The sequence below is a fragment of the Bidens hawaiensis genome, unplaced genomic scaffold (assembly GCF_021521415.1).
Source record: "Bidens hawaiensis isolate Kalapana, Puna unplaced genomic scaffold, B.hawaiensis_p1.1 tig00044769_1, whole genome shotgun sequence".
Lineage (NCBI taxonomy): Eukaryota > Viridiplantae > Streptophyta > Magnoliopsida > Asterales > Asteraceae > Bidens > Bidens hawaiensis.
In genome coordinates this window covers 73,371-145,459 of record NW_027505910.1, presented here as the reverse complement: position 1 = coordinate 145,459, position 72,089 = coordinate 73,371, and the positions used below count along the sequence as shown (strand labels likewise).

The following is a 72,089-nucleotide window of genomic DNA, read 5'->3' as shown; positions in this document are numbered from 1 at the left end:
TTCTCTTAGCAATGTGATGATAGAAAATATTTATTTCCGTATAAGGATCCCAACGGTGGGACTCCAATACCGGAAGGTAATTGTTTTTGAAACCTTACCAATGGTAGGCTAATATTCCAAAGATTCTTGGAAAGGTTGCCAATTGCTTGACATAGAAAGATCATATTATAGTTCAAATGCACCTGTAAAATTTATAATTATGTTCTAGAACCGTAATTATCAATTTACCTTACAAGAATACTCATCATGAACTGCGCAATTTCTCCATCTTGTATTCTCCTATAGAACACGTGAATCGTTTTACATTTTTCTAATTAGTGTCAATTTTACTAGATGTTTGTGATAATTTTATTATGAAGTTCATAAGGATATACTCCCATGTCTGTTGAGAAATTTCAGGTTGTTGTAGAAATCTAGATGACTTATGATGTTCTACCTTAACCTTTGAGCATATTAAACACTTGTTTACACAATCCATAATATCTCCCTCTTTATTGGTCCACCAATAAATTTCTTGGAGATATTTTTATATCTTGGTAGAAATTGGATGAATTGAGTATTTAGACTTATGCGTTCGTCTAGTACCAATCTATGCAAGTTCCTATATCGAGGTACCTAAACTTAGTCCAATTGGTGCAACGTTTAATCAGCCTTTGATGCCATTTCACATTCAATTTGTCTTAGACTTTTAACCTTTGAATTACTCTCTTTAAGGATTTGTATCAAGCATCATGAATTCGGGTTGTAATAATTATTCGGATTGTTAATCCTCTAAAGCAGAACTTGTGGAAGCTTGATGTTAATTCCCAAAATCCCATCCAAGCAAAGGTCAGCGGGTTAATTAGCTCAAAGAAATGATCGTCCTCCTAATCTGGCTCAATTGTTGCAGCAAACTGGGTGATCAAAGCCCTTGAGTTTGAGCGTGAGCTAGAGTTCCCTTTTGATGGTTGCATTGACTGATTCGGTGAACTCGTTGAGTTGAAGAGTTGTTCTGATATACTGGCCTCTTGTCACTTCTCTTCATGCCTTCATTGTCAGAAAATTTGTGATCTTGATGTCATTGGCAGGCTTGGTTGGGTTTGTGCACTCTCTTGCCAAGTGCCCAGTTTCATTGTAGTTATAACATCGAAGCTTGTCTTTATCAAACCTAATCCCTTTCCCATCCGAGTCTCTGAAGTTTTTTTTCCCATACCTTCTCATGAAGTTTGATGCACGATGAACAACCATGGTGTAACATTCATTAATTTTCAAACACGAAACCCGATCCATTTAAAATGTTCGATGTAATTCGGACCTTCAGTTATTATTAAAGACGGTTAATTTATTGAATATTTAGGATCATCATGTTGCTTATGGTTATCATGATGTTTTATAAATATTGTTATCTCAAGCATTAAATTTGAGTCAAGATCAATTCAATTCATTTATGTTTCGAATACATTTCAACTATTATTCTTTCACTAAATATGATTAATTGCATATTTTAAATGACATTCAGTTATATATATTTATTTTGACAAATTCCATGACTTTTGCCCACGAGATTTTCCTTTTGACTTGGTATTGAAGATCTTTAATTCACCTAGACTATATTCAAATGTATAATATCTTTACCTTTCATCAATTCTTGGTCAAACCATTTTATTTCATTATTAACTCTTACTTAAGACTTGGCTAAAGCCTAGTTTGACCAATTAATCCGGTCAACCATTGTTATTAACGATTCTTGCACTATAAAGTCACACTCTACATTTGCAAATCCTTTACCACAACCCAATTAACTCTCACTCATTCCCTAGCTCTTTTTTGGTGTCCAAGTCCATAATTTCACTATTAAAAGTTAAACTGTTCAAGTCTTACTCTTCCGTTAATCAACCATTGGGCAATGTTTGTTTATATTTTGAAACAAAAATTTGACATAATCTTATTGTCAACCCGAATTTACATTCGTGATGACGTATCATCCTTTGTTAATTAATCGGCCCGTCTAATGTTCGGTTATAAAAACTTTTTGTTAAAAAAAAAGAAAAATAACTTTTGCAAACTAATAAACAAGATTAAACTTTTCTATCATGTCACCTCAACTTACCATTTTATCGAGTTCGTGTCCGACCAAAAACGAACCACTCATTCAAACCATTTTCTAGTATAATGTTCGGTTCAGAAACGAACCGAGCCCATTTAAATTATCTAATAACTATTACAAACTACTTTTTTCCTAAGGCTAAAATAAATCAACTTAAAACCAAAGAATTAACTTTTTTTCTTCCAACATAAATAAAATAATATAAAAAATATATATTTTTAATAAACTTTTTCGTCTAAGAATAATAAACCGAACATGTCGGCCACCTTTTTCTTATTTTCTTCAACCTCATTTTGATCCTAGTTATTTGGATATCTAAGGTCGCTCGTTGACCCGAACTTTTTCGGTTCACTCACTCAAAGCCATTCTCGCTTATTTTCTCGCCTCGCTTATTTAACGATTGAGTTTCTCAAACCCCTTTTTTACGATTTTACACATTTTGGGGGTAACATATATATCCTTCAAAATCAACTGCCTAGTCATTAATATTTTCAAATTACAATTCATATCATGGACTTGTGTGCTTACTTGATTACTTGCTCAAAACTTACTCGCGTGTGGTATCCATAATAAGTATGATCATACACCCCCCTGCACTCAGGACCATTTTGTTTCGAGTGGAAAATGGACCCCAATCCGAGTACATTGCTTGTTACTAACTGGAAATGACCCTTGCTTGCGTTATTATTTCACAAGTTTCATGGAATTATATGGTTTCTATGTATTTTATCAAAACTTGTATGAACTCACCAACTATTCATTTAGTTGACTTTATTTTATATATATGCTACATGTACCGTTATTAGAGGATGATACTCAAAGAAAACATTATAACTTAGGGTATTTTAATAAATGAACAAGTTGTTAAATTGTTCTTGTTTTTCTTGTATTTCTTTATCTTTGAAGTTGTGTATTTGATGCTTAAATTAATTAATGATAATATTGTCACTTAATAGTGTCACATGTGTTTTGAGCAATTTGTACGTCACACCTAGGCGTTTCTGCTTAAGTCGGGTTGTTACACATGGTCATCTGGTACTTGATGTCCCTCTTTTTGAGATCTTTATTTTTGATTTCGGGAACGTCTCCTTGTTGGAATGAAGGAGGTAGGAGCTTTCCTTGTAACAAATCCTCATGACTTCCATGAATGCATGAAACAATGCAACATTTGAATCATCAACTTGAGGAGTAGAGTTGGATAACCAACTAGCAGATTTGTTAATCCCATGAGCCTTGAGAGCTAGTTCAACGGTTTATTTACCACTTCTTGAAATGAACTTGAACTGGATAATGGTTGTTGACTTATAGTGGACTTGAATGCAGTATCAAGGTTACATAAGCCTTTTGATAATCAAGAATCATTTTCTAGTCACCATCATCATAAGCTGTGACAGGCTTATCAACTGGTCCATCAGTAGCCATACTGGTGGGTTGGTGAGGACCGTCTTCAATTGATCTAACAAGAGGAACATCATTGGTTATTAGATAGTTCTTGAACCTCCACTTTGAACTCTTTAAAATTTCTATTCTAGTTGAGTAGCTTTGGGGGCTAATTTGTGGTACCAGCTTCATTTTCAAATATGAGGTATGTTTTCAACATCTCAGGATCAGTCATCATCTTCCAAATCAGAATTCAAGTCAAACAATCTTCAACGGATTCTGTCGAAACGTGCCAAGTATAAATGGATTGAATCTTGAAACAAATCGAATTCAAAAGGAATCAAATCTAATGGTAAGCGGATCAAATCGAATTGCAAAATGAACCAAATCAAATAGAAATTCGATTCGATTGGTTTGTGATTCGATTCAAATGGTCACAATTACAATTCGGTGGGTTTGTGAACTCGATTTAGTTGGTTTTCATACTCAACTCGAATGGTTTTCAACTCGATTCAATTGTTTTTCCAGAAAGTACAAGTACACTTTTTGCCATTTTAGGAAACTCGATTAATTTAACAAAGAACCCAATGAACACTTTGTTAATCTTCAAATACAAACTTCCAAGCTTAACCAAACACACTTCTTGAATCTAAACATTTTCAAGAACACACTTTCCAAAACCTGAATACTTTTAACAACACTTCAACACTGTTATTTTAAGCTTGTAAACACAACTACAACTAAAAGTGAACCTGAAACCCACTTTAAACACTTGAAAACAAGTCTTAGAGGGTGTTTGGGATTGAGTTTGAAAACTGCTTATTGGCTTATTGTTTTTTTCAAGAAGCCAATAAACTAAAAAAGGTGTTTGACAAATGTAAAAGTCCTTTTTGTTTTGGCGTTTTGATTGGCTTGATGAAGCTCTTTTCCAACAGCCCCCAAATCCTAGCTTTTCCAAAATACTTTTGGTTTTTTATTGGAAAATTACTAATCTACCCACCCTTTACACTAATCCTAAATATATAATCATCTAACGTTCACTATTCTCCTCTATTTTTCTCTTTGTTGTTCTTCTCTCATTGCGAGCCAACTATCATCGTAAGATTTCTTTATTTTTGTATGGTAATTAAATAGCACGCCATTTTCTATATTAATCATTTTGCCTTTTGAAACACGTCACCATATATTCTTATTAGCTTTTTTTATATATTTATTGTTATTGGTTGCCATAGGAGAAATCTCTTAGATGGGCGGATGCGAATCTGGATCTATCAACGGAGCAATTCCATTCCAGTCATAGGGATTGGACAACGGACGGGACAACTAGCTAATTGGGGGACGGAGGGACAAAGAAGAGTTGAGAACAAAGTGGCGAACGGGTGCGTAACGCGCTTTTCTCGGCCCGAAACCCAAGAAGTTGGCTTGAGTTTCGGAAAAGAAAGGAGAAAGGACTTTTGAAGCTTGCTGACTACAAAAACTAATAGCTCCGTTGCAGTTGACGTTGAATCTAAAGGATCTACTGCTGGATAGATACCTTTGGCAGCTAATCCTCTTGATCGTAAAAAATGGTTCTTGTGACTCGGAATGAACCTTTCTCGGTAGAGGAAAGGAATTCCACCAAGGACTTTTCTAGCCATGAATTCTGGGAAAATGCCACCGCCCGACGAAGGGGGGACGGGTAAAGCCAAAAGCGAAGATGGAAGCAGAGGAATCTGATGGCTAGGCGAAGGGGGGTAGTTTGCTGGGCCTGCTGCTCCCGGAGGCGCTGGTTCGAATCAAAAAATGACAAAAGAAAAACTTCTCCCATCGCATCAATCCATTTCTTTCGTCTGTAAGAGAAAAGGCGCTTATTGTTATTTTTATAAATAAGTGAAAAATTAAATAGCACCATTCTTTGTAACACACTAAAAGTTTATTAATAGATGTTTCTTTGCTGTGAAAAACTTAACAGTTGATCGATAGACACTAATATATTGTGCACGTCATCTACCATATATCTACTCAAACTTATATTTTAAGATATTATATATATATATATATATATCACTACGTGAATATCGATCTTCGGCCACACATGTGGTCTGGGCGATTTGCCACACTTCGGCTTAAATGTGTGGCTAAATGGTCTTTGACTATGTTTGAAAACCTTCCAGAATGTTTTGGCCACACTTATTATTCTTCACGTGACCATTTTATACCTACTCAGGTACTTTTCGCCACACTTTTAAAAAAACTGTGACAAAAACTAGCCACATTATAAAAACGAGTGGCGAAATGTAACCTACAGTCATAGTTTGTTTCATCTTTGATACATGTGACCAAAAACACATGCATTAGCCACAAACTGTGACATTTAACTAGCCACATGTTTAAATTGTGTGGCCAAATTTGACAAACGGCTACTGTATTGATAAAAGATGTGTCTAAAAGGTAAAAGATAGAGCCACTTATATTACGTTGTGTGACCTGATGTCATATTTTCTAGCCACATTTTTAATAAAGTGGCGAAATATGATGAACAACCATAGTATTTATTAGTTATGTGGCTAAAACGCTTAAAATATATGGCCACTTACGCGAGGTTGTGTGACCAAAGAGTAGTTTACTTTTATTTTTCATAAGTTTTTTATTGTCACGGAAACACATATTATGTGTGGCTATAAGTAATAAATGGTCACACTAAAATATTATTAAGTGTGTCCAAATGTAATTCATGGCCACTTATACGAGGTTGTGTGACCAAAAGGTATCTTAGTTTTGCTTTTTATAAGTTTTTTATCGTCACGGATACACTTATTATGTGTGGCTATAAGTTATAAATTGTCACACTTAAAGGATGTTTTAGTGTGTCCAAATGTAATTCATGGCCACTTATACGAGGTTGTGTGACCAAAGAGTATCTTAGTTTTGCTTTTTATAAGTTTTTTATTGTCACAGATACACTTATTATGTGTGGCTATAAGTTATAAATTGTCACACTTAAATATTTTTTAGTGTGTCCAAATGTAATTAATGGCCACTTATATGAGGTTGTGTGACCAAAGAATATCTTAGTTTTATTTTTTCTAATTTTTTTATTGTCACGGATACACTTACTATGTGTGGCTATAAGTTATAAATGGTCACAGTATAATATTTTTAAGCGTGTCCAATCGTCATAAATGGCCACACGTTGATTTGACGAGTGGCGACGTCATCATTGCTTTTACAGTTTCTTATGCCGCCAAATTCAAATTGTCAGGGAGATGTACCGGCGGTTTCCGATGGTGTTTAAATACCAGTCACAATCACAATCACAATCCACAATCACAATCCATAATCAGAATCCACTATCACAATCACAATCCACCTTTTTTCCGATTATAATTTCCGATAATGGTTGCAGCTAATTGGCTCGAACGTGCACCGGGTGCTCAAGCCCCCATCTACGACGACCCTACATTCTTCATGATACGATTCCACTTTTTTTCCGGCGCCTTCCGGAGGAATCAAAGGGTGAGGTATATTGACTATGTCAACCCTCAAACCTTCTCGTACCAACAACTTAACCGAATGGTTAGGTGGCTTGGGTACACGACTGTTGATTATTTCAGCACTGAAATGGTAGTGCCGGGGATCGAGGTGGCGTACATCGAGTTGGAAGACTTTGAGCACTTAAGGGCGGTGTCCGTTTATGGGGCGTTCCATTCTCAGGTGAACCTTCGCCTCCGTAGGCTTAGGGACTCCACCTACACCTCCGATGGCATATACGAGAGGATCATGCCCTCTCATACTCCAGAGGATTCGGATTCGGATTCGGATTCGGATACGGAATCTACAGGGAGGTCTACGATGGATGTCGATTCTAAGACGGAGTCGGATGTTAGGAACTAGTTATAGTTTTATGTAATTTTTGGTTTTCTACATTAATGTAATATTATGTTATTATTGTAATTTTTATATTTTGGTATTAATATGTTTATGTTATGTGAATTGATTAATCTAGGACCCATATCTCTTGCAAAACCCCAAAATAAAAGTTTTGTCCATACGTCACCACGTCTTTTTGATGTTGTCACACCCCGACTAGGTAGTTGCGGAAGCGTAATACGGGAATGTAACAGATAACACTGGTATCAACAACATTGTTTATAAAGAAAATTCAACAGCTAATTTACATCATATTACATGGGTAGGTACTACGTTTACAAACTAGGTGAAAAACACATAACCGGTTGCGAGCTTCTTATACAGTATAAGATCAGCGTCTATTCACAGCTATTCAACTTTCTTCCTAACACCAAGCATGTAAGCAAATCATTCCACTTTTGCTTTACCTGAAAAGCATGTAAAACGGGTCAACTACGTCTAGTTGGTGAGTTTCAAGTTTCACGAGTTTCAATGAAATCAGTACACGAGTTCGTAAAGTTTACAGTGTGTATGTATATATGTCTGTGTATGATGTATTATACTAAGCCACAAGTGAAACCGAAACGAGCTAAAACACATGGCCTCCACTGCCCATGCACTCCCGTTGGCATTTAACAGCCAATTTGCCCCAAGTATGTACTATGTCTAACACCACATAGCAGTATGTAAAAATATAATGACAATGTGCAACTGGGTTTACATATGTTCCGGCATACCCCACCGGCTCTGTCAGTTGGGTTTGTCAAACCGATAGTACTATCCACACGTCACCGGCACGAAGTTAATCACTTGTGTTTGTGGGGACTTGTCTAGTGTTAGTACTTAGATAATCCACATCATCACACGTTTTCAAGTATAACAGTTTATGTAAACATGCTTTTCACCCCAAAAGTTCGTAGAACAGTTTAGAAAGTGGGGGTCGTGAAACTCACCTTATTGTAGTTTGCACAGAAATTACGTGTCAGTAAGTCAAATGTCTCGTTTATAGCCTGATTCCTATAAACGGTATCGTATCGTTAATACTAGTACAGTGTTCAAGCTAAATCGGGCTGTATAGATAATCTAGGTATAGATGTTAGACTCAGAACATGACCATAGTCTTAGATTGTGACGTTGTATACTATGAAATGTTTAAAACTGGATTTGGCTCAGTTTCACCGTTTTCCGAGCCTAGCTCAGTTGATCGTTTATACGTTTCGGGATTAGGTAAGATCATATAAAACTTAAGTAAATATATTGATTGATAAAATGATTTGATTTATAAAAGAACTTTAAGGTTTCAGTGTCTGGTTTGACCGCAGGGTTTGTTTCCGTTTTCACACGGGTTTGATTATACAAAACGCGTACAATCCACCCGAATTGTCCGGAATTCTCGTAAAAAGTTCGTTTTTATCAATATCATTCAAAAATATGATATTTGACCACTTTTGACATTTTTACATACCAGTCAGTCCGTTAAACACAAAACTGCCGGTTTCGTTAAAACAATTATAATTTAAATCTTTAATAAATCATAACTAAATATGTAATTACATATAAATTATGTAAATTTTTGTAAAAATACATTAAGACATGGAAAATTTTATAAAAATATTTCCAGAAATTTTATGATTATTTATTTATTTATAAAAATTCATTTAATAGGTTATAATCATGTAATAAATGGCCCGTTTATATAAAACGACCTCCGAAAAATCCCATAATTTTTACCAAGGGCCTCAATGTGACTACATAGCCCCTGCAAAATTTCCAGAACCTAACTCTTTTGACAAAATGCCTTTTTGTGCGGTTTTTCGGCTGTTAAAATTCGGTTAAGCCATGATCGCACAAACCATACTTAGACATTTCCAATGATTCCCAAACTTTACCAGTGATCTTACCATCCCATATAAAACTCCAAAACCAAGTTTCATAATTTTTCAATATGTTTAGCTATTTTTCCCAAATAAACGCTCATAAACGGGAATAAATTCGCCAAATATTCTCCGTTTATCGAAAAATTACCAAATTTGAACAGGGACTCATTTATATGATCCCTAATGTCCCTGCAAATTTTCACAAGCTAACAACAAGCACGTCACAACCTAATACTAAACAGCCCCTAAACGAGTATTACGGGTTTACCTTGTCGGTTTTTGGTGAATTTTGCTAGCTTAAACGTCTTTCCGGGTCTCGGGTTGCAAACTCAGTATATCTACATATCATATAACATCAAACCAAGCATAAATCATCCATGTAACAGCCTTGATAATTAGGGTTTCGGTTTTGAGTTCAAACCGAACTTTCTAACCGTAAAAACGTTGTATTCATGTTCTAATCCGCGTTTTTGACCAAAAAAGTATATGTTCCAGGTTTGTAAACATGTTTAACATCAAAACATAATTTTACTTGATTTTTAGGGTTTTTGGATGGTTAAACATGTTTAACACTAATCAAAACATGTTTATATGATAATCATATGGATCAAACTTTGCTAAAACTTGTTAAAATTGAACCTTACCTTAGGGTTTTTGAAAGGAGCTTGAGAGAACAAGGCTGGAACTGGTCTGGACTTGAAAATATGTGGTGTGTTAAAATGAATAAAGAAGCTTGTTGAATAAGCTTTATAAAAGAAAACATGTGGGGGGGTAAAAAAAAAGTGCCGATCGGAACTTCATATGGAGCTTTAATGGGCTGTTTTGGCCCATTAATTTATATATACCAGCCCAAACATGAAAAGCCCATTTTAAGTTTAGTTCGGGTTCGGTTTTTCGCAAGAAAATTAATTCGGGTATGAGAAATAACGTAAAAACGTGTGTTTTTCAGCTTGTTTTTGTAAAATAAGAAAAACGTACTGACTCGTTGTAAAATTCCAAAGTATTTTCACGGATTGCTTAGAACATGTCATATAAGTGTTTTATAAATCTTTTTCGGCTTAACGGATGCTACAATGCTTGTTTTGATATTAACGATTGCGTTTAAGCTTATAGCGTATCAATAAACGAAACCTTTTTCGTTCAAGGAGTTTTAAACGTACCGAGGCCTAAATATCAATATGTTAGCCTCTATAACATATATATAACTCGTATATGACCCCTCAGTATATATACGGGTCATAATTAGTATCGGTCGGTTACTCGTTTAAGCACTACGAATTAACCGATTTGTCGTTTACTTGTTACGTAAAGAATATAGTGTACCTCGTTTTGTCATGAATGTCACATTCTCCCCCCGTTAAGAAATTTCGTCCCCGAAATTTAATGTGTCATCGGTTTTCTAGGGAACAGGTGTGGGTATTTCTTTCGGAATTCGTCCTTTCGTTCCCAAGTATATTCGGGTCCTTGTTTTGAATTCCACCGAACTTTTACCAATGAAATTTTGTTGTGTCGTAATTGTTTGGTTTTCCCGTCTACAATTTCTACCGGTTCCTCTACGAAGTTAAGCTTTTCGTTAATCTGAACATCTTCCAGTGGTACTATTGTCGTTTCATCAGTCAAACAGTTTTTCAGATTCGATACATGAAACACGTCGTGAATAGTGCTCAGTTCTAAGGGTAGTTTTAATCGGTAAGCTACGGGACCAATTTTTGCAACAATCTCAAAAGGTCCGATGTATCTCGGGGCTAGTTTACCAGTCTTTCCAAATCTTATAACACCTTTCCATGGCGATACTTTTAGAAATACCTTATCACCTATTTCAAAAGATAACGGTTTTCTGCGAACATCGGCATAACTCTTTTGTCGGTCACGGGCAGCTTTCAATTTTTGTTTAACCTGGTGGATCTTATCGGTGGTTTCTTGAATTAAATCGGATCTTGAAATTTGAGTATCACCCACTTCTGTCCAACATAGTGGTGATCTACATTTTCTCCCGTATAGAGCTTCATAAGGTGCTGCTTGTATACTACTGTGATAACTATTATTGTAAGAGAATTCAATGAGCGAGAGGTGTTGATCCCAATTCCCTTTGAAGTCCAGTACACAAGCACGAAGTAAATCTTCTAAGGTTTGGATGGTTCGTTCAGATTGACCATCGGTTTGGGGATGGTAAGCCGTACTTAGGTCGATTCGGGTTCCCAAGGCTTCTTGTACTGCTTGCCAGAAATGTGAAGTAAAATGACTGTCTCTATCTGAAATAATCGAAAGAGGTACTCCGTGTCGAGATACTATTTCATCGATGTATATTTGAGCAAGTTTTTTCGGTGGTGTAGTTGTTACGGATGGGAATAAAGTGTGCGGATTTGGTTAATCGGTCCACAATTACCCAAATTGCGTTGTGTCCTTTAGAGGTTTTAGGAAGGTGTGTCACAAAGTCCATGGTAATTTGTTCCCATTTCCATTGTGGGATTTCGGGTTGTTGTAACATTCCCGAAGGTTTTTGATATTCCGCCTTTACCCTTGCACATGTTGCACATTTACTTACATACACGGCTATATCCTTTTTCATACCAGGCCACCAGTAAAATTCTTTGACATCCTTATACATCTTATCAGTACCTGGATGAATAGAATATTTGGATTTGTGTGCTTCATCAAGTATCAGTTTTCGAAGTTTATGAAGTGTTGGAATCCAGACCCGGTTTTTGTAATAATATACTTCATCGGTTTTCTTCTCAAAATTCTTTTCATTTCCATGTAGTTCTTCTTTTTCTAGCTGATCTGTCTTCAAGGCCTCATCTTGTGCAATGCGAACTTGTTCGGTTAGGCTACTTTGAACAATCATTCCGAGTGCTCGTACCCTTAATGGTCTGATTCTGTCTTTTCGGCTTAAAGCATCAGCTACTACGTTAGCCTTTCCCGGATGGTATTTAATCTCACAATCATAATCATTTAACAGTTCTACCCATCTTCTTTGTCTCATGTTTAGCTCTTTCTGATCAAATATGTGTTGTAAGCTTTTGTGATCAGTATAGATGGTACATTTAGTGCCATACAAGTAATGTCTCCAAATCTTCAATGCAAAGATAACTGCTCCCAATTCCAAATCATGGGTCGTATAATTCTTTTCATGTACTTTTAATTGTCGGGAAGCATATGCTATTACTTTCTTTCTTTGCATCAGTACGCATCCTAAACCTTTCCGAGATGCGTCACAATATACCACCAATTCATCAGTTCCATCTGGAAGGCTTAATATTGGAGCCTCACATAACTTCTGTTTTAACGTTTGGAAGGCCATTTCTTGTTCTTCTCCCCATTCATATACTCGATCTTTTTGAGTTAGGAGAGTTAAAGGTTGTGCAATACTTGAAAAGTTTTCAATGAATCTTCTATAATACCCGGCTAGTCCTAAGAATTGACGAATTTCTCTTGGTGACTTAGGCACTTGCCAATTCTTAATGGCCTCAATTTTACTTGGGTCTACTTGGATCCCTTGATGGTTCACAATGTGTCCCAAAAACTGTACTTCTTGTAGCCAAAACTCACATTTGGACAACTTTGCGTATAACTTCTCTTGCCTCAATAATTTTAAGATTTCCCTCAAATGTTGTTCGTGTTCCTCCTTACTTCTCGAATATATCAAAATATCATCGATAAACACTATCACAAACTTGTCAATGTAAGGTTTGCAAACTCGGTTCATGAGATCCATAAACACTGCAGGTGCATTTGTCAACCCAAATGGCATAACCAAAAATTCATAGTGACCATACCGAGTTCGGAAGGCTGTTTTTGGTACGTCTTTTTCCTGAATTCTCACTTGATGATAACCAGATCTAAGATCGATTTTTGAAAAATACTTCGCACCTTGGAGCTGATCAAACAAGTCATCAATTCGAGGTAAGGGGTATCTATTCTTTATAGTCACTTTATTCAATTCCCGGTAATCAATACACATTCGAAAACTCCTATCCTTCTTCTTTACAAACAACACTGGTGCTCCCCACGGTGAGTAACTAGGGCGAATAAAACCTCTGTCCAGTAATTCTTGTAACTGGTTGGACAGTTCTTGCATTTCAGAAGGCGCAAGTCTATAAGGTGCCTTAGCAATGGGTGCTGCTCCTGGTATCAAGTCAATACGGAATTCAACTTGTCGGGTAGGTGGTAAACCAGGCAACTCGTCGGGGAATACATCTGAATACTCGTGTACCACTGGGATGTCTTCTATTCGTTTTTCCTCAGGTTCCTTAACTGTTACACTCGCCAAGTATAATGTACAACCTTGGCGTAAATATCTCAATGCCTTAAGTTGAGATATGAGAGGCAGTACCGTTCCAGATTTCTCACCTTAAACAATTATAGCTTCATTATTCGAAAGAGGTATTCTAACGGTCTTATCCTTACAAACAATTTCAGCTTTATACTTAGATAGCCAGTCCATACCGACTATAACATCGAAACTTCCCAATTCCACTGGAAGTAAATCAATAAGGAATGGGTGGTCGTTTAGGATAAGGGAACAGTCTCGGACTATTCGGTTAACAAGTATAGACTTACCGTTAGCGAGTTCTATAGTATATGGTTTTGTTAGTTCACTAACCGGCATATTTTCTAAAGGTAAGAAATTAACAGATACGAAACTTCTATCGGCACCCGTATCAAACAAAACTGAAGCATACTGACCCGAAACTAAGAATGTACCTGTCACCACATTCGGATCATGACGCGCTTCACCCGGTCCTAATACAAATGCGCGTCCCTTAGCTGTGTTGGAGGTTGATGCTTGTGCTTGGTTTTGCCTTTTCACCATACTCGGGTTCAATTTGGGGCAGTATCTCCGAAAATGTTCCGTACTGCCACATTCATAGCAGGCATGGAGGTTCGTGGTAGGTGGGGTTTGTTGGTTGAGTTGTGGGCGGTTTGGTTGAGATCGAGGGAATTGAGTTGATTGTAGTGGAAGGTTAACAGTGTTGGTAAAGGTTCTGCAGTTGGGGGCATAGTGTCCTGTTCTTCCACACTTTTGACAGGTGATCGGTTTGCAATCACCCACATGATGAAGATTACATCTTCTGCACTTCGGTAACGTCCCTTTATAAGCCTCTTGTTTTACATTAGAACTGGTCATGGCATAACTTCGGGTATTCGGACGAGTCCGCTTATTTTGAAGGTTTCCTTGCATTCTCGTCCCATAATCAGTTCGTTTTAAACTTGTTGTTTCACCTGGCATCCTTATCACTCCACTTCTCATCAGGTCAAAAGTAACGACACCCGTTTGAGATACAGCACTTTCTAATGTCGGGTGGGCAACTGAGTTCACTATACTTCTCACGGCAGGGGTCAATCCCCAGATATAGCGTTCAATTCGCTTTGCTTCCGGTGTGACTAACCACGGAACTAAGCGGGATAGTTCGTTAAAATGATTCGTGTATCCCACATGATCCGCTCCTTTCATTTCCAGATTCCATAACTCGTGTTCCAACCTCTGAATTTCACTTTTAGGACAAAAATGCTCTAACATGAGGGTTTTTAATTCAGTCCACGACATACGGTTAATAGCATCTTGTCCCCTTATTTGGACTACTGTGTTCCACCACATCAGCGCTTGGTCTAGAAACATACTAGTAGCAAATTTGACTACGCGGTTCGGTGGACACTCACTGATATTAATTACTGATTCGGTCTTTTCTATCCATTTGACTAGCCCGCTAGGTCCTTCAATGCCCTTAAACTCAATCGGTTTACATGATGTAAATTGTTTGTATGAATACTCCTGACGCGAGGGTTCTCGGTTATTATTATTAGTTGTGTTAACAACCGGTACAGGGTTCGGGTTCGGGATATTATCAGGGTGCACAACAGGTTCTGGGTTCCCAGTGACATTCATAGTTGGGAGAGTGTTATTATTATTTATGATAGTATCAGTATTCACCGGGGTAGTAACACCCGGGGCTACATTAGTGTCCGGCGGAGGTGTATTAACAGTGGCCGTGGTGGTGCTCGTGGGTTGATTAACAGTATTGTTAGCACGTATGCCTGCAGTGACTTGGGCTATAATTGTTGGTATCACTGCTTGTAGTTGACGAGCAATCATTGCGGCCACTTCCGCCTCAGACAAAGTGTTTGTTTTCTTCGGGGCCATTCTATAGAATAATCAATTATATAATAATCAATATCGTTTCACTATGATCAGCACAACTTTACGATATCACACTTTCACAACACATAACTATGCCAAAGAAAACACGTTTGTATTAATCATAATCATTACTGTACATATGCATCCAAAATCAGCGCATAGGCTTAACCTGGTATAGGCCAGCGCTTGTATATGCGTATCAAAATTTGTCACTAAGTGACATGTAGACTTAACCCGATAAGGGCCAGTGCTTGAGATAGTACTAAACCACAAACAACTTCCAAGTCAGCCCAACACGCTGTACAAAATGCTACTTGGGATATCAAAAGACTATATACATAAGACCAGACTACTAGGTCCTATCCATTCTTTGCAACGTGGAACCACAACCAAATCACAGCAGCCACTAGGGCCGCATTAACTGCTAAACACGCCCCCAGTAGTATCATCGCTCGATCCTGACGCCCGTGGCTGTCAGCACTGGATCTTTGTACAATTCTGATTTCCTGCTGCATATACCTCATGTGATCATACATATCGTGTCTATGCTGGTTTAGACTATTTATCGTATGTGAGTGTTCTAAGAGCTGATCAGTTGCTAAACCAAACCATGCTGAATCAGAATAAGGATGTGGCTCGGGTACCGGGGCGGGTAAACCCCAAGTAGGAACAGGTATCTCCGTTACCCGGACACGCGATGTTTCTCCCCTATGGTACGTAGATCGAGGTGGGGAAAAGGTGTGCTCAGGTGGACGCACTGAAATGCGAGCAGTCCGACGGTTTCTAACAGTGGGTGGAGGTACCGGTGTATGCTGTACGGGTGGAGTAGGGGATCTGGGTGCTCTAACAGGTGAACGATAAGCACTAGTAGCTCCCTGTTCTACTACATTCCTAGGGGATTCCCTAGGGGGGTAGGTGTCACAACGGTAACCCGATAAGTCGGGTTGGTTTGGGGGTACCTCATAAGGAATTACCACATCTGCACCTTCTTGTATCTCCTCCGGTTCTTCCTCCGGATCCTCCTCTTCCTCCTCAGGCCTTGTTGGTAGGGTGTTGGGTACACGATCAGTGGATCTTGACATATTCCTGCACAATGGTTAGTGATAAGAATAATATCCTTCTATATTAATCATAGTAAAATACATGTAGGTACTATATACATAAGCACAAATAATCAATTATATACACAAATATTTATTTATTATTATGTTTTATACACATATGTTGCTGTTTTTACCTACTCGATTGTTTATCGACTTCTTCTCGAATTTCCTCGTACAAACAAGCCTGTTATTACGTTCCGGACCATAATAACCCACTTGTCCATTCGCGTTCATCACGAGAATCATTCGTGTATATTATTTAATATTATTTTATTCCCAGAGTTAATCGAGCCTACGGTTATCTTAGGGCATCCTAAGGGACATCCTAATTCTTTATAACCAATGGCTCTGATACCAACTTCTGTCACACCCCGACTAGGTAGTTGCGGAAGCGTAATACGGGAATGTAACAGATAACACTGGTATCAACAACATTGTTTATAAAGAAAATTCAACAGCTAATTTACATCATATTACATGGGTAGGTACTACGTTTACAAACTAGGTGAAAAACACATAACCGGTTGCGAGCTTCTTATACAGTATAAGATCAGCGTCTATTCACAGCTATTCAACTTTCTTCCTAACACCAAGCATGTAAGCAAATCATTCCACTTTTGCTTTACCTGAAAAGCATGTAAAACGGGTCAACTACGTCTAGTTGGTGAGTTTCAAGTTTCACGAGTTTCAATGAAATCAGTACACGAGTTCGTAAAGTTTACAGTGTGTATGTATATATGTCTGTGTATGATGTATTATACTAAGCCACAAGTGAAACCGAAACGAGCTAAAACACATGGCCTCCACTGCCCATGCACTCCCGTTGGCATTTAACAGCCAATTTGCCCCAAGTATGTACTATGTCTAACACCACATAGCAGTATGTAAAAATATAATGACAATGTGCAACTGGGTTTACATATGTTCCGGCATACCCCACCGGCTCTGTCAGTTGGGTTTGTCAAACCGATAGTACTATCCACACGTCACCGGCACGAAGTTAATCACTTGTGTTTGTGGGGACTTGTCTAGTGTTAGTACTTAGATAATCCACATCATCACACGTTTTCAAGTATAACAGTTTATGTAAACATGCTTTTCACCCCAAAAGTTCGTAGAACAGTTTAGAAAGTGGGGGTCGTGAAACTCACCTTATTGTAGTTTGCACAGAAATTACGTGTCAGTAAGTCAAATGTCTCGTTTATAGCCTGATTCCTATAAACGGTATCGTATCGTTAATACTAGTACAGTGTTCAAGCTAAATCGGGCTGTATAGATAATCTGGGTATAGATGTTAGACTCAGAACATGACCATAGTCTTAGATTGTGACGTTGTATACTATGAAATGTTTAAAACTGGATTTGGCTCAGTTTCACCGTTTTCCGAGCCTAGCTCAGTTGATCGTTTATACGTTTCGGGATTAGGTAAGATCATATAAAACTTAAGTAAATATATTGATTGATAAAATGATTTGATTTATAAAAGAACTTTAAGGTTTCGGTGTCTGGTTTGACCGCAGGGTTTGTTTCCGTTTTCACACGGGTTTGATTATACAAAACGCGTACAATCCACCCGAATTGTCCGGAATTCTCGTAAAAAGTTCGTTTTTATCAATATCATTCAAAAATATGATATTTGACCACTTTTGACATTTTGACATACCAGTCAGTCCGTTAAACACAAAACTGCCGGTTTCGTTAAAACAATTATAATTTAAATCTTTAATAAATCATAACTAAATATGTAATTACATATAAATTATGTAAATTTTTGTAAAAATACATTAAGACATGGAAAATTTTATAAAAATATTTCCAGAAATTTTATGATTATTTATTTATTTATAAAAATTCATTTAATAGGTTATAATCATGTAATAAATGGCCCGTTTATATAAAACGACCTCCGAAAAATCCCATAATTTTTACCAAGGGCCTCAATGTGACTACATAGCCCCTGCAAAATTTCCAGAACCTAACTCTTTTGACAAAATGCCTTTTTGTGCGGTTTTTCGGCTGTTAAAATTCGGTTAAGCCATGATCGCACAAACCATACTTAGACATTTCCAATGATTCCCAAACTTTACCAGTGATCTTACCATCCCATATAAAACTCCAAAACCAAGTTTCATAATTTTTCAATATGTTTAGCTATTTTTCCCAAATAAACGCTCATAAACGGGAATAAATTCGCCAAATATTCTCCGTTTATCGAAAAATTACCAAATTTGAACAGGGACTCATTTATATGATCCCTAATGTCCCTGAAAATTTTCACAAGCTAACAACAAGCACGTCACAACCTAATACTAAACAGCCCCTAAACGAGTATTACGGGTTTACCTTGTCGGTTTTTGGTGAATTTTGCTAGCTTAAACGTCTTTCCGGGTCTCGGGTTGCAAACTCAGTATATCTACATATCATATAACATCAAACCAAGCATAAATCATCCATGTAACAGCCTTGATAATTAGGGTTTCGGTTTTGAGTTCAAACCGAACTTTCTAACCGTAAAAACGTTGTATTCATGTTCTAATCCGCGTTTTTGACCAAAAAAGTATATGTTCCAGGTTTGTAAACATGTTTAACATCAAAACATAATTTTACTTGATTTTTAGGGTTTTTGGATGGTTAAACATGTTTAACACTAATCAAAACATGTTTATATGATAATCATATGGATCAAACTTTGCTAAAACTTGTTAAAATTGAACCTTACCTTAGGGTTTTTGAAAGGAGCTTGAGAGAACAAGGCTGGAACTGGTCTGGACTTGAAAATATGTGGTGTGTTAAAATGAATAAAGAAGCTTGTTGAATAAGCTTTATAAAAGAAAACATGTGGGGGGGTAAAAAAAAAGTGCCGATCGGAACTTCATATGGAGCTTTAATGGGCTGTTTTGGCCCATTAATTTATATATACCAGCCCAAACATGAAAAGCCCATTTTAAGTTTAGTTCGGGTTCGGTTTTTCGCAAGAAAATTAATTCGGGTATGAGAAATAACGTAAAAACGTGTGTTTTTCAGCTTGTTTTTGTAAAATAAGAAAAACGTACTGACTCGTTGTAAAATTCCAAAGTATTTTCACGGATTGCTTAGAACATGTCATATAAGTGTTTTATAAATCTTTTTCGGCTTAACGGATGCTACAATGCTTGTTTTGATATTAACGATTGTGTTTAAGCTTATAGCGTATCAATAAACGAAACCTTTTTCGTTCAAGGAGTTTTAAACGTACCGAGGCCTAAATATCAATATGTTAGCCTCTATAACATATATATAACTCGTATATGACCCCTCAGTATATATACGGGTCATAATTAGTATCGGTCGGTTACTCGTTTAAGCACTACGAATTAACCGATTTGTCGTTTACTTGTTACGTAAAGAATATAGTGTACCTCGTTTTGTCATGAATGTCACAGATGTGCATGTCATCTGCCTCTACACCAACCCCGCTGTTCTAGTAAACTCTACCATCATGAGATTTTGTACGAAATTCAAAACCGTTGATGTCGTACGAGTCATATTTGTAAACGTTGCGGTGTGCTCCGTGTGCAATCCACTTTACGGTTTCCGATACAGAACCTGGGGAGCCCGCTAGCTCTCTTTCAACCTGAATTTCATTACAAGGATTAGATTCTTCACCTACATTGCAGAAACTATAAAAGAATTTTAAAAATTATAGAAGACTTAAGAAATTGATTTACCTTGTCGCGTAACCAGTCACCAAACTTTAAAGTATGCTCCTTCTCCAGCAATGCTTGTCGTTTACCAGGCATTTGGTTTTTCAAAGAGGTATTGTGTTGTCTGCAAGTAGGAGTATAATTTATTATGAATTAATATATATATATATATATATATATATATATATTTATGGGTGCAGTTATTGTACTCTAATGCCTTAACGTACGGTATATTCTGATTTAATATATGGGTGCGTTTGCTGAGCGTTTAAGTTTTCTATATACAGTAACTGCACCCTATATATATATAGATAATTTAGAGCATATATGTTAGTAATACTTACTCGATATACGGCGCTATTTCAGGCGTATTCTGCAGCACATAGAAATGTGCTCTCTTGAAAAGATCAGGAGAAACTTCAATTGATTTAACGCCTGTGACAGGAATTGTCTCATCATGCTTATCATATGGAATACCAACAGTACTCTTGATGTTTTTTTGGTATTCACTCAGAAACTCGATTGTTTCTTCCGCAATGTTCTCCTCAACAATGCACCCTTCTGGATAAGTTTTGTTTCGCACATGCCCTTTGATAACCTTCATACACCTTTCAAAGGGATACATCCAACGAAAGCATGGTGGCCCACATAATTTTATCTCTCTAACAAGGTGCACGGTTAAGTGAACCATGACATCAAAAAATGATGGCGGAAAGTACTTCTCCAGCAGGCACAGTGTAACTATTTGCTCTTCATGCATCTTATCAAGCTCTTCTACAATGATTTCTTTGCTACAAATTGACTTGAAAAAAAAAACAAAGCCTGATTATAGCATTTCTCATTGGTTCTAGCATGATGGACCGTATTGCAAGAGGCAGAAACTGTTGCATAAGCATGTGATAATCATGTGATTTAAGGCCTTATAGCTTCCTTACTTTAAGATTCACCAAACTAGAGAAGTTAGAACAATACCCTAGTGGAGCCTTCATTTTATACAGTGTTTCAAGAAACATGTCTTTTTCTTGCGCTGATAATGTGAAGCATGCTGCAGGCAGTTCTGTATTGTTGCTTTTTGCTTTCGGTTGCAACTCCTTTTTAATCCCTAAAAACTCCAAATCCTTTCTAGCTGCCAACTCATTTGCTTGTCGCCCACTTCAGCCCAACACAGTGGGGATCTACACTTGCGCCCATATAAAGCTTCAAACGGCGCAGCCTTAATGCTTGTGTGATAACTGTTATTGTAAGAAAATTCAACCAACGGGAGGTGGGTATCCCAACTACCTCCAAAATCGATCGCGCACGCGCGCAGCATATCTTCCAATGTCTGGATTGTTCGCTCGCTTTGCCCATCCGTTTGAGGATGATAAGCTGTACTCATATCAAGGCGAGTACCTAGAGCTCCTTGTAACGATCTCCAAAACCTTGAGGTGAACCGACTATCTCTATCAGAAATGATGGACACTGGGACTCCATGTTTTGAAACTACTTCTCGAATATATAGTCGGGCTAACTTTTCCATTTTATCAGTTTCTTTAATCGGCAGGAAGTGCGCTGACTTAGTTAGCCGATCAACAATAACCCATATCGTGTCATAACCCCCAGGTGTCCTTGGCAGTTTGGTGATGAAGTCCATAGAGATTTGTTCCCACTTCCACATGGGAATTTCTGGCTGCTGAAGCAACCCCGATGGTTTCTGGTATTCAGCCTTTACTTTTGAACACGTCAGGCACTTACTGACATACATCGCGATGGCGCCTTTAAGATTGGGCCACCAATACAACTTTTTAACATCTTGGTACATCTTATCTGCGCCAGGATGTACGGAATATCGCGTCTTGTGAGCTTCGTTTAAAACTTGCTCGCGCAATCCTCCCTTGAGAGGGACCCATATGCGGTTGGCAAAATATCGAGTGTTGTTCCCTTTAAGTTCCAAATTCTTAATCATACCCCCAAGGCATTCGTTTTTAACAAACTCTGGTTTCAAGGCTTCTTGCTGAGCGTCTCGGATGCGCGTAGAGAGCTCTGCGTGAATGGTCAACCTTAGAGCCTTGACTCGTAGCGTTTTTATTCGCTCCTTCCTACTTAGCGCGTCTGCTACCACATTCGCCTTTCCAGGGTGGTACTTTATTTCACAATCATAATCGTTCAACAATTCAACCCATCTTCGTTGCCTCATGTTTAATTCCTTCTGATCGAATATATGTTGGAGGCTCTTATGATCCGTAAAGATTACACATTTCGTACCGTAGAGGTAATGGCGCCAAATCTTTAGCGCGAAGACAACAGCTCCAAGTTCTAAATCATGCGTTGTGTAGTTCTTCTCATTGGTCTTAAGTTGGCGCGAGGCATACGCTATAACTTTGTCTCGCTGCATAAGGACACATCCAAGTCCCTGATGTGAAGCGTCGCAGTAAACGACGATGTCATCTGTCCCCTCGGGCAGAGATAGAATTGGCGCACTACATAACTTCTGCTTCAACATTTGAAACGCTGCTTCCTGGTTTTCGCCCCAAACAAACATCCTGTCTTTCTGAGTTAGCGCGGTCAGAGGTAGAGCTATCTTGGAGAAGTTCTCAATGAAGCGTCGATAGTAGCCAGCTAGCCCAAGGAATTGCCTCACCTCAGTTGGGGTTTTTGGCGCTTCCCAGTTTTTGATGGCTTTAACCTTCGAAGGATCGACGTGTATTCCTTTCTCGTTTACAACGTGACCGAGAAAGTGAACTTCTCTAAGCCAAAACTCGCACTTGGAAAACTTCGCATACAATTTTTCTTTCTTTAACAATTCCAAAATCATTCTCAGGTGTTGCTCATGCTCGGCCTTGGTTCGAGAGTAAATCAAAATATCATCTATAAACACAATCACAAACTTGTCCAAATATGGTTTGCACACACGGTTCATCAGATCCATGAATATAGCCGGCGCATTAGTTAGCCCGAAAGGCATCACTAAGAACTCATAATGGCCATATCTGGTTCGGAAGGCTGTCTTTGGCGCGTCTTCCTCATGGACCCTAAGTTGGTGGTATCCTGACCGTAGATCTATCTTCGAATAATAACTGGATCCCTGCAACTGGTCAAATAAGTCGTCAATCCTCGGTAAGGGGTATCGATTTTTGACTGTCAGCTTGTTCAGCTCCCTGTAGTCAGTACACATCCGGAACGAACCATCCTTCTTCTTTACAAACAGTACTGGAGCTCCCCAAGGTGAAAAGCTTGGGCGTATGAAACCCTTATCCAATAGTTCCTGTAACTGATTGGATAGCTCTTGCATCTCAGATGGAGCTAAGCGATAAGGCGCTCGAGCTACTGGCGCAGCTCCTGGGACCAAATCAATACGAAACTCGACTTGTCGCGGCGGCGGTAATCCGGGCAGATCTTCAGGAAAAACTTCAGGAAATTCGCGCACTACTGGTAAGTCTTCAATTCTTCGCTCATCTCCTTTCTCTACTACATGCGCCAGGAAGGCGTAGCACCCTTTCCTTAGGCACTTACGCGCCTTTAGGCACGAAATCAGTTTCGTCGCAACTCCCCTCCTTTCCCCTTGAATCATCAAAATTTCTCCGTTCAACAGTGGAATCCGAACCTGTTTCTCATGACAAACAATCTCCGCGAGATTCTCAACCAACCAATCCATACCTACCACAATATCGAAACTTCCCAAATCTATTGACAACAAGTTTATATTGAACTCATGACCCCCCATGACTAACACACATAGCTCAGTCCTTTCACTCGCGCACAACTGCCTACCATTGGCCAGTTCTATAGTATAAGGTTTGTCTAGCCTACTGGTTGCTAAGCCCAGGGAGTTTTTAAACTCATGGGATATAAAACTTAGGTCAGCGCCAGTATCAAATAAGACAGATGCATAATGACCGTTAAGCAAAAACGTACCGGTTACCACATTCGGCTCTTCCTTTGCTTCACCCGCGCCAATCACAAAAGCTCTCCCGCGAGCTTGGTTTCCTTTCTGTGGGCAATCCCGACTGAAGTGTCCAGGCTTCCCGCATGCGTAGCAGTTGTCGCTCGGTCCAGCTTCTCTGATGCGACAATTCATCGCCTTGTGTCCTGGTCTGCCACATTTGGCGCATTCGATTTTTGTGCACTCACCATCGTGGTGGTACTTGCATTTGTTGCACCATGGGCGAGGCCCGCTGTATCCCTTCCTTGATGGTTCCGCGGCTTGAATCGCGTAAACCCTTGTGCTTTCCTGCTTCTTGGGCGGTGGCTGCTTGAAGTCTGATCCTCGGTGGGAGTTCCATTTCCTCTTGGAGTCAGAGGTTCGCTGCTCGTTCAAGCGAGCAGTCAATATACCCGCACGAACCGTATCCCTTGTAAGGGTGATGGCTCGCGCAACCGCCTCGTCAAAGGTCGGAGGTGCGGCGGCGTTGAGCGGGACTCTAACGACAGGAGGTAACCCGAAAATGTACCTCTCGATTTTCTTTTCTTCTGTGTTTGCCATATCTGGCACCAGCTGGCAAAGCTCGTTGAAACGATTGGTGTAGGCATCGATATCCGTTCCTACCATGGTGTGGTTCCAGAATTCTTGTTGCAAGCTCTGAATTTCTGCGCGAGAGCAGAACTTTCTCATCATCATTTCTTTCAATTCTTCCCAGGTCTTGTGAAGAGCAACTTCTCGCCCCAAAGTCTTTACTTGGAGCTTCCACCAAGACGAAGCTGCTTCTTGGAACATGCAGGTCGCGTAAAGGACCTTCTGGTTTTCACTACATCCGCTGATGGAGAGAATTGTCTCCATCTTGTCAATCCAATTGTAGAGCCCAATGGCTCCTTCGGTGCCTTTGAACGGCCAAGGCCTACAGGCCATGAATGTCTTGTAGGAGCATCCTTTGTCCAAGGCTCCTGATACGGGTTCTGGGGTCTCATTCTGACGACCCTGACTAGATTCGGCCTTGCTGGCCTCATGCGCTGCAATCGCCTGCGCGATTATTTCTGCGAGCTCCTCGGGTGTCATGGTAATTCCCTTGGCTCTGGTTGGAGGCATTCTTTTCATAAAAAGAAAATATAACAAACTTAGCGCATGTACTCAGAGCACATAATGTTCTTATCTCTAGACACTGTGACCCGTGTTCCTAAGTGCGTGTGTGATTTTTCTTTTGAAAATATTCTTTGAAAAATATTTCATGCGATTCCCCAAAGGTTATAGTTTAGGTTAAAAACTTCTTTTCCTAGTTCGCTATAACCAGTGCTCTGATACCAATCTGTCACACCCGGCCCTGAGCGGCGGAAACAGCCGGGCGCGCGCGAGTGGGGATTGATAATTAAGCACGGGCCATTGCAAAACATTCAAAGATTTTCATTGCGTAAGAAATGTTTAATACATTACATTGTTTAAAAGTTACATAAAAACATCCAAGTATAAACTGAAGATTTCCTCGCCATATCCCCTTGCGCGGCGGGTAACCGTGCGCATCGAGGGGATAAAACCAAAATCTTCCAAAAAGCTTGTTTTAGATGTTCAGCGTGTGGTGCTCTAAGTGTGACTCCATGCGCTACCTAGTTGTCTCCTGAAAGACACGCAAAAACATTTGAATCAGTATAAACTGAGTGAGTTCACAAGTTTTAGTAACTTGATAAATCGTATTGCATTAATCATTCTGAAACATAATTCTGTTATCATCATTAAAACACATGCTTGGTAAAACATAACTCTATCAACATATTCTGATAAAATCGTTCCGCGGGTTACGCGCGAACATTTCTGGGAACTGTGCTCGTCTATGCAAAGTGGCGCTGCCACTACGAGCTAAAACAACGTATTACCGTCCCGCGGGTTACGCGCGGACGTTGTGCCGGAAAACAAGGCGCTCGTCCATGCAAAGAGGCGCGACCCCTACGAGCGGGCTCAAACCCATAGTACTGCCCCATGACCATACTAGGCACTCGTCCATGCAAAGAGGTGCGACCCCTACGAGTGGGCGGATCAAACCAGCAGTCCCTACCCTTAGAGTTCCAATGGTAAAGTGATCACTTACTCGAGTTCTAGCGCACATACATCGAAAACCTTAGATAACCATTCGCATTGCTCATCATGAAACATAACTTAAACACAAAATCGCTTGCATAACTCATAAGTATACCATGATAAATCATTATTTAAGTACGTGTCCCTCGCCCCGAAAACAGTTTAAAAACAGTGAAAACAGTGAAAATGGGGGCTGTGAGACTCACCTGTGGTTCTTTGTTAAGAGATTAATCGAGATTCGGGTTTTCTTGGTGTTGGCCTCGGATTCGAAGGTCTAGAATACGATTAAATAGCAAGAAATCTATATTAAGATCAAGATATATGGGTTGGAAAGTAGATCTCAAGGTTATAATCTCGGCTTACCTTGTAACAGGAACGGAATTGAAAATCAAATAGATGCTTGGGAGATGATTCAGGGCAGATTTGCAGTTTTAAGAGAGAAGTTTGAAGTGTGTTGAGTGATAATTTTAGGTTACATATTTATAGGCAAATTCAATGGAACACAATCCCTTGATTTAGGGGATTGTAATCTTTTCATATCTAGGTGTGATGATGACAAAGTATGGAAAGTATTATTATTTATTCAAAAGTGGAGGAGTGGGTAAAAGATTCTGATTTTCGCAGGACATGCAGGTCTGTGGTTGGTGAAAGTAGGGTGGCTGATAGTTGACTGTTCATGCTACAGTGTGCTTTTTCAGTGCTTTAGACAGTGTACAGTAAAAAGTAGAAATTTTCTGAAACACGTTACTGTTTTCTTTTGGGCGGGAATAATCCCCTTTATTCTGAAGAATAGACTAAGTATTCTGCGTGTATAACTTTGTGCGCATAGCTTTCTGCGTGTAGGATTCTGCGTGTAGAATATTTCTTCGCTGCGTAACCTTCTCGCAGTTAGGGACCTTTGAGTTTCATTTGTAGATTCTCCAGGTGGTCTTGGTATTTCAACATAGTGATCAGTCATGTTGAAGTCAATTCCATCCTGGAGCTTCAAACAAACTAGCTCTCAACGTTCCCGCCATGCGGGTAGGTTAGTTCCCTTCCGCACGCGCATAAACGATGTAGGATGCACCCGTCTTAGCATCATGCGGGATGGTCAACCCATAGACAACATAACGTTTTAAGTTACATGAAAACATAAAGCCAAATCATTCACGCATGGCGCATATAACATATGCCCACGCTGGTTCTTAACATGGTGCGCTCGCGCATGGCGCACATAACAAATGCACGCGCTGACTAACATGGCGTGCTCGCGCAGGGCAAACATAAATGCCCGCGCTGATTCTAACATATGCTCGCGCCGGGCGCACATAATGTGCCCGCGCTGATTCTTAACATAGCGCGCTCGCGCAGGGCGCACATAACAAATGCACGCGCTGACTAACATGGCGCGCATAATATTTACAATCACCTAATTATTAGGTTGATTACTTAGTTTAAGGGGTTGGGAATTTACCGGGTGTCACAGATGAGAACCATTAATCCATATTTATCATTCATCAAAAGATGCATCACAAAAAGTACCCTTAATTACAATACATAAAACATGTTAAGAAAGCATTTTAAGATAATATATATTTACCATTCATCAAAAGATGCCATACAAAAAGTACCATTAATTACAATACATCACAAAAAAACCAAGACCACCAAAGCTAACATCACCATCACTCCGCCTTGTCCACAGACTCCGCCCCCATCTCCTTAAAACTCATGTTGGTTGACACAGTAGTTATGGTGTCAACCAGGGTCTCACACACTGAGTCTTAGCATTCAGACTGTTGTTGCTGATAATCAGCAACCATTGCTCTAAACTCAATGTCATCTTCCCACAACATGAGTTTACAGGAGAGGAAGGTGTTTGTTTTTTTCGGCTGCCAGTGTAGCCCTAATCGCTTCGACTTTGGACAACAAAGAGTCGTCTCTCTCTTTCTGAAAATCCATCGTTTTTTTCACGATGGCCTTCACGGTTTCCTCAGAAGAATTCATTTTTATTATCTTTCTGAAACTATTAGTGTGATTGAATAACCAAACTTAATGTAGTTAAGTTTGATTTATAGTAAGATATAGCTTAACTTTAATGTAGGCTATCATTACCATAATATATTTCCCGGCATTTTTGACAGGTGACGTATAATTTTGATCAATTAGTTCTGACAGGTGATATAAATGCAAGTAATCTCTAGATTAATACAGTTACTAATCGTCTAGTGCGTTTCCCAAGCTTGGGACACCCTTTTGTTTTTTTATTACAGAGTTACTATTCGTCCGTGTGCGTTTGGCATGCGTGGGACACCCTTTTGTTTTGTCCGTGAGCCTTTTGGTTATATATACCTACACCACATTTGTGAAACTCATATACCTACATAATTTTAAATTATTTTTTTTAGTTAATAATGGATTGCTCGTCATCATCATCATCATCATCATCATCATCATCATCATCATCATCATCATCATCATCATCATCATCCAGATCCTACAAGGCTGCCCTCAGAAGGCGAATTGAGGCTCAAATCGAGGTAGATAAAGCTTGTCGGGAAACTCTTACTGAAGAATTTGTAAAGACTAGCAACAGCTTGGATGCCAGGGATCTCATTACAAAAGTTCTTACTCGGATGCCCGCTAGTTGTATCCGAGATCTTGCTGTTTTGTTTATGGTTGATGTAGGACAGAGAGAGCTTGACGAGTTAAAACTTTTGGGCAAGGCAATTCTTGAACTGAATTGCTCAATGGAATTGAAGTTGAAGTTTCTTATGTCACTCAAAGATTAGTATGTGATGGTGTTTCATGGTGTGTTTTTATGTATGTCACTCAGAGATTAGTAGTAATAAAATTTGTATGTTTGTGATGGTGTGTTTGTATGTGTGTTTTGGTAATAATAAAATTTGTTGGTTATGTGTTAAAACATTGATTCAACATGTAACTATTATCTTAAAGTAGTAATGTACATAGCATAACATAACAAGTATCTTAAAGTACATAGAAGTCACTTTTGAAACCAATCAAATTTGTTGTTGTCGTTTCTTAACTTCATCAATCAACTCTTCTCCGGTTAAACGAGTGTCGTCATTTTCATGGAAGAGCAGTGGTTTCTTGATAAGAGTATTTCTGTGTTGGTTTTTTATCCGAGAGGAGGATTTTGCACAAATACTTTAACCTCAACCCTTTTAGCTGTCTTTGTTGTTCAGGGCCTTCCGTTTGGAGAATACACAGCCATGGTCTCTTCCCATCATATTTCTCCATATGTCTCATAGCAAAAATACCACAATCTATTCCATTACTTTTTGTTCTCCATCTCATCTTCAATCTATTGATTGTTGCTACTTGGATTTGCTGAGTAATGGGTTGTTTGATTGTTTTAAGATACATGCAAAAGACGTTTCTCTACACAAAATAGAAAGCAATTTAAGTATTTTGACAATTTTTATAACAGGTATGTATGTTTTTGGGGTTAAAGGTATATATGTTTACCAGTATATCAGGAGTCTTTCGGTATCTTTCTTAAAATTTCTCTCTAATTGCTTTTGATTTGTCTTCTAAGCTTTTAAACTTTGCATCAGCTGGTATTTCTTGGTTTGCACTGTTGTCAAGTAAGTCTATCACTCCTGTTTGAAGATTGAAGGCAACCACAACGAAATGCTCGTGTTGTAGAATTGGCACGAGCACTATAGCAACCTCCTTGAGTGATAGAATTTCAGTCCTTGCCATTTCTCTTTCGAAGTTATCTGAAAACACATCCAGTCTTTCTTTGTCTGTGAAACCCATTGACTCAGAATAATGGTAACTTTTCTGTATAATAATTAAAATGCAGATGATTAAAGCGTTTATTCAGCGTTTTCTAATAGTACAAACAAAATAGATTAATTTGTACCAGCAAATTGCTTGAAGCAAAGAATCTGAACGGTGATGCTGCAGATTTTTTCTTTTCTTCATAGTTCATTACTTCGCTGAATGCATCCATTGCATTGGCTCGGATATAAATGCCAGGAGAGAAGCTTTCAAAGACCACCTTGAAGTTTTCTGTGTGAGTGGTCTTGTAGACCTCATCCCAAATGTCTCCAAGACAAAAAAAAATATATACGCTGAAAGTATTTCTTCATCTTCTGTGACACTAGCGGATGCGTCAACCTCTCTCAGAAGATATGGAGAGTTCAGGCTATCACTTGTTGACAATCCTGTGTCAACTGTTAAACATAAAACAACTCACATTAAATTTGACTGAAAATAATTGTAACTATAAGTAAATACCTTATTTGCCCTTTTGGTTTTTATTTATAATTACATACCCTCTTTTTCCCACGCAACCATTGTATTAACAACTTCATCAATAACTGCGCACAAGACATTGTTTTCTTGACCTGCATCACCTGCATCATTTTTTTACAACAGCCAAAGATGTAATATGTTCAACTGTGATTATAATTAAGCTGTTATATAATTAAGTTGGTACATATATGATATACCTTTCTGAGCAGCCACTGGACCACCAATACCAACATCTGAATCAACTGCATCACACAGATGTAATAAGTTTAAAAGAACAGCATAAGTGTTTTAAGAGCGTTTTAATTATACTAATAATTAATTTAACCCAAATACCTTTTAGAGCAGCCACTGGACCACCAACGCCAACACCAACATCTGAATCTTGTCTTTTAGGGACCACATTATTAGTGAATCTGTTTTCCCATTCACAACATCTAACAAAGATATTCTCATTTGATGGATGTCTATCCTTTCCTTGATGGACCAACTCGTTGATCTCGGAGCAAATTTTATCAAATTTCTTCAACTTGTTATCCATTGCCTTATTCCAAGACTGTAAAAGAAAATATAGTTTGGGTTAATTCAAAAACATTTTCAATTTATCCTAGCCAGTTGTAATAGAGTTAAATAATAGTTAACAAGCATGATAGGCATTTGCAAACTTAAAGGTGAATAATCGCTTACATAATCATCCAAATCTTGTTCAGCTGTTTGATCGGCATCATCTGTGTTAGATGCACTTTGACCATCTGTTTTTTAATTACATATAATGTTGTATTACATAAAATGCATGTAGAGATAAGAGATATGAGAGTTTTTTACAAAAAAATAACAAGTTTAATACCATGTTCTTGTTTCTCCTCAGATGCAGTGTTTTCTTCAACTCCAGGCTTACCGGCAGCACTAACCGTCACAGCAGCAGTAGCAGCATCAGCCGTAGCAGCAGTCTCATCAAGTCTCTTCCCGGCAGCACTAACTGTCACAACAGCAGTATCAGCAACAGCAGCATCAGCAGTCTCATCAAGTCCCTTCCCGGCAGCACTAACGGTCACAGCAGCAGGAGCAGCAGCAGCCGCATCAATCCCTTTCCCGTCACCACTAAACGTCATAGCAGCAGCAATAGCAACCTCAGTAGCATCTTCTTCTAAGGGAGGACCATAATTCTCAGAGTATTTTTCCTTCTTATTAAGAGTAGATGTTGTTATGTAGTTGACTGCAGGTGTTGTGACGGGAGTCCCAAATGGACCATATTATTTCTGGTATTCATGCGTGTAAAGCATCACAAGGAAGGTCATCGGACCGTTGTATTGTTCGTTGATACCTCTATATTCTTCCTTTGTCGTTTTCAAGTTTTCAATAACATAGCTGAACCAGTACATATTTGGAATATTGAAGGTTTTATCAATTGCGGCGATGAATCGTTGATTGACTGTTGTTGATTTTGTCACAAATCCTATATAGGTGTTGACCAACACAAGCAAATTAATCTTAAAAAGTTCACCAACTCCTTGATCCGCGGCCAGTTTGTCTTTCACATGCTTTATACTTATTGTTGCACTTGTCGGGAATTGAGATTTGAACAAATCTGTAGTAACATCTTCCCCCAATCTTGGTCTATTCTTTCCTAAAACAGGAATCTTACCCATTGATATCCCCAACACTTCATGTACTTTTTGTGGTGTTATCTTAATAACACCACTCCCAATGTTCAATTCATTTAAACGGTTATTATAGTTCATGAGCAATCAATATCCCAAAGTTGTTGGAGTTTGGGTTACTTGAAGTCTTAACATTGACCCGAAACCCATTTCTTCTACACAAGTTTTTTGGGCAATGGTCATTGCCTTCACTGCATCAACAATATTAATAGGTGCACACCTATTCATAATTTTTTTGTCTACAAATTCAACAAAAGGTTGTCCCCTCTCGGCTGGCTTCTTTTCTTTAACGGCTGTCTTTTTCGGACGCTGAAAGTCTGGGCTAGAGGTGCTGGGTTCCACCTGTTTCCGCTTTGACAAAAACCTGTCGATTTAAGTGTCAAGGTCTGAATCAGAATCTGCTTCCACAAAATGTTTTGTTTTACCCACCGGAGCAACTTTTGTAGTCTTCCTTTTATCAGTCTTGTATTTTCTTTAACGGCTCTCTTTTTTGGACGCTGAAAGTCCAGGCCAGAGGTGCTGTGTTCCACCTGTTTCCGCTTTGACAAAAACCTGTCGATTTTTGTGTCAAGGTCTGAACCAGAGTCTGTTTCCACATCATGTTTTGTTTTCCCCACCGGAACAACTTTTTTAGTCTTCCTTTTATCAGTCTTGGTTTTTTCAACAACTGAATCACATACATATAATAAAACACGGGGGTAGGGGATAACAACACGAATCACAAGGAAACAGAAAACTCTTATAAAACATCACAGTGATAAATTCTCATACCGAAGCCATAACACGCTAATCATACGCATATAACATGCTTTAATATTATACATAGTTTTAAAAAAACAAGGATATGCATTACAACAACAATAACACGCTTATCAAACGTATTAATACATAAGAAGATTCAAACAAATGCTTACATTTTAAGATTAAGTAAACCTAAAACGCTAAAAAAATCATAAAGTAACACCTGTTCCATCTTCATTTTGAGACCTATCGTGCTTTTTCTTCGTCCTTGGTTCCGTTCCAGAAGTAGATGAGTTAGGGTTCTTCATTTTGGTTCCGTTCTAGAAGTAGATGAGTTAGGGTTCTGAGACCTATCGTGCTTGTACTTGTGCTTGTGCTTCACTGTAGAAACGAATCGTCGACGGTTTTTAGGAATTTTGACTTACGAGGGTAGTTATTTGACTTTTTTAAAAGAAGGCGCGTGCTTTTAAATTTTAATCGTACGGTAGTTATTTGACCCTTATAAAAGAAGGCGCGTGCAAGGTGGTGGGTAGTGGGTGGTGGTGGCGGAGGTCGGTGGTGGTGGGTGGTGGTGGTGGTAGTGGTGGGTAGTGGGTGGTGGTGGTGGATGGGTATAAATAAATGTATATATATTTATATACTAGAAAGGTGCCAGTGCGATGCAGCGGGAAACTGGAAACACATACTTTGATAATTTTGTAACAAGTTTTTGGGTGTTTATTATTTCGTTTAAAACTGTGAGATCATTCACCAGTTTGGTTTCACGATTGAAAACGAAGGTGCCGTACATATTGAAATGTTAATTATTTACTTATTTAGTATTAGATATAATATATATTAGACATAGTTAAAATATAGTTAACCAAAGTTTTGTTTAATACGAGCAAACTCGTCTATTACAACTTTAATTTAGTCAAATTTCTAGTGGTTTTTTTTATATTTTTTGTTCTTATTATTTCGCCTTCTATTTATTCTAATAAGGTTTATTATTTATATGACCAAAGTTATCTTTGCTCATAGTATGATTCTCTTAATAATGTATTAGTTGATGATTAGTTTGAAGTGAAGGTATATGCAGATTAATAATTCTTGTTTTAAATTTTAAACTCAATTTTTTTATCGAAGTACAAACTAAATCAGAACCTAATCGTTGGAAATGGTTCGGTTTAGTTGGGTTTTATTTAAAAACATTTTAGATTCGGTTTTCGACGACAAAAAAACGTGTAAAGTTAACTCATTGTTTAATTAAAAAACCATCGAAAGCAAACCGCACACACTTTTGCATAATTTTTTTTACTTTGAAAACTATAGCAATATGATACTCAAATTAAAGATAATAAAATGCTCGTTTATATGATGTCATTTATTTTAAAAATATTAACGTACGAAAAAGTTATGACCGTTTAAAAATCATGGGGGTAGTTGGGTTAAAAATGAAAATAAAATAATATATATGTAAAAGACTAAGGACCAATTGTGTAATTTTAAGGGATGAATCTTGTAATTATTTGAAGACATTGCAAATGAACGTGAGATTTGATGTTAAAATGACATTTGTGCCCCTAATTAATGTTGTACCTCATGCATTAAATGTTGTAAATTACTTAAATAAAGCGTCTTAATTTGCCCATCATTGGTATATTATATATAGTATAGATAATATTAGTGGGTGGTGGTGGTGTGGTGGGTGGTTGTGGTGGGTGGTGGTGGAGTGTGGTTAGTGGTTGGTGCTGGGGGTCGTTGTGGCGAATGTGGGCGGTGGTGTGTAGTATGATTGCGGATATGTAATACATGAGACAATTACGGTGCTATCCCGTATGATGACCATGATGATTGGCCCAATTATGACGAGACGATGCTAATATAACTACCTGGGTTGGTGGTGGTTATGATATTGATGCTGCTAACCTATATATACGGTTTGCTTACGCCAACCCATACGATGGCGACTGTAGCTCGTACGACGAGCATGACATCTATGATGATGATCACACATATATATGATGAGGACCAATTATATGTACCTATATGACAATACGCCACACAAGCGCGCGCAAACACATACACACAAACACATATATGTTGATGATAATGGTGACACCAATGTTTAATGACATGTAACCCGTATGAATTTTTAAGACGACCATGATAACGTATAGGATGGTCATACTGATGGTAGCATGTACGACTGATGATGTCGTTTGATGACGACGACAAGTCATAAGATGGTGCCGACAGTGATCGCTAATATTGGGCGTTTTGTTTATGATAACCAATACGATGCTGACTACATCTCGTACATGGCAATCGGATGATGATGATGATGATGATGATGATGATGATGATGATGATGATGATGATGATGATGATGATGATGATGATGATGATGATGATGATGATGATGATGATGGAGATGTGTGACGATGATGACGACACTGATAGCGAGATATATGTTTGAGCCCTTATGATCAACGCCGACTACGATAGCCTATACAATGACCACGTTGATTACCCGCGCGTCTGATGATGATGCCGTTTCATGGTGATGGTGATCGATGATTATGATGATGATAACCACTATAATACATGATAATGATGATAACTTTATGATGTTGATCATCATCATAACACATATGGTGATGATGATAACCTAGAAGATGATAATGATACAAAACTACATATTTGAAATGATAACACCAGAATGTTATGAGCCACTCTATTACGAAGTTGTAAATCTTATCCAGAAAATCTTACTAACGGTTAAGATAATACTTCAATAATAGATAAAATTTTAAATTTATTTAAAAAATACAATTTATTAAACGAACTCCTCTTCTAACGAAATTTAATACCGGAATGTTAGTAAAAAAAACTAAAAGTAAATGTTTTTATACTATTTTTTAAAAGTTATAAAACAAAAAACCAAAATATATAAATAATTAAATGTGTAGAAATAAATAAAACCAAAATTCAAAGCCCTTTTAACTTCAAAACCCTAAATCGACTTCTACTTCGCTTTACTGTAATTCGTAGACATCGCTTATCGAGGTAAGAACATAAAAATGCCACGTCTCAATAATGGAGTTAAGTTCCTGGTAGATATCGACAACGATTCCATGAGTAGGATGGTATGTTAATATTGTTATCTGGTTAATTTTTTTTATGAAACATTTTACAGTTTTGCAACATATACATTCTAAGAACATTTTTTGTGTTACTTATAGCTCATTCCTAAAGCTGTTCAACCAATGTTTGCTGACATGAAATCGAATACCGGCTGTTGTTTGATTTACGATCAAAGTGGTAGAACGTTTTCTGTTGTTACAATAAAAGTACTTGATGACTTTTATTTTGGAACCGGTTGGACTGAATTAATCAGAGAATGTTGTATAGAAGCTGGAACATATGTTGTTTTTGAGATTCAACCAAGATGTATGTTGAATATGTTTACTTTCAAAAGAAACGTAAATGATCAATCCGGTACTGTGATATGTATTCCAGTCAGAAACCGACACGTCCATTACTTGGTAAGTTTTAATTTCTGTTTTTAATGATTGTTTACAAATTCAAATGTCCTTTAATTAACATGTTTAATAGGATTTCCCTGAGTGGTACGTGATTCAAGAATTTGGTGACAATTACATGAATTCTCTTTTCGAGCTTATTTCTCCAGATAGATATATGTTTAAAGTTTCATGTCTTAGGGATGGAATGGGTTGTAGGCTAGAGGATGGATGGAATGAGGTTTTTAAACAAACCCACTTGAAATGTGGCTCGTTTGTTGTGTTTGAAATCATATCAGATAAGACATTTTATATTAATGTCTTTCATGAAGATGGCATAGAATTTATCCTTCCTGGTCCAAATCAGCTGTTTCTCAACTATCAATCAAGCAATCAGGGTAGTTCCTCCCAAAACCCAATTCATCTTGATGAGCAAGATGATGACTCTAAAATCGTCTTCCACATGAACGTCACCAAGAAATTGGTAAATTGAATTTTTAAATTTCTTTTTTATTTACAAGTATATATGAAATTTGCTTTTCACAGCGTCTTCCGGGTCACATTGCTACCAAGATTGATGCCTATGATGGATGCCAATCACTTTGGTCAATCCCGAAGGTCGTAAAAAAAATGAGACTTCATGGTGAACTGTCGGACCTGAAATTCAGAAAATGGTTACCAAAATGGAAAAATTTCAAGGTGGAAAATGAAATACAGATTGGTGATAAGTGCATATTTGAATATGACTTCAATGATATTATTTGAGTCAATTCATTGCCTTATATTGGTGTCAAAAAAACTTGAGTCTGTATAACTTGTCTCAACACTTGATGTGGATACATAAGCATGTTACAAGTGTATTAGAATATTTGTTTTCTTGCAGGTTCAGCATGATGAGCATATCGCCTCCGGAGCCCTGGCACTTGAACCGTGCACAGATGCCATCACCTTAGTGTTTGGCAAAGAGAAAGGTGGGTTTTCAAAATGGATTGGGTGTGGATTGACAACAGGTAAATATTGGGGTGTGAGTCGGGTAAAAGGCTCGTTTAAGCAATGGATTGCCCAACTTTAGTATGAGGCGGTGCAGAGAGATGTAGTGGTGAACAGATTGACATCTCTACTTGAATCCACGACTGCTATGCTAGCAAGCCGTGAGAAGGAACGGTTAGCATTTGAGGCCAGGTTCAGACATCTCAAAGGATTGTTGCCGGAAATGTCGACAAGTCAAGTAAGTGACGTATGCTGCATATTAATTAATGCATTCGACATACATAATTGGCACTGTTTTTGTCACAATTCGTAGGTAAATCCTGTTCCCAACCAGGTTGGTTCTAACCAAAGTACTAGTGCTGTGGCGCAAAATAAAATGCCAGGACCAGTAAGTATCTGACAGTTTCTTTGTTTTTTACAACTTTCCATGTGACTTTTCATTTTCCATAACCTAATAAATTGATTTGTAGGCCAGTTCTGTGGGAAACATCTTAACCTCAGGTGAGGCTGTGCAACAAGAATCCGCTTCTCAGGTAACCATTTGACAGTTTGATTGATTTGTTTTAATAATTAACTTTCCATGAGGGTGTGCTGATTTTGCATAAGTTAATTGTAGCCCAAGTCTGCGGATAAAACAGTTGTCGAAACGGTAGCCGCTCCCCATATCGCGACATCAGTAAGTATTTGACAATTTTAGTACTTTTTATAATTCGTTTCCAATGTGAGTGTGCTCATTTTCTATTACCGAATTGCAGGCCAAGTCTGTGGAAAAAAGTGTTGACCAAACGGTAGCCGCTCCCCATATCGCGACATCGGTAAGTATTTGACAATTTCAGTACTTTTAATAATTCGTTTCCAATGTGAGTGTGCTTATTTTCTATTACCGAATTTCAGGCCAAGTCTGTGGAAAAAAGTGTTGACCAAACGGTAACCGCTCCCCATATCGCGACATCAGTAAGTATTTGACAATTTCAGTACTTTTTATAATTCGTTTCCAATGTGAGTGTGCTCATTTTCTATTTACCGAATTGCAGGCCAAGTCTGTGGAAAAAAGTGTTGACCAAACAGTAGTCGATCCCCATAGCGCGACATCAGTAAGTATTTGGCAGTTTCAGTTTTTATATTTTATAACCTAATAAGTCCTAACAATTCCAATTTCTGTTATATTACCAATGAAGCCTGTAGAGAACAATGTTGACCAAGCATCAACACAACTACACCACACTCCGGATAGTAACGGCTCGAAAAAACCATCAGTAAATATTTGGCAATTTCAGTTTTTCCTTTAATTGTTGATTGATTCATTGAATGGTTTTTAGGTAAAACGGAGAAGCCGTAAAAGAAAAGTTGATGTATCTACGGATGAAGCTCCCCCACCTGCTGAAATAAAGGTATGTACTGCGCGAAACATTGTTAATTTCCCACCAACATGGGTATGTACTTATATATTGACTTCAACTAAGCCATCTTAATTTCACATGCAGGTTTATAGCTGTATGAGTGTCGTTTGTGTGTGAATGACAAGCGTAACAAGGTGGCAAATGGTAAAGTTTATTGGTCACCGGTTCCACAACAGTTGCATGGAAAAGCAATCCCGGAGGGTTGCTATAAAGTTAGTATTGATGAAGTCATAAATGAACAAGCAATTATTCCTTGTGAGGCAGGTGAAATTGTGACTGTTGGCAACGCAATTCGTACTTTTGTTGCTTGGCCAGAACACCTAATCTTATGTGACCAGGAAGTTTGTTCCCTTTTAACTTAACCGAACAAATATCTATGTTCTTTTTCATTTAGTTTAAAAAATGAACACTTGTGTTCGTTTATGTTCGTTTGTTTATAATCTAAACTAACGTATTTGAACAAAGATAAACGAACATAAACGAACTTCCCGCCGAAATGTTCACGAACAGTTAAACGAACGTTCGGTATGTATGTATGCATACTATTTTTTTCTATTCAATTACAAAATACGACATTAATTATACATATTTGTTTTTCATATTCTGTTGTTCCAGCTACCACCACTCCCGTTCTCAAAAGAACCAGACAGAGCTGGAAAGAAGGCAAAGGCAAAGTACACAACGATAGACCGGGTGACCAAACAGAAGACAAGGAGCAGTGCCAAGAAAACCGACGCCTTAACTAGTATATAGGTAGTCGTTATTTTTGTATTTTGTAAGATATTTTGCATATACATTTGCTTAAGTGAATATTATTGTTAATATAATTTGTTTCTAATTTTGTTTTGTCATGCTTGCTTATAGCTGTTTTATATTACTGCACAAAAAATAAAAATAATTATATATTGCCTAATTACACACAATTTGGCCACACAGAATACATTAAATAGGTGTGGCCAAAAGTAAGACAATAGCCACACCTGAAATTACAAAAATTAGAGTCTATAAATGACTATTAGCCACAACATAAACATTTTTGTGTGACAAACGGTAAAGACAATGGCCACACCACAAACAACAAAAGAGTGTTTGAGTGGCAACTTCACATTTTTAGCCACATAGACAACAACCTCCAGTGTCTATATGATATTATTAGCCACACAGCACCTCACTATGTGTGACGAAAAGTTTGACAATAGCTACACTTTAAATTGGAAAAGCATTATGTGTGACAAACGGTAAAGACAATGGCCACACCACAAAAGAGTGTTTGAGTGGCCACTTCACATTTTTAGCCACATTGACAACACCCTCCAGTGTCTATATGATATTATTAGCCACACTGTACCTCACTATGTGTGACGAAAATTTTGATAATAGCCATACTTTAAATTAGGAAAAACATTATGTGTGACAAACGGTAACACAATGGCCACACCACAAAAGAGTGTTTGAGTGGCAACTTCACATTTTTAGCCACATTTGACAACAACCTTCAGTGTCTATATGATATTATTAGCCACACAGTACCTCACTATGTGTGACGAAAAGTTTGACAATAGCCACACTTTAAATTAGGAAAAGCATTATGTGTGACATAATGATAAACGGTAAGACAATGGCCACACCACAAAAGAGTGTTTGAGTGGCAACTTCACATTTTTAGCCACATTGACAACAACCTTCAGTGTCTATATGATATTATTAGCCACACACTACCTCACTATGTGTGACGAAAAGTTTGACAATAGCCACACTTTAAATTAGGAAAAGCATTATGTGTGACAAACGGTAAGACAATGGCCACACCACAAACTACAAAAGAGTTTTTGACTTGCAAGTTCACATTTTTAGACACATTTACAATAACCTCCAGTGTCTATAAGTTATGATTAGCCACACAGTACTTCGTTATGTGTGACGAAAAGTTTACAATAACCACACTTTATATTAGGAAAAACATTTTGTGTGACAAACGGTAAGACAATGGCCACACTACAATCTACAAAGGAGTTTTTGAGTGGCAAGTAAACATAATTAGCCACTTTTAATTTAATATCCAATGTCTATATAATATAATTAGCCACACTATTATTAAATTTAAGTGGCCATTGCTTTGCTATATCCAGGCGGTATAGGTCACAATGCACGCTTAACACAACTCTATTGGCCACATTATTATAAAATTCATGTGGCTGAAACATTAATTCATGTGGCTCTATATGTGCAATGGTCACTCATAGGAAAAAGTCATGTGGCCATTTTCTTCCGTTTAGCCACACTTATTGGAGAGGCTTTTTGATGGCCAACAACTAATGCCTGTACACTTTAGTCACACTTATTACCACATAAGGCCACTAAAAACTGTGTGTGGCCATATCATACCCACGGTGTCGCGACCTTTGGCCACATATGACCTGAACCAAATGTGTGTGGCTAAAGGCCTACGGCCACACTTTTTTCGTGTGGCTGAAGGTCAATATTCACGTAGTGTATATACTAGGAGAAACCGCGCGATGTGGCGGCAACGACAAATTACAACCCAATATTCGTTTTGCTTTAGTTTATTAGGTATCTCGTGATATATTGTATGGTACGTCTATTAGTGTTTTGTGGCAGAGACGTGACAGAAATTTGATGGCATCAGACTGATTTGTAACCGCCCCCTAATTCTATACAAAAAATCAAAGAAAGAACACGTGTATTTACATCTTTATAGATGTCTAATTACCGAGAAGTTGAAACATCCTCAACACTAACATTCCAAATTGTATTATAATATAATAAAGATACATACCTGACATTGAATCTAATTGGTCGAAGAAGATATTTAAAAAAAAAGACCTGCATGAATTCTTAAATGCGTAGAGTTTATACCACCATAAGTTAGATAAATAATGCACCATGTGCCTACACCCTGTCAACACGCAACAAAACCACATTATATAAGCTTTGGCTTCTCAAAAGTAAGTTGTAAAATGTTTGCCATAAGTGGGCAAGAAACTACAATTTACATACCATCAGTATCATCAAATACATTAATTAATTTTCATTCTAGCTTCCAAAACCACATACACCAATACAGCTAGAATGATCGTAAAATAACTCAATCGGAAATCTAGGTTAAAGAACTATCATAAAATCGATGTGGATTTCAAATTCAAACCAAACCAAGCACTGAATTCAGAGAAAGATATAAACATACCTAAAGGAAACGGTTGTTCACCACCACTGCGCCACTGTTGAGCCACCAGACTACACCGTCGTCCAACAACGATAACCTTGGAGACCCTCCAACCAGCTCGTTGAAGCATCGCTCACATAAAACCCACAATAGGCCCTGAATCGAAAGATTACAAATCGTATTTACATAACAAATTGAAAACAAACAATGATGATATAGATGACAACCAAAATAAACATCGGTGGAAGAAGTGGATCAAAGGAACGCGTTGTACCTGAAAGAAGATGGAGAAACATGAGGCGAGTGCTACTGTGCTAGGGTTTTCTTTTTGAGTTGATTTTAAATCTGGATACACCATATTTGAATTTTGAATCCCACATCTGAAATCCGGATCCCGCTTTCAATCTCACTTTGTGCTTTGAGTATTGTACTTTAGGCTTCAAAACTTATACAACTCTTATTTTTAAGAGTTTTTGGTAAATGACTGTTTTGCTCTTTCTATATGTATTTTAATATAGTATATATATATATATATTAGAAGTGCACGCCGTCTTGTATTCATGTGACCGTGTTATTGTTGTTTATATTGTATATGATTGTTGTTAAATACTAGAATCTGTCAAACATTATTTAGAATTTATATATTATTACAATTATAGGTGGTTGTGTTCGTATATTTAATGAACGTGTACAAAGTTTTGATAATTGATTATTTTCTTAATAATTGTGGTACTGCATTATTATCAGATAATGGATGGAAACAACTTTAATGCTTTTAATTGTGAAACATTAAATAAAAATAATAAACCAAAAATCGTATGGGATAATGCTACATTCATGAAGTTTATCGATGCTTGCTTGACTGAACTTAGAAAAGGGAATAGGCCCGGTACTCATTTCATTAAGGTTGGATGGGGAAATTTAGGAAAACCATGGAGGAAAGAAACTGACAAAAACTTGGATAAAAAACAACTTAAAAACAAATGGGACAACATGAAAAAAGATTGGAAGGTTTATGACCGCTTAGTGAGGCTTGAAACTGGAATCGGTGGGACAAGAAGCTTAATTGATGCATCACCTGAGTGGTGGGGGGAGAAAGTAAAGGCAGGTTCTACTATTATTTTTAATTATGTGTAGTTAAAATTGCATCGTGAAATCCATAAATTAATCCGTTTATCTTGTAGGTAGATAAAGAGTTTGCCAGATTCAAGGACACAAATTTGGACATATACGAGACGCATTATGCTCCGTTGTTTTGGGATTGTGTTGCCGTTGGAGATCGGACTATGAATATGTTATAATTTCAAAACAATAGCAATCCGGACGATGTTCCACTCGAAGAATATATAGAGGGCATGGGATATGGAATCAATTTTGGTGATGGAATGTATTTTGGTGATGAAGAGCCTTTTTTCCTACTTTTGTTGAAAGTAATTTGGGTAAAAGGAAGAAGTCTAAAGATGTTATCAACAACCGCTCAACCAAGAGTAAAATTTCATATATTGAAGAAAAACTAGATGTTGCATTGGATGTCATAACAACAAAATACACGTCGAATAGTCACTCTCCAAGAATATCAGATTGCATGAACATTATCCTCACTTTTCCTGATTTCAATGAAGGTTATAAAAAGTATTCACAAGAATTGAATGTCTTAACCAAAAAGCAATATCGTGAAGCTTTTATGTTTCCAACGACTCATGAAGCAAAGACGGAGTACCTTAAGTTACTTATTGAATAATAGCTTGTCGTTTGACATTATATCTTATCGTTTGACATTATGTAATATCATTTGACATTAGGTTTTATTGTTTGACATTATTATTTATCGTTTGACATTACGTGTAATCATTTAACATTATGTGTTATCGTTTTGATATTAAATTTATATTATATAGAATGGATAGTGATGACTATTATTCATATGATGATGAAGAATATTCGGATGATGAGGATGTGGAATTCAAATTGTTATGTGCAATAGTTGTGAAAGAATTCCTAGTAGCTCGTAACTTGTGTATCGCACGAACGCCATGTCACACCTCGAATCCCACAGGGAATATATTTATTAATGAAATATATTTGTGTGGGCCGGATGGGAGGGGGCCACACATGACACAAGAATTTTCAATGAAGCCTTAGAGAGACCATAGCTTCATTTCCACGTCCAACGGGTGGTTAGTATCATTTTTTGCTTATGCAATTTTTATGTTTTTAATACTTGTTTGAAACAAATAACAAGTCTTTGTTTTATTTGTAGATAAATATTATGTTGTTGATGCGGGATACCCAAATATTAAGGGGTATCTTGCACCATACAAAGGTACTAACATTCGTTATCATCTACCGGATTTTCAACGTGGACAGACTAGCGATATGCGTGCTCCTCGTGGGCCGAAAGAGACCTTTAACTATCACCACTCATCACTGTGGAATACCATTGAACTAAATTTTGGAGTGTGGAAGGCTAGGTGGGCGTTATTAAGAGATATGCATGTTAATTACAAGTACAAAAACCAAGTGAGAATTGTGATAGCATCGACGGGGATCCATAACTATATTAGAAAGGCCGATATGTTTGATGAAGCATTTAACAGAGCACAACAAGAATCCTACAATCACACCGAAGGTGGTGCTGGTAACGAAGTTTATGAAGAAGGTCAAAGTGCATGTCGTACGAATAATGATTATTTGTATATAGCGGCGATACGAGATACGATTGCGCAAGATATAATGGAATCGCGAGGATGAGTGTACTAAAATAGCGTTTTGGTTTTATCCTATGAAGTAATTACAATTGTAGGAACGTAATGTTATTATGGTCTAATAAAAAATAAAAAAATTGTCAAGTGAAGTAATGGATTCATACATTGCTTGATTTGCATCTTCAGAGAGATTAACGTCAACATTTGCATACGTCTTGTTTATATCAATACGTAAAGTGTTACAATCTTTCTGGAGATATTCAACTTTCATTTGAGTAAATTCTAACGCCATGATCAAATAAAAATATTAACGAAACATATATATATATATTCCACTGTAACATATAACATGTTGAATATATATTATATACTCTGTAATTTTTTTAGTTATAATTTTGTCTAAAAAAATTGTAAAGTATATAAGATTATATGTAGTAGTAAATGATTTTAAATATATAAGTATTCCATTTTTGGTTATTTTACGTAATAAGCTAAGCCAAACACTTTAAAACAAAAATACCTTATTGGCTTGTTGGCTTTTCCAACCACTTAAGCTAATACAAACACTTTTTTAAAGACTCATTTTCAAAAAGTCATAAGCCAATAAGCACTTTTAGAGTTAACTAAGCAATCTCAAACACCCACTTAAACACTCAAACAAAACCAAAATCCAAGGTTGTGACTCAAGAATTACAATTGGTAGAGCCGAAAGCTTTGATACCAATTGTATGTCCTAAGAACGGATCAATCAACAAAGTTCTTGAGTTAATCTCACTTACTAGCTAGCGGAAATCACTAGTAAGCAACCGAGATCTCAAATCTTGTGAGTATTTGTTATTAGTCGAAATGGAAAGAAAGGAAGAGTAGGGAGAGAGTTGGTGAGAGGATAACGTTGGAGCTTTTACAAAAGGTTGCGTTAGCATGTGCATACTTCACCTTTTATAGATGAAGCAATGTCATGCTTACTTCTATTATTCACAACCCAATTGGCTTAATATTACATTTCTTAGGACCCAAACATATAACAAATAAACCAACAAGCTAAATTGATACATTGTAAATAGACAAAACAAATACAAAAGACTAATTGATAAAACAAGGCCCTCCAAAATATGATAATTTAAATACACGTAATCTTTAAAAGAATTTAAATTACATTTCTATCATAACATAAGATCTTATTTATAAATAAGTACTTTATAAAACTGAATCATTAATTTTTAAAAACAAATAAAATTAATCAAATGTTTGCAACATTTGTATCACGCCCAACAAGTCTCAACGCTTCAACAAGTGTTTCCCTAAATCTACTTAAATTTAATCTCAGATCTTGTTTATCTAAGTACATCTCTCGTGCAGCGTCGTATCCACCCTTGGCGGCTACAGACGCTGTATCTTGAAGCACGGGATGATCCAGGCCGTATACGTCCACCAACGAACTCTCTTCGGGTTCCATCATATATTCCAAGTACCTCAAACCCATACCCGGACCCGGCTCACTGTAAAAAGAATCAACATCCCACTGGAACCCTAGTGGTCTCACTTGTACCATAACAGCCCCATCTGGCAGAAATATCTCATTAGCAAGCCCTGCTCCATGTACTCCCACCATAACACTACATGAATTTATCACATGTGAAAAAGTCTCAATATCCGACATCTCCTTAGCTGAACTCGAAATGATCACCCGAAACCTTAATTCTTCCATCATGTTAACCATTTGTTCTTGATTTAAGAACTTCCTTGTTGTTTGGCGGGAAATGAGAATTAATACGGGCGGGTTTGGTGTGTCGGACAAGCTTTGTGTTTTTAATCCGTATGTTTGTCGGATGAATTCCCGGAAATCTGGCATTGAATAGTTATGATCATGGGGGTTTTTAGACGTGTCGATGCCGAGGAATTTGTGGAACTTTAAGCCGATAACGGCTCCTGGAAAGCAATGGGCACTTAGGTCCATTGCTGGATTTATTATTTTGTGATGTGACAGGCGCGTGAACACGCGCCTGTATTTATTAATAAACGAAGGTTTGTAATCCACTACAATAAAGTGCACTCGGGATTTGAAAAGGCGAGATGTTATGAATAATGGTATTAAGTTTTCGTTGAATTCGTGGAAGATGTTACCGGTATATCCGTCAGAAGAGAAGATCACAGCGGGATGTTCATGGCTGTGATCACATTTAGGAGGTACTGGGTCGTTCTTTGTGATGGTTACCGGAGTAATGTCATTCATAACATAGGGATTTCCTTGCATGGCATATGGGCGGACGACTACGGTGGTGTTATCGGAGGTTTGTGATGGCGGGAGGTGGACTTGCATTGTGGTCATGTTAATTTTGACAGGTTTGTTTGTGACACAAGTTATTGACCATGAAGTGTTGTCACAGGCAAAACCAGTTGAATCAAGCTTGGTTCGATCTTTACCTGTTTTCAATTGTGAAAATCGTGTTAATTATATGGTGTAAACTGGCACTTACTGGCCGGGCATTAGGCATCTATATCGTTGTTCATCAATTTCTATAAATTATGATAGAAATAAAAATAAATACATAAATGCCAAAATTCTTCTCACGGTGTGAATACGTGTATAATATTCAAAATAATAACATGGAGTTGACATTGATGCAATCATGCTTGTCATTGAAAACTAGGTTTTTTAATGTTTTACTTCACCACATGAGCATAAAGTGACAGTCTGTCGTTTATCAGCCATTGTTTGGTTTCTTAAGAAACAAGGGAGTATGTAGCGTTTCTGTAACCGGATCTGTTATTGAACCGGCTGTATTTATATTTAAATGTGTATGACTAATGTAAAACAAATTATGTACACCTATTATAGATTTATATCTTTTGAAATGAATCCACAAGCTATAAAAGTACATTGTTATAAACGTACATAGATTGATTAAACAAATATAATAAGAATAAGATTTCAAAAAAAAAAATAATAATAATAACGATAATTAATGAATTGATTCAACCAGTTTAACTGATGCTGCTTAAACGAGAACGGTTTGAAGCAATCAACCAGACTGGTTGTGTGGCGATTCCGACAACATTAGTGGTACGCTAGAACTTTCTTATTCAACTTTCATAAAGATAGAGAAGCCCAAAGTCGTGGAACTAGATGGCTATTTTCAATAATCTGGTCTTACTTTTTGAGTTTTTATAATGAAAATTAAGTTTAGTCAACTACACGTCTATTCTACTTTCTACAACTAAGGTCGTGATCTCAACTTTCTAATTAGCTAGGTGACCTATATCCTTCATGATGATGATAATAATTCACATTAAAGAAGAATTGTAAATTATAAAGGGAATTATAAGCAGGATTGTTAATTTTAATTTATCAGGCACTTTAAAATGCAAGACATCACAAAAAATATTGCAAGATGGCAATTAATGTGTATATATTGTTTATGTAATAAATGTAGATGGAACTTGATGATCAGATTTTACACAAAATAATTTGAATGCAAGTGAAGAAAACAATGAAAATATTCAGGCTAGTTCCCTAGAATTAATCTTTTGAATGATCTTGCATGAACAATTTTCAAGTTAATTAGGTAGTGATCATATGTTTGTGAGTGAGTGTGTGTGTGAGAGAGAGAGACCTTGTACTAGTCTTGCTAAAAGATACTGCAGAGATTGATGTTGATCAACTTTCTTAACTGCAGTGCTCATATGATCAGCCTTCTTCCATTTTGACAAAGTTTGCCTCCCTGTAACTGGAAAAAACTGATGTTCAATGATGAAGAAAATGATAAGCTGGTCTTTATATAGAGTGTTAATGCTTACTTTTGATTTGTTGAGATGGGGTGGCCTTAAAGGTGAACAATTCAATGTAAATCAAATGAAAAAGCAAAAAGATACAAAGTGTCTGAGTTGCAAACAGAAGTAGCCTCCCACCTCTCTCCTTCTCCATTTTATTTGTTTGTGACACTAATCCCTTCATTATATACAATCTTGTATACGCTGTAACGAGTAACTAACAAATTGAAGACTTTTTCCTTCTTTCTTTTTTTATTCTTTTCCCAAACACATGGGATTACAGCTCAATTAATTAATTCCTAATTTGTCTGTTAGTGACAACAAAACTAGTTAAAAATGATGGTAGATCCATGTCTCCCTAATGTTATGGTGACACATGGGATTACAACTCAATTAATATATATCAGTTACGTGATATTAATCCTCTCCGGGCATAGATATAAAAATTTCTCACCTTCTTATAAGGTGACCGTTAACAATTTATTACGTATTATTATCAGATATCTAAACAATTATTTTGATGTTACGGATTTGGTTGGGTTAGCCTAAAAGTACCATTTTTCCTTGCTTAACATACTTCCTACTAAACTTTCATGTTTCCTTGCTTAACATACTTCCTACTAAACTTTCATCTGACAATTTTTATTGGTTAATTGACATATTATAGTCCCTCTAACATTTTTTATTTTATTTTTTATAATTTCTTTAAATATCAAATAAAAAACTATTAAATTATTGTTGTTTTTTTAATATTTTATATTTTTTTTGTTATTAATGTTATTACTTTATTATCTTATCAAAAATCCATTTATTTTTTATGCGTGTAAAAGTTTTGTATATTTTCTCTTGGTAGTATAACAATTTGAATTTTTTGGAAGATTCGAGTGCATGAAATTAATGTCACATGAGAAACGCAAAGTAAATTTGTTGATTAAGTCATATGTTATTTAATATATTTCTGTTTTTATAAAAACTATGTGATGTTTTAAAAGTGCGTAAACGATCTCTAAAAATTATTTTTAAATAACAATCTCTAAAAGAAAAGAAAATAGTTTTTCTAAATAAGAAAAAAAGCTTTTGTTATTATTTTTGTTTTAATATATATAGAATGAAAAACATAGAAGAAAACTTAAAATAACAGGGAAAAAAAATTCTTTTAAATAATAATGATAATAAATATCAAAGATAACAAAATGAAAAAGTAAACACAAAAATTTCAAATCGTATTAATATAAAACTTAAGAGCCAGAGAGGTTATGTATAATAAAACTATATGGGAGATCTATATTTACCAACACCCGTATTTTTTCAAACTATGTATTGATATTAAGTAATCTAGTTGCTTATTTTAACTAGTTAAAAAGGACTTATATTTATTAAGTAAGCTATAAAAATCACGGGTGCGTTGTAAATAAATAAGATATAATTTTGAATGTAAATAAATAAGATATAATTTTAAAACTCATATTTAAATTGTGACAGTTGAGGCACCTAAATACTTATATTTAAAAAGATGTGGTCTTAGATTTAGGTTCTACATGTAACAAAAAAAATAATGGGTTTCCGGTTGGACCAGGTAGCAAATCTTCTCACATGTGTACGGTGGGTTTTCTCCTAAGAATACAATAAAGAATGATCGGATGAGTCAATGGTTTGTCAACGAACCAAATAACCATTAAAAAAATTGCCCCTTTTATGGTTTGCGTATGTTCAATTCCCATTCAAGTATTTCTCTTCGATCATAACTATTTGTTTCCTATATTCATCAAAAATCCACCTATATTCGAACCTTCCTCTAATATTAATTAAAAACTTAGCATCACACATGCCCCTTGAGAACCTCTCGTCCCCTTGTACAATCCTCTTAACCTTTTTTTGTCTTTTTTGTGCCACGAATTTTCTGTTCTGCTTATGTGATTTTGTATGTTTTACGAAATTAAAAGGCCCCGAGTGTACAATCCACTTTAGACCCTGAAAAATTAAGCCGTCTCGGATTATTTTGACCATGAAAAATGGAATTTAATGTTTATGTTTCTTTTATATTTAATTAGATTCATATTTCAAACTTGAAAAACGGTGGCCACTAGTGTTCAATCAAATAACACGGTTTATGGCCAGTTTTATGTATATAGTCAACTTTGGTAACGTGGAAGAAAGTGTTTTAAGTAACAAGTAGAAAAATAAAATATATCTTCCATCACACATAAAAGAAAAGTTGACCAACAAATTTTTGACTATTAAACAAGCTGTATTTATTTAAGTAGTAAGTACACACTAGTAAAAGTATTGCAACCGCCAAGAATTATATCTACACATTGCATCATTATATAATCGAGTACAAATTCACTTTTTAATTTACACATCCTGGCAATTCATAAATCTTATAAGCATTCCATGATCAACAGCTGTATTTATTTAATATTTTCCTGTCATTGAAGCACGATCATCGAAGCCACTACACTAAGTTCTCATATGTATAAAAGTTATCGCGTAATGTAGTTACCAGTTAGCATAAGTTGTTGCATAATGTAGTTACCGCTTAGCATAAGTTGTGTAATGTCATTATCACTCCGCATAATTATTCCATAAACATTGTTATCAAATAATGTAGTTTTCACCTTGTATAAATATAGAGATGACATGTTGTCTCTAGAAGATTCGTCCAGATAGGTCCCTTAGGTCGTCCCTATAGGTTTCGTCCCCGTAGATTTACTTTTAGGGACGACATATCATCCCCCAAACCTAAGCATTTAAATAAAAAGAAAAATTATGTAAATTCTATAGTCCCCACGAAGTCACATTTATAAAAAATCATGGAAACCTGTTATCCCTACAAAGTGAACTTTTAAAAAAAAATTATGGAAATCTATAGGCCGGGATGACTAGTCATCCCCAAAAATAAAAATAAAAGGAAAAACAAAAAAATTATAGGAAACATATACCATTTTCTTTCTTTATTATAAACTACGTTTTTTTACCAAAATTAAAACAATTTAAAATAGCAAAATCCCACGTAATATTAAACAAAACTTCAAAATACCAAATATTCAAAGTACAAAATATTCAAACTTCAAAACAGAAATTAAAGGAAGTATCAAAATCCTAACGAAATTAAAGGCAAGTATCAAAATCCTAACGAAATAAAAATTAAAGGCACGTATCCAATTCCTAATCATCTTCAGGATGCTGAGGCAAATTTGCGTCTCATTTCATTCATTTCCCTTTGGAATTGTTCTTCCATTTGCTGCATATGAAACTGATATTGTTGGCTTTGTTGTTGCATTAGTTCCATCAATGTTTGGTATGACAATGGTTGCAATTGCTATTGCTGATGTCGTTGATGTTCTTGCTGTCGCATTTCTTGTCACATTTCTTGTTCCATTTGTTGCCATTGTTGTGGCAAGGGCGTGTACTAGATATTTCAGGGATGACATTTCTCACAACATGACCGACACCATGTATGTGCCCACGCTTATGACCTAAGGCACGTTCGAGTACCCCGATCTCATCAATTGGTGTAGACAAATCAATCGCTTACTCAACAATTTCGCTAGCTCATCTTGAATTTTACCCTACGTTAAATATTATATTTTTTAATAAAATCCGCCAGTATAACTGCTTTAAAACAGATAAAACCCAACACCGACATGTTCAATATATAATTAATAATAGACGATAACTCTTCATTTATTTAGGTGGCTCTGGGTCATTTTTACACGTTTAAACAGAAAGTTAAATGTATTAAATGTATTAAAGTAGGTTCGGGTCATTTTGACCCGTTTAAACTTAAAGTTGGATATTTTAAATTTAGTAAATTTGTGGGTCAAAATAAATAAAATGAACCGGACTCAACTTCTAATTCTTACATTTATAATAAAATGTGCTCCAACTTGGATTCAAAATATTACCAGAACTCAATGTTAATTAGTTCATTACTGAATGAATAAAGGTAGGTGATTCAGGAGTAAAACAACTTGAATTGTTAACATATATTCAATTCATATATGCTTTATACTAATTTAAGTAAAAACTATATGTTAGCTGGCAAAATTCATCATCGTCACACACTCACTGAACTCATTCTCTCTCTTTTTTTTTCATAATCCTTTTAATTTTATTTTTGGCTATATGACATTTTAAGTAAAGAAGAGGCCTTTAAACTGTTTTTCATTTTGTTCATATCATATCAGTCCAAAATAACCTTAACTTGTCCAACTTTTAGTATAAATGGGTCAAAATGACCCGAACCCACTTTAGAGTGGTTAAACTAAAAGATAGGCACATTATGTATACATTAGTGGATTCGGATCATTTCATCTGTTTGCGGTGCGCGCATATAATGTATATATGTGTGAACCCTCGGGTGGGCAAAAGTGAAATTACACTAATTTTGGCGTTATTTTACTAATCTCGTGAAAATAATGGTGGCGAAAGATTAATCATGCATCATGTGGTAGCTTTGATAGTCGAAAGACAAGGGTACATGCACCAATCGGCGGTGTCCCGATGGTTGAGTGTTATGTGCCTTATGTCCAAGGCTTTATGCAAATGCAAAACTACTATCGAGTCGGGGGTCTCATCGGAAGCAGACTCTTTATTCCTAAAGGGTAGAGGTAAGGCTGTCTACATCTTACCCTTCTCAGACCCTACCATAGCTTTGCTATTTGTGGGATATACTGAGTACGATAACGATGATGAAACTAAAAGATGAACATAATAAGTGTAATGACATTGGCTAGGGGCACTTGACCCACACATAATATGAGGATACTAAATCATACAACGAAAAGATTTTACTTACCCAATCTGCTTCACAAATCTTGTTTGCTCATCCCTTCCCTTCCTTGTAATGTGTCTTCTCAAAGATACCAATATGATTCACTTTTCAGCAGTGATCCTGGGCTGAATACCTGCCCACTTGATGGGATCGCCCTCTCTATACACCTTGAGATCAAAGTAATCCCATCCATGCTTTTTCTTGGATTGGGCTACATTAATACATGAAATGGAAAAGTTAGAAATTTAAAAGATATTTAATATACGAAACCATGCAATTAAATGAAACAACTTACAAGACTCGCAAATGCTAGAGATTGTATTTGGATTCCGATTAGAGTCCTGACTCCCACCGTCACCCGTGTTTATTATATCTTTTTTAATGTTACCAAAAAGTGTAATGTTTAATTTAAGCAAGCTGAAACTAACTAAGCACATCTATCATGTCAATAACAATTATGGTACAAATTATCACAACAACAATATGCATAAAAGTGATTACAGCGGCAATATAAAAACTCAAAACATGTACTTAAATTTAAACACAACGTACATGTTAGACAATAATTATGAGGGAAATTAATTAGAAAAACAAATAAAGATATGAAACTGTTAGCCAATTCAAAGAATAATATATGGTTATGACCTAACAAGTTGTTAACTTTGGACAATCAGGAATAATATATATTAATTTCTTACACTCAATTTTCGATTTCGAGGGCAGACACTGTGTTAGGTGGAATCCATCAAGTGTAACAGCCTCGCAGGGACGAGGGTGAAAGTAAGACTGTGAGAAATTGTAGAGCTTCGACGGCATTGCAATTACTGAGAGAGGGTTGTGCCTTGCTTTGCAGGTGGAAGAAAGAAATTGTTTTTGTTTTAAAAGTATATATATCGTGAGGGGAAGACATGTTGTACACATAGGAAAATAATATATCAGTTTTGGCGCTTATCTTTCCCTCCATAGCGTGAAATGTAAAAACAAATCGATTTCATTTTACTCGGTATTCAATTATTATTACTCCATTTTCTTAACTAATTTTAGTAACCTATAAGTGTCTCTACCGTTAAATCCTTTTTTTTAAGGTAAAGAAGAAAAATAACTAAATTAGCTATAGGGGCGATATGTCGTCTTGATAGGGTTTCAAAGTTGAAAATAAGGTTTCCCCTAAATGGACAACATGTTGTCACTAATGGATCATATTGGTCCTTTATAGTCATACTAGCTCTTAGTGAACCATAACATAATTATTTGAGGTTATTGAATAGATATAAGGGTTAGGCTGGGCTGTAATGAACCATCATTTACCCAACAAAACCAATGTTGGATCTCTATGACCAAACGATACCTTAATTGACCATCATTGACCAACGTTTACTATACTTGAACGTTATTGGCATCATTTTACCTAATGACCAACATTGATCCTAACCGGCCATCATTGACCAAATTATAATCTAATTATCCATCATCAACCAATGCAGACCCTAATTGAGCACGTTGACCCTAACTAAGCATCATCGACCAATACTGTGACATTCGTCATTTTCAAAACCCGAAAACCCTGACCCGTTTTAAACTTTGTTATACTCCGAATCCTTTTTAAGAATGTCCTTCATGTTATAATTATGTCCCATACTCGTCCTGTTGTTTTAATATCTTTAACGGTGCTTAGTTCACTTATTTTATGCCCGAAACCAACCCAAAACAAAGTACAAGGATCATTTTTGCCAAAAACCAAACTTTTCCCTAACATAAAAATCAGATTTTATTTCATTTAATTAACTTTTTTATTTTATTTAATTTATTTTAAAAACCAACCAATCACATTGAATGCAAAAGTGGTTGTAAGATGGTTTAACGTTCAACCATCCATGCAAACTTGTCTCCTCCTACTTGTCTATATATACCAACACTTCTCAACCTTTTCAAATGCTCATCTCTTTCTTTCTCTCTAATTTTTGGATTTGTGGAAGCAAATTAAAGTGTTATTGCCTAAGTTGACTTTAAAAGTTTCCAAAGGCACGCCTTTGCTTATTAAAGGCTAGTTTGTCCCGATTTGGGCTCGTTTAAAGTTTCTGATTTTTATTTGAATTTGTTTGTTGGTTATTTGGCCATGAGGATTTGTGTAATAAGATGGTAAACATGTACCAACATCACAAAATGAGCGGCAAAATTATTCTTCATAAAAAACCATTCCAAAACACCAAGAACTTAGGTTCTAATAACGTTTCAGTTCTGGACACAAGTTTGGTCGCCAAATATTGGGCCATAACTTATTCATAAAGAGATGGAATGGTGCAAGGCCAAAGCGTATGATTAATTTCATTGAGTTGTGGTTCCAACGGTTATTTAATTTCATTTTAATTCATTCGTATGGCTTCACAATCACTGTTTTAGTTTTAGTACGCAGATCTGTACCAATAGAGAAAACCGGCTGTTTCAGCCTATCCCGAGTCCTAATTTGGGAAAGTTTCTAAATGAAAAATATTCAAATCATCCTAATTCAGTATACTGGAGATATTTATATTTTTTAGAAATTATTATATTTTTAGTTATTATTCAAATCAAGGACAAATTTTGTCTAAAACTGATAAAAATCCTTTTGGTTGTTTTCACACCTTAGATGTGATATATGTTTGTTTGATCATTCTTTGCTAATGTTTTGTAGTTATTTTTCATGTTAAAGGGAGATTGGTACTGGACTTGGTCTCAAACCAAGCCCCGGATTAAATAAACCAAGCAACCCGCCTTAAACCAAATCACTCGCTTAGACACAAGTTGTGTTTCAAGCGACAGATTCTTGTATTTACTTTCAAGTTTCTGTTTTATATTAGTTTGTTGTTATTTCTCATGTTTTGGATATGTGGAAACCAACCTCGGTCTCGTACCGAGCCATGGACCAAACCAAAACCGAACTTTCGCTTAAACTCAAGATTTTACAAATAAAACCACAATTTGAATTCAAGTTTAGCTTATTTTACTTTTATTTAATATTTACTTATGGACACATCCCCAATCCTAAACTCCCTATTTAAGGACCGGCTCGTCTATATCACCACTCGCTTAATTTCCAAGTGAGTAATCACACTCCTCCTTTTTAAGCTTTTATACTTTTTGGGGGTGGCATGCGTACAATATTCAAACTTACATGTTTTAATACCTCATTACTAAACCCACAATTCTACATTATGCATTTATATGAATATTTTCTCTATCATTTGTTTATGCCTCAAATTGATTATGTGCACGAGTGTATATTTAGATGTTGTTGAGCTTCATTAAGTATGATCATACGCTCCCCTAACTATGTCAGCTTTGTGCTAATAGAATAGGGCCTCATTATCCGAGTATTTTGGTTTTTACCAAATAGAAAGGATCCACAGTTATTTACTTTACATGTAAAATGGTTGTTGCATTATTCTATTTACACATATGAATTGTGATTTTGCCTTATTATATATATACAACAAAAAGTAGTGTATATCTCACCAACATTCGTGTTGAACAAATCTATTTTTATGCATGCTATAGGTCTACTTTTAAGATGCTTATGAAGATTGAGTACATCACTTAGATTATACCTTTAGGATATTTCAATGGATTAGATATTGTTGTAAATGTTTGTCTTTAAATCTTTAAACAAGTTGTATTTGAGTTATTGAATGGAATAAATGAGTTGAGTGAATATTGTCACTTTAATATTGTCATTGTGTTCTTGAGCAATCCGTTGTGCTCCGGCATGTTCCGCCGCCTTTGGTTGGGGTGTGACAAATACTGCTCCTAATTTAGCAATATTCACCCTACCTGACTATCACTAACTAATATCGGCCCTACTTCACCAATGTTGGCCAGAACTAACCATCATTGACAATTATTGACCACAATAAATCAATGTTGGCCATGTGATTACTTTGGACATGTGAACACTTGAGTTATACACTTACTTTGAATATTAGGGTATAGCCCTTGTTACACACGGGTGGAAAAACATGTCAACAAACATAATAAATTTAAACAATAAATTCATGCAACACAAAAATCTTTAAACTTTAGGACCAAACGTTAACCATTTACATTGTCTAGATATTAAAAGTTAAAAGTTACAATAAGTTAATGTACATCGAACAACCAAAAAACATCAACAAAAGACATAAACATGTTCTTTCATATTAAACCACCATCAAATTCTTCAAACATTCTATCAAAAGAAACTCATTTTACTTAACCACCTGAAAATATAATAAAACAATAGAATCCAAATTAAATATACCATAATAACATATTTAATAATGAGTAACATTTGAACATTAATAAAGTTGTTTTTATTAAATTGTTGTTTTTGTTAAAACAAAATAACATATAACAACAAACAAAGTAAAATGATAACATAAAACATCTTTCTAACTTAAACCATTAAACTAAAAAGATATATCAATAAAAACCGTTTTTGGCCGCCATTTTATAACTAACAAATTTGATACTATTTCAAAACAACCCATATTGAAATATTTTCAAAATAGTTACAAAATATAAAAAAATTGGAATTAGTCAACTTCATAAAATTATGAAATTGTTTTTGATTTTTGACCAATGTTGCAACAAACTTTTAAATCACTGACATTAATATTTTGTTAAATTTACAAAACTTAAAAACGTTTTACATAAATGAATTCTCAAATAACTTTGGAAAGATTAAAAAATTTTATGTTGACTTTGAAAATAATTAAAGCTGAAAAAATATGACTAATTAATTTAAAAATAATTACAAAAATGAAAATCAAATCGGTTAATTTGAAACTTCAAAAAATTATGAAAAGATTTTGAAATGAGTTTAAAATTATGGAGAGTATTAAAACTTTTAAAACTTTGTTGCAAGATTGGTTAATTTCTGAATTTAAAAGGAGTTTAAATATGCTAATTAAATTTTGTAGTTTTAAGTTTAGATTTGTCTTCCATGTAAATATATAAATAATTTGAAATATCTTGATTCATGGGAATAATAATATTAATAAATTATGAAAAGTTGTCATGTTTAATAATATTCACTAAACCATATGTGCTGAATAATATTTATAAATGATGATAATACGGTTATTTAATTTATGATATATTAAGTATTGATTATTAGAAATTATGTCAATTTGAATATTGTGTTCCAAAATAACGCGGTTATTATTTTAGTATTAATTAATAATTAATATTCACGTAATTTAAAGTAAGATTACATTACAATTATGGCAAGTATTTTTGTTTAACAATCAATTTTTTGAATATTAAAATGATAACTTATTCTAGTTAATGCTAAATGACAAAAATTAAAATCAAATTTGTTCTAATTTTACTAATATGACTAATTAAATTATAAATAATTAATTAGTCATAAAATGAGTGGGATAATTAGGTTATTATTTCGGTCAAACCACAAATTAAGAAATGAGTTTATAAAAATGGAAAAAAATAAAAACATAAAAAAGGGTTGTTCATTCGATTTAAAGAAAAATAAGGAATGTCAAACTCTATAAATTGTATTAATGAGATTCTTCAATGTGTATAAATCTAAAAATGTAAACTAATATAAGATTGGAAATTATAATGAGATTTTAAATTAGACGGAATATTTATCACTTAATTGGAAGTTGACAAAAATAATAGAATAATGATTATATTAATATAGGTAATTTAATGTATATTATAATCTTACAAATAAGGAATATACATGAATATTAAAAGAACATACATCAATATTAAAAAAATTAAAAATACATCTTATTAACTAATGTTTAATCCATGCAATTAGCTTATATGAGTCGGAACAATAACCTGAAATGATAAAGTCAAATGTTAATAGCCATATTATGGAAGATTTTAATTATAATTTTATAACCGGAAAATTTGAATGGTCTTACTGGAAAAACAAAATAGTGATAATGACGATGGTATCTCCGATTTTTATTTAGAAGGTAAAATGAAATATTCCATACATCAATCGGGACAATAACCTGGAATAATTAAGTTTTGTTATAACATTGATATTATGGAAGATTTGAATTATAATTTATAACCGGGAAATTTCACTACGTGAATATCGACTTTTAGCCACACATGTGGTCTGGGCGATTTGCCACACTTCGACTTAAATGTGTGTCCAAAAGGTCTTTGACCATGTTTGAAAACCTTACAGAATGTTTTGGCCACACATATTCTTCATGTGACCATTCTATACCTACTCAGGTATTTTTCGCCACATTTTGAAAAAAACTGTGACAAAAACTAGCCACATTATAAAAACATGTGGCGAAATGTGACCTACAGTCATAGTTTGTTTGATCTTTGATACATGTGACCAAAAACACATTCATTAGCCACAAACTGTGACATTTAACTAGCTACATGTTTTAATAGTGTGGCCAAATGTGACAAACGGCTACTGTATTGATAAGAGATGTGTCTAAAAGGTAAAAGATATAGCCACTTATATTACGTTGTGTAACCTAATGTCACATTTTCTAGCCACATTTTTAATAAAGTGGCGAAATATGACGAACAACCATTGTATTTATTAGTAATGTGGCTAAAACGATTAAAATATATGGCCACTTATACAAGGTTGTGTGACCAAAGAGTAGTTTACTTTTATTTTTCCTAAGTTTTTTATTATCACGGATACACTTATTATGTGTGGCTATAAGTGATAAATTGTCACACTTAAATATTTTTAAGTGTGTCCAAATGTAATTAATGGCCACTTATACGAGGTTGTGTGACCAAAGAGTATCTTAGTTTTGCTTTTTATAAGTTTTTTATTGTCACGGATACACTTATTATGTGTGGCTATAAGTGAGAAATTGTCACACTTAAATATTTTTAAGTGTGTCCAAATGTAATTAATGGCCACTTGAGGTTGTGTGACCAAAGAGTATCTTAGTTTTATTTTTTATAAGTTTTTTATTGTCACAGATACACTTATTATGTGTGGCTATAAGTGAGAAATGATCACACTTAAATATTTTTAAGTGTGTCCAAATGTAATTAATGGCCACTTATACGAGATTGTGTGACCAAAGAATATGTTAGTTTTATTTTTTCTAAGTTTTTTATTGTTACAGATACACTTATTATGTGTGGCTATAAGTGATAAATGGTCACACTAAAATATGTTTAAGCGTGTCAAAAACGTAATTAATGGCCACACGTTGATTTGACGAGTGGTGATGTCATCATTGCCTTTACAGTTTCTTGTGCCGCCAATTTCAAATTGTCAGGGAGATGTACCGCCGGGTTCCGATGGTGTTTAAATACCAGTCACAATCATAATCACAATCCACAAATCACAATCACAATCCATAATCACAATCCACAATCACAATCACAATCCATAATCACAATCCACAATCACAATCACAATCCACCTTTCTTCCAATTATAATTTCCGATAATGGCTTCATCATGGGTCGAACGTGCACTGGGTGCTCATGCCCCCATCTACTACGACCCCACATTTTTCACCATACGATTCCACTTTTCTTCCGGCGCTGTCCGGAGGAATCAAAGGGTGAGGTATGTGGAGATGCTTTGGTCAAAGATCTGAGTATGGAGGGTACAATTTTGGTATGCAGGTTAGTGAAAAGAAGGGCATAATGGTCTTTTTTTATAAAATGAGTTGATAATGTTTTGCAGAAAACCAGCTGTTAAAAAGTATGTTGAAACATAACCAAATATAGGTTGTGCAAGAAACAAAACCATCAGACGAGAAATGATGACTGTCACCGATGGCCGGTTTGGGCGGTTTCGCGGTTTCCAACCGAACCATGAACACCCTAGACAACATGATGCATTTTTGGGCTTTCTTTGTATTAATGTAACTTTGATATAGCACGAGTCAGTTATGAGTGTAATGACTTTATTGATCTTACTATGATAAACTACAAGTCAATTGTGACTTTTATCGATGTAACATGATGTGTGTTTGAACTTGACACCAATTGACCAAAATAGCCAGAAGATGAAATGAATTCAACAAACCGGCCTGTATAAGTAGTAATAGTATTAAAAACAACCAATATTTCTTTAGTTTGAATTAATTAGTACAAAGTCAAGAATGGTGATATCATGTATCACAACTAAATTTAAACATTATTTACATCTAACTAGCCGAACGAACACAACTGCTGGGTCGACAACCCCGACATCGGTGTCAATCTTCATTACGAATAGTTGTAGGCTTTTTCCCGGGCCTCCAGTAATCATCCGGGGACTCATTACGATGCAGTTGATTTGGTTGTACAAGTGGCAATGTATTACCCTCATGAGGGAAAGTTACCGTACTAAATTCCTCATTGACCTCGTCATACGAATGCCTATAATTCTTGGGTGGAGTCATGAGGATTCTATCCAGCTGATATTGAACATAAAACACCTGGCGTGCTTGCGAGACCAATTTGAACGGATCATCCTTGTGGCCAAATTTGTTTAGGTAGACCGACGCGTAACCAAGAATATCATGTTTGACATGTTTACGGTCAACCCATTGGCACATGAAGACCGGAATTCTTTTAGTATGATAATCTAGGACCCATATCTCTTGCAAAACCCCAAATAAAAGTTTTGTCCATAGGTCACCACGTCTTTTTTGATGTGCATGTCATCCGCCTCTACACTAACCCCGATGTTCTGGTAAACTCTACCATCATGAGATTTTGTACGAAATTCAAAACCGTTGATGTCGTATGAGTCGTATTTGTAAACGTTGCCGTGTGCTCCGTGTGCAATCCACTTTACGGTTTCCAATACAGAACCTGGGGAGCCCGCTAGCTCTCTTTCAACATGAATTTCTTTACAAGGATTAGATTCTTCACCTACATTGCAGAAACTATAAAAGAATTTTAAAAATTATAGAAGACTTAATAAATTGATCTACCTTGTCGTGTAACCAGTCACCAAACTTTAAAGTATGCTCCTTCTCCAGCAATGCTTGTCGTTTACCAGGCATTTGGTTTTTTCAAAGAGGTCTTGTGTTGTCTGCAAGTAGGAGTATAATATATTGTGAATTATATATATATATATATATATTTATATATATATGGGTGCAGTTACTGTACGCTAATGCCTTAACGTACGGTATATTCTGATTTAATATATGGGTACGTTTGCTGAGCGTTTAAGTTGATTTAATATATGGGTGCATTTACTGAGCGTTTAAGTTTTCTATATACAGTAACTGCACCCTATATATATATATATAATTTAGAGTATATATGTTAGTATTACTTACTCGATATACGGCGCTATTTCAGGCGTATTCTGCAGCACATAGAAATGTGCTCTCTTGAAGAGATCAGGAGCAACTTCAATTGATTTAGCGCCTGTGACAGGAATTGTTTCCCTATTATCATCATGCTTAGCATGTGGAATACTAACAGTACTCTTGATGTTTTTTTGGTATTCTCTCAGAAACTCGATTGTTTCTTCCGCAATGTTCTCCTCAGCAATGAACCCTTCTGGATAAGTTTTGTTTCGCACATGCCCTTTGATAACCTTCATACACCTTTCAAAGGGATACATCCAACGAAAGCATGGTGACCCACATACTTTTATCTCTCTTACAAGGTGCACGGTTAAGTGAATGCGATTGCAGCCCTAATCTCTTCGACTTTCTTCAACAAAGTGTCGTCTTTCTCTTTCTCAAGATCCATGGTTGTTTTCACTATGTTCTTCACGGTTTTGTCAGAAGAATTCATTTTTATTATCTTTCTGAAACTGTTAGTGTGATTGAATAACCCGTAAGTTAATGTATTTAAGTTTGATTTGTAGTAAGATATAGTAAGATCAAGTAAGATATAGCTAAACTTTAATGTAGTCTATCATTACCATAATATTTTTCCCGGCATTTTTGACAGGTGAGTATAATTGTAATCAATTAATTCTGACAGGTGATATAAATGCAAGTAATCTCTAGATTAAACAAAAACACATGAGACAAGTTTGTGCGTTTCCCAAGCGTGGGACACCCTTTTGTTTTTTTATTACAGAGTTACTATTTGTCCGGTTGCGTTTCCCAAGCGTGGGACACCCTTTTTTTATTACAGAGTTACTATTCGTCCGGTTGCGTTTCCCATGTGTGGGACACCCTTTTGTTTTGTCTGTGAGCCTTTTTGTTATATATACCTACACCACATTTGTGAAACTCATATACCTACATAATTTTAAATTATTTTTTTTAGTTAATAATGGATTGCTCGTCATCATCATCATCATCCAGATCCTACAAGGCTGCCCTCAGAAGGCATATTGAGGCTCAAATCGAGACAGGTAAAGCTTGTCGGGAAACTCTTACTGAAGAATTTGTAAATACTAGCAACAGATTGGATGCCAGGGATGTCATTGTAAAAGTTCTTACTCGAATGCCCGCTAGTACTATCCGAGATCTTGCTGTTTTGTTTATGGTTGATGTAGGACAGAGAGAGCTTGACGAGTTAAAACTTTTGGGAAAGGCAATTCTTGAACTGAATTGCTCAATGGAATTGAAGTTGAAGTTTCTTATGTCACTCAGAGATTAGTATGTGATGGTGTTTCATGAGTGTTTATGATGTAGTGATGGTGTGTTTTTATGTATGATGGTGTGTTTTGGTAATAATAAAATTTGTATGTTTGTGATGGTGTGTTTTGGTAATAATAAAATTTTTATGTTTGTGTTAAAACATTGATTCAACATGTAACTATTATCTTAAAGTGCATTACAAACTGTTAACAGAAGCCTAGAGATCTCCATAACAAGTATCTTAAAGTACATATCAGTCAGTTTTGAAATCATTCAAATTTTTTGTTGCCTTATCTTAAGTTCAGCAATCAACTCTTCTCCGGTTAAACGAGTGTCGTCATTTTCATGGAATAGCAGTGCTTTCTTGATAAGAGTATTTCTCTTTTGGTTTATATCCGAGAGGAGGATTTTGCACAAATACTTTGACCTCAACCATTTTAGCTGTCTTTGTTGTTTATGGCCTTCCTTTTTGAAATTACACCCCCATGGTCTCTTCCCATCATATGTATCCATGTGTCTCATAGCAAAAATACCACAATCTATTCCATTATTTCTTGTTCTCCATGTCATCTTCAATATATTGATTGTTGCTACTTGGATTTGCTGAGTAATGGGGTGTTTGATTGTTATAACAAAAATGTACTGTTTTTTGGGTTAAAGGTATATATGTTTACCAGTATATCAGGAGTCTTTAGGTATCTTTCTTCCAAATTCTTTCTAATTGCTTTTGATTTGTCTTCTAAGCTTTTAAACTTTGCATTAGCTGGTATTTCTTGATTTGCACTGTTGTCACTTAATTCTATCACTCCTGTTTGAAGATTGAAGGTAACCACAAAGAAATGATCGTTTTGTAGAATTGGCACGAGCACTATAGCAACATCCTTGAGTGATAGAATTCCACTCTTGCCATATCTGTTTCGATGTTGTCTTTCAACACATCCAGTCTTTCTTTGTCTGTGAAACCCATTGACTCAGCATAATGGTCACTTGTCTGTATAATAATTAAAATGCAGATGATTAAAGAGTTTATTGTGCGTTTTCTAATAGTACAAACAAAATAGATTAATTTGTACCAGCACAGTGCTTGAAGCAAAGAATCTGAACGATGATGCTGCAGATTTTTTCTTTTCTTCATAGTTCATTACTTCACTGAATGCATCCATTGCATTGGTGGCTATATATACGCTAGGACATAAGCTTTCAAAGACCACCTTGAACGAGTCTGTGTGAGTGGACTTATAGACCTCCTCCCAAATGTCTCCAAGACAAAAAAATATATAATCTGAAATTATTTTTCCATCTATTGTGACACTAGCGGATGCGTCAACCTCTCTCAGAAGATATGGAGACTTCAGTGTAATGAGGCTTGTTGGTACATGTGTGTCAGTAGTACATAGTCTAGCATTTGTAATCGAGTCTGTAATGCAATTATGTTTTGATTATGTTTATTTGTGTAATACGCGAAGTTGTCAACAAGTTCGCTATGGCGAACTTGTTGAATCAGCGAAGTTATTGACAACTTCGCCTATGGCAAAGTTGTCGTGTATATAAACTGTTTCAGACGAAACAGTTTAAGGTTGATCGTTTAGGGTTTTCGTTTCAGTTGTTTAGTTAACGTGTTCGTGTCATTGTCTGTAATAGTGACCTCGGGTCACGTGTTTGTTATCAATATAACGTGTTTGGTTTATTGCTTGTGTGTTCGATCTCTACATACTCTACACTCGTATCTACCTACGCAGGGATTCCGCACCTGCGTTGTTAGCGACATCCCGTGTACGATCCGTCAGGAACCTACAATTGGTATCAGAGCTATCGGCTCGATTGTGAGGTTCGGGATTTCACGCGGGTGTAGAAAACGTCTCGTTTGACCTATTCGCGGGACGTGTTTTTGTTGGGATTGTGTTTTGCTCGTGCTTGACAGTCATTTTCAAGCCATTGCTTTGATCGGAAACTGCTGGATTGACGAAATCAGATCTGAACAGTTTCCTTGTTCATCGGGCGAAGTTACCGTTCTTCGGGCGAAGTTACCATTCTTCAGGCGAAGTTGCCGTCACTGGAATTAGGGTTTCGGCGAAGATATAAGGATCAGCGAAGTTAACCACAACTTCGCTTACCTCATAAGTTCGCCTTAGCGAAGTTATCCGCAACTTCGCTTTCCACCCAAGTTCGCTTACCTCCTAAGTTCGCTCATTCTAAGCGAAGTTATTTTTAACTTCGCCAGGTCAAGCGAATTTAAGACCCAGCGAAGTTCTCTTTTCAGCGAAGTTAACTTTCAAGCGAAGTTATTCTTAACTTCGCCTTCTGAGCTGTTTTAATATTTTTTTATTATTTTCAGGTTTTTCAGGTTTTCGCAAGGATGTCGTCAATTAACATCTCCGATTTGGTCAAGATGGAAGTAGAAGCGGGGTCAGCCACTAAGGCCCCGAGGTTGATGAAAGGGACTGACTTCGTGGCATGGAAGGACAGATTCATCCAATACATTAAATACCAGGATGCCAAAATGTGGGTGTGCATCCAGGATGGATATATTCCTCCAACTATGCAATACGAAGGACGGGATGTGGTTAAGAAGTATAGCAAAATGGAGGACGAAGAAAAGAAAATGTATGAGGCTGAGAGTAAGGCCCATGCAGCTATAACAATGGCACTTCCTCAAGAGGTTCTCCACACTTTCCGAAAGTACACTTCTGCGAGAGAGTTTTGGGATGCTCTTGAAAATAGATTCGAAGGGAATGTGGGTATCCGTGCATCGAAGATAAAACTTTTGAAAACCCAGTTCTCAGTCTTCAAATTTTTGAAGAACGAATCACTGGATGATATTATCACCAGATACTATCATCTAATGACAGAGCTTAGCAATTATTCGATTGCTTACCGAGAAGAAGAGATCGTTGAAAAGCTTCTCGATGCTCTCCCACCGAAGTGGGAAATGTACACCGTTCTTATGAGGGAAGACAGAGACTTTCCTAATTATGATCTTGAAACGGCAGTAAACAAGCTCAAAACTTATGAGCTTAATATGGTTCGAAAAGAAACACCAACAGATCAGATACAAGACCCTGGTATGTATGGTGCAAAGGTTAACTCAGGCTCAAGTTCGAGGCCTGAATCTGCTGCTTATTACTCAAAAGGGGAGTCAGGTTCTGACTCGTCTCATGAAGGAAACGTTTCTGTAAACTCGAATGGTGATGTATGTTTCGTTGCTGGAGGATCAAGTACTTCAAAGCCTCAAGCATCCTCAAGTGGTTTTTCTGCAAATGCCTCAAGCAATAATTATTCCAAGATGCCTATGAGTGTAAAATCTGCTGAAGAGCAGCTTGCAGTCTATGCATCATTTATTGCTTCCTACGAAAACTACATCCAGAGGAAGATTGTGGACCCTGCTGTACTGGATGAGGACTACGACCAGATCGATGCTGATGATCTGGAGGAGATGGATTTGCAATGGCAAATGGCAATGATTGTGAGGCGTGTAAAACGGTTTATGAACAAAACTGGGAGAAAGTTTGTTGGTGGTAGGCCCGGGTTCGACAAATCCAAGGTAAGGTGCTATAATTGTCAGCAGTACGGGCACTTTGCCAAGGAATGCAGAAATGAGAGGGTTGAACGAGGACAAGGTCGGCCTACACAACAATCTGGAGTTAACAGAGAGATTAACGCCATGTTGACCAGAGAAGCAGGTGAGTACAACTGGAACCCGCATTCAAGTGGTTCTGGTGAGCAAGCGAACATGGCAGAGGCTGAAGTTAAAGAATGTGAGAAGGTTGATGGAATTGAGAAAGCTACTGAAGAAGAAACAGCTTTCATGGCAGATGACAAGGATAATCGCTCTGAGGTAAGTACTAAGAATATTTGTACTAGTTGTGAGAATTTGTCTGAGCAACTCACTACGATAATTGATCAGTACGTCCGTTTAGATGCTGACTTTAAAACTATTAAAGAAGATCACCATTTTACTAAAGCAAGAGAAACAAGTTATAAAATTAAAATAAAAGCATGTGAAAAAGACATTCAAAGCTTAAAGCTTAAACTTGCTGAGAAAATTGAAATAATTGATCTTAGTTATGAAGTTTTGGAAGAAAAAACTAAAGTGATTGCTGATCGGGATAAACAGATTGCTGACCACCAGGTAAAGGTGGTGGAACTGAACCGCAAACTTGAGCAGTTCAGGAATTCCTCGGCAATCCTTGATCACCTCGTGAGTGATCAAGGTACCTCTGCAAAGAGGGGAGGAATCGGATATAACGAAGTTCCACCACCCTTTAACCACAACTATACTTATAATCCGAGTGTTCAGAAATCTGTTGATTTCGAAGTTCCTCAGACAACTCCAATCAAGATTACAAGTGTAAAACCTAGTGTTAGCTGTGGCGAAACAAGTTCGCCTGTTTCTAATGTGAATATTTCTGTTTCGAGTCCAGTCTCATCGGATTCGGATAAGTTGTCCGAATCTGGTCAGACAAAAGAGAAGGCAGGGTTACCCACCGATGGAGATAAAAATAAAGTTTCTAAAAAGAGTTCTCCACTCAATCCATACGTCCCACCTTATGTGAGACGAACGGCTGGTAACACTGCCTCTACATCCAAACCAACATTTGACAAGAAAATGGAGAGTCGGTGTTGCTTTATATGTAACAAATTAGGGCGTTTAGTTGCAGATTGCCCTCTGGAGCCGAGATTCAGAGGTGTGAGGCCAAATAAAACTGAGTATAAGCGTCATTTTGTTACTGCTAAAAATGAAAACTTTAAAAAATGCCAAAATGTAACGAATTCAAGTTTTCATAAAAACCAACCTCAGTTTTACAACCAAACCACAAGATATAACACTTTCAATTCTCAAAGGTTTGGAAGGCATTACACTCAATCTGCAGGGAGATTCCCTAACAGGACTTACAGAAATTATCCTGATGCTAACTTGAGAAAGCCAGGGTACGGGACGTATCGATCCAAGACCAATTGGTCTTGGGTCCCAAGATTCTAAATCTTTGTTTTATTGTGCAGGAACAGTTGAACAGGGCTGCCAACAATCTTTGGATTGTAGATAGCGGCTGTTCCCGGCACATGACAGGCAACAAACACTTGTTGCAAGACTTAAAACCTGTTCAGGGAGCAAGAGTTAGTTTTGCTGGTGAGAGCGGTGGTAGAATTACTGGTAGAGGAACTGTGTCGAATGGGAGAATGACACTTGAGAATGTAAATTTTGTGGAGGAATTAAAGCACAATCTGCTGAGTGTGTCGCAGATTTGTGATAAAGATTACACTGTCCATTTCACAAAGAATGAAGCGATCGTATTGAAGCCTGGTTTTCAAATACCAGACGAATGGATAGTGATGAAAGCTCCACGTGAAACGAATACATATGTGATGGATATGAGGTCTACTGAAATGGCCACTGGAGAATCCTGTTTAATGACAAAAGCAAGCGAATCAGAATCAGAATTATGGCACAGGAGAATGGGACATATTCATATTCGGAAGATGAACTTCATTGTCAAAAATGGGCTTGTGATGGGCGTTCCCTTAAAAAGTTTTAACTTTGAAGACAAATGTATAGCATGCAAGAAGGGAAAGCAACACAAGAAATCCCATCTCACCAAGAAGATTAATTCTATTGCCGGTACTCTAGAACTACTTCATATGGATCTCTTCGGTCCCGTGAATGTACAAAGTCTAGGAGGTACCTCTTACTGCTTGGTGATCACTGATGACTACTCGCGATATTCGTGGGTATATTTTCTGAAAACGAAAGATGAGACGGCTCAGATGGTGAAGAATCTAATTACAAAAGTTGAGAACGTCATGAGTAAATCAGTTAAATACATCAGAAGCGACAATGGGACAGAGTTCAAGAACTTTGAAATGGAAATCTTCTGTCTTCAGAAGGGAATTGAACATCAATATAGCGCTCCGTATACTCCACAACAGAATGGAGTGGCTGAAAGGAAGAACCGAACGTTAATTGAAGGAGCCAGAACTATGCTGGCAGACTCGAAGCTTCCTGTGATGTTCTGGGCTGAAGCAGTTGCTACAGCCTGCTATGTTCTGAATAGGGTGTTAACCGTTAAGAGACTTGGAAAAACTTGTTACGAGCTTATGCACGGAAGGAAGCCCAACTTGTGCGGTCTTGAACCATTTGGGTCTCCTTGTTCGATTTTGAAGACTAATTCGAAATTTGGTGAAGTAGCCGATGAGGGAATCCTAGTCGATTATGTTGTTGGGACTCCCAACAGACGGGTCTTCAATACATCGACTTGCAAGGTGGAGGTGGTTTGTAACACCGACATTACTAGTTACCAACCGCCAAAACCAAGCAATGGACCTGCTGAGCTTTTCGACTATGTTAAACTTTTTAAGTCGTTTAACGTACCTGATTTGGAAATTTCTGAAGAAGACGAAAGAGCTGTGACGAAGATGATACTTGATGAGGAAGAGAATCTATTGCAACATCAGATGTTTGAGAAATCTCAACCTTCCACATCAAACCCTATCGATACCCCTGCGGCCTCAACTGAAGATGAATTTATTAATCCTTTTCACTCTCAGCCAGAAACAACCATAGATGAGATCTCTTCAAATTTGGAAGATAATTTGCATGTCGGTGCTGTTCCGACCACGAGAATTCACAAAGATCACCCATTGGAGAATATTATAGGTGATGTGTCCTCCGGTGTACAAACCAGAAGTAGCTTGAATGAGCACACCTGTGTTTATACAAGCATTAAGGAAACGGGTATATTGAATGAATGTTTGTACTCCTGCTTTATAAGCCAAATTGAACCAAAGAATTATCAAATGGCTTTAAAGGACAGCTCGTGGGTCGAAGCCATGCAAGAAGAGTTGGCTCAGTTCAAGAAAATGGAAGTTTGGACTTTGGTTGAAAAACCAAGGAATGTGCACTCTATAGGCACAAAATGGGTGTTCAAGTGTAAGAGAGATGATAAGGGAATTATCGTAAGAAATAAGGCGAGGCTGGTTGTTAAAGGTTTTAATCAGCAAGAGGGTATTGATTACAATGAGGTTTTCGCTCCTGTTGCCCGGTTAGAAGCGATTCGATTGTTTTTGGCGTTTGCTGCATTTAAAAAGATGAAGGTATTTCAGTTGGATGTGAAGAGCGCGTTTCTAAACGGGAAAGTTGATGAGGTTGTGTATGTTGAGCAACCTCCGGGTTTTCCTGACCCAGACTTTCCTGATCACGTATACAGGTTGAGCAAGGCGTTATATGGGTTACATCAGGCACCTCGTGCCTGGTATTCAACGTTATCGGACTACTTGCTGGAAAATGGTTTTGAAAGGGGATTGATTGACAGTACGTTGTTTGTGAAGAGAGAAGGATGTGACTTCCTACTGGTTCAAGTCTACGTGGATGATATCATTTTTGCTGCATCAAGAGTATCCATGTGTCAGGATTTTGAGGCTGTCATGAAGAAACGATTCGAGATGAGTGCTATGGGTGAACTAACTTTCTTTCTAGGATTGCAGGTTGATCAGAAGAAGGACGGGATGTTCATTCATCAAACGAAGTACGTTCATGATGTGCTGAAAAGATTCAAGATGGAGGACAGTTCTCCATATGATACTCCAATCTGCGTCAATCACAAATTGGGTGCTGAATCAGATGGTGACGCAGATGTGGACCCAACTCTGTATCGGGCGATAATAGGTTCATTAATGTATTTAACTGCTTCTAGGCCAGATATAATGTTTGCTGTTTGTCTTTGTGCACGTTTTCAGGCAAATCCGAAAGAATCTCATTTGAAAGGTGCAAAGAGGATACTACGGTATCTCAAGGGCAAGCCGAAGCTAGGGTTGTGGTACCCAAAGGGAGGAGACGTTGAACTGGTGGCTTATACAGATTCTGATTATGGGGGATGCAATCAGAGTCGGAAGTCAACAACAGGAGGCTGTCAGTTTCTTGGAGGAAGATTAGTTTCCTGGCAGTGCAAGAAACAGACATCAGTTGCAATTTCAACATGCGAAGCTGAATACATGGCAGCATCAAACTGCTGCTCTCAGGTTTTGTGGATTCAGCAACAATTGCGCGACTATGGTCTGAATTTCTTACTCACTCCTATTTTAATTGATAACACTGCCGCCATCTCAGTAATTAACAATCCCGTGAAGCACAGTAAAACTAAGCATATTGACATTCGTCATCACTTCATACGGGATTGTGCTGAGAAGAAACTGATCAAGATCGAAAAGGTTGATACACTTGAAAATTTTGCTGATCTGTTTACAAAAGCGTTTGATAAATCCAGATTTCAAAACCTAATTGAGCTGAACAGGATGATCAATCCCGAGTAACTATGTCTTTGTATTTATTTAAAAAAAAAAAAAAAAAAAAAACTGTGTCATTATTGCTTAAAATTAGTCGGTTACCTCAGTTTGATGGACATATCCTCGGATATGTTTTGG

General features: G+C 36.6%; 1 protein-coding gene and 1 long non-coding RNA gene across 2 annotated transcripts; one reads left to right on the top strand and one right to left on the bottom strand.

Moving 5' to 3' along the window:
* The first annotated feature begins 28,466 nt into the window (after nucleotides 1-28,466).
* Nucleotides 28,467-63,930, top strand: LOC143615868 (uncharacterized). The gene is made up of 3 exons (XR_013150556.1): nucleotides 28,467-28,931; nucleotides 28,962-29,104; nucleotides 63,896-63,930. It is a non-coding gene; the product is annotated as an uncharacterized LOC143615868 (long non-coding RNA).
* LOC143615869 (alpha-1,3-arabinosyltransferase XAT3-like) lies at nucleotides 45,768-48,520 on the bottom strand. The gene is made up of 3 exons (XM_077088875.1): nucleotides 48,385-48,520; nucleotides 48,201-48,308; nucleotides 45,768-47,010 (listed from the first exon to the last, which is right to left on the bottom strand). The coding sequence occupies exons 1-3, from the start codon at nucleotides 48,509-48,511 to the stop codon at nucleotides 45,827-45,829; spliced, it is 1,419 nt and encodes a 472-aa protein (XP_076944990.1). The 5' UTR covers nucleotides 48,512-48,520; the 3' UTR covers nucleotides 45,768-45,826.
* Nucleotides 63,931-72,089: the final 8,159 nt, after the last annotated feature.

Bases quoted from the DNA above. Each gene is read 5' to 3' on its own strand.
- LOC143615869 (XM_077088875.1), bottom strand. From the start codon at position 48,511: ATGGAGAAGGAGAGAGGTGGGAGGCTACTTCTGTTTGCAACTCAGACA. The intron at 48,309-48,384 runs GTAAGCATTAAC...TTCCAGTTACAG, and splicing joins CCCATCTCAACAAATCAAAA to GGAGGCAAACTTTGTCAAAA. The intron at 47,011-48,200 runs GTCTCTCTCTCT...AATTGAAAACAG, and splicing joins TTTAGCAAGACTAGTACAAG to GTAAAGATCGAACCAAGCTT.